Source organism: Herpailurus yagouaroundi, unplaced genomic scaffold (genome assembly GCF_014898765.1).
Source record: "Herpailurus yagouaroundi ecotype Mexico unplaced genomic scaffold, PumYag 67189, whole genome shotgun sequence".
In the NCBI taxonomy this organism is placed as follows: Eukaryota; Metazoa; Chordata; class Mammalia; order Carnivora; family Felidae; genus Herpailurus; species Herpailurus yagouaroundi.
Genome location: NW_024420031.1, coordinates 8,391 through 80,479, shown reverse-complemented (window position 1 = coordinate 80,479; position 72,089 = coordinate 8,391). Strand labels below are relative to the sequence as shown.

Below are 72,089 nucleotides of genomic sequence, written 5' to 3'. Positions count from 1 at the left end.
TGTTCCATGACTTCTCTACTTCCAGTCTTCCCAGGACCTGTCCCCACCAAGAGTTGATGACAGCAGATAATTTCTGTCGGGTGGTATGCATGTACACACCAGACCAGGCTGCCGCGGTGCTTGGAAGGAGGGTGTGCAAGAGCTTTGGTGGCAGGTGATCAAATTAGCCAAGTACAAATACTCTGAGCCAGGCTCACCTGGACATTCTGTCTTCAGGTTAACAGAGAACAGGTGGGGCTGACTCTTCCTTCCAGAAGCGCAGATACTCAAGGATGAATGCTATGGGAGTGGGTGACTGAAAGTAAAGGAATATAGTTCTTTTTTCTTCTTTCGTGTTTTATTTATTCTCTATTATCCACTCTCCCATTCCTCTCCAAATCCTGCCACACAGACATCTCTTTGAATGTGTTTAACTTACATCCTTGTTTGTGTGAGTTCTTGTAAGATGTGTATTTGGTGTGTATGTGCATGTATTTGTAACTTATGTGAACAATGTTTCACATTGTTACATGGCTTTTTTTTTTTTTTTTTTGCCCAGTGCTACATGCAGAAGATCATCAGTGTTGCTCTGTGTATATCTAACTCACTGATCTAACTGCTGAAAGGCTGACTGTGGCATGCCTCCCTTACTATTTCCCTGTGCACTCCCCTGGTGATGGGACACCCAGAATGGATCCAATTTCCCACTGTTGCAAACCACACCATAATGAACATTCTCCTACATTACCCTTTATGGATCTGTGTGAGAATTTCTTCAGAGTTCATGGGGATAATGAATTCAACTATGTACTGACACATTCAGCCCTGTGATGGTTGCTAAAGTCTCCACTACCACTAGAAGTGCCCCTGCATTCCCGCCACAGGATTTGGCATGATTCAACTCTTTATTTTTATTTTTCTTAATTTTTTTTTTTTTTGAGAGAGAGAGAGAGAGAGAGAAAGAGCGCGAGCATGTGTGCACAAGTGGGGGAGGGCAGAGGGAGAGGGACAGAGAGAATCTTAAGCAGGCTCCACACCCAGCACAGAGCCCCACTCAGGGCTTGATCCCATGATCATGAGATCATGACCTGAGCTGAAATCAAGAGTTGGACGCTTAATGCACTGAGCCACCGAGGCGCCCCATGATTCAACTTTTTAAAATGTTGCCTACCGGGCCCCTGTGTGACTCAATCAGTTAAGGGTCTGACTTCGGCTTAGGTCATGATCTCGCAGTTCATGAGTTTGAGCCCTGTGTTGGGCTCTGTGCTGACAGCTTGGAGCTTGAAGCCTGCTTCAGATTTTGTGTCTCCCTCTCTCTCTGCCCCTACCCCACTCATGCTCTCTCTCTCTCTCTCTCTCTCTCTCTCTCTCTCTCTCTCTCAAAAATAAATAAAAACATTAAAATTTTTTCTAAATAATAAAATGTTGCCTACCTATGAAATCTAAACTGAAATGTCATCATAGTTTTATTTTGTATTTCTCTGATAACTAATGCATTTGAGCATCTTTTCTTATGCCTGTTACCTTTTTCGGGTTTTCAACTTCAGGAAATTGCTTGTTCAAATCCTTTGTAGACCTGTTTGTGGAGGCCCCTCCACTATTTTGCTTTCTATGTGGGCTCCATTGATTGTCCTGATCCCATGGGAAGGCTGGACTCTAACCAAGGCTTCTGTACTCTGTATCAGGCACGATAGTGCCTTTGTACTTCCATATGAATTTTAGGATCAGCTTGTCAAGTTCTGCAAAAAAGCCTGCTGAGATTTTTACAGGTATTATGTTGAATCTAGAGATCAGTTTAGGAAGAATCGACATATTAACAATACTGAGTTTTCCAACACGTGAAGAAGGTATATCTTTCCATTTATTTTGTTCTTCTCTCTCTCGGCAATACAAGCATACAGGTCTTCACATGTATGTGAAGTATGACAGGTCTTTTGTCAAATTTATTGCTAATTCACATTTTTAGATGTTATTACAACTGGAATTCAAAAAATGTCTATATCCAATTGTTCACTGCTATATACAATTGGTATACACAATTGTGTATATTGACCTTGTATCTTGCAACTTGCTGGCTTCACTTATTAGTTCTAGTAGGGTTTTTTTGTCATTGTTTAGTAGATACAATTGTATTTTCTACACAGATGATTGTTTCATCTTTATTTTTTTAACATTTTATTTTATTTTTTGAGAGAGAGAGAGAGAGAGAGCACGAGCAGGGAAGGAGCAGAGAGAAAGGGAGACACAGAATCCAAAGCAGGCTCCAGGCTCTGAGCTGTCAGCACACAGCCTGATGTGGGGCTCAAACCCATGAACATGAGATCATGACCTGAGCTGAAGTCGGGTGCTCAACTGAGCCACCAAGGCACCCCTCATCTTTATTTTTTAATGTTTATTTATTTTTGAGAGAGAGAGAGAGAGAGAGAGAGAGAGAGAGAGAGAGAGAGATGGGGCGAGGGGCATAGAGAGGGAAACAGAAGATCTGAAGTGGCTCTGCATTGACCCACCTAGGCGCCCCAGTCAGTTCATCCTTAAATACAGCTTTACTTCCTCCATTTCAATCTGGGTGCCTTTTCTTTCTTTTCATTCCATTGGTAAGAAGCTCCAGTACAATGTTGAATAGAAGTAGTCAGAATGGACATCCTTGTCTTATGTTTGATCTTGGGGGGAAAACATTCAGTCTTTCACCACTAAATACGAAGTTAGCTGTGGGTTTTTTTAGATGCCCTATATCAGATGGAGGAAGTTCCTTTCTAGTCCTAGTTTGCCAAGTAGTTCTTTTCTTTTTTAATCATATATGGATACTGGATTTTGTCAAATGATTTTCTGCATTTATTGCAGTGATCCTATGGGTTTTTCTTTTCTTGGTTTGTTCATGTGGTGAATCACATTGATTGATTTTCTAATGTTAAACCAACCCTGTATTCCTGAGATAAACCCCATTTGGTCATGATACCTTCTCTTTTTAATATATTGTTCAATTTTATTTGACAAAGTTTTGTTTAAAATTTTTGCATCTCTTGCACCTTCTCTTTTGACACCATTTCCTCAAATTTGCCTCGCCACCAAGTACTTATCTTCAGTATGACCCCCTCCTCCTGTCCATATCCTTCAGACTGTGTCTGAAATGATTACTATGGCTGAGACTTCCCAAACTCAGAGAGGGCCCAAGAAAATTTAAAACAAAGGTTGAAAGCATTTCTGATGTGGTAAGTCCTACCTCTGAGAGCAAGGATCAACTCCCTGGCGGCAGGCTTGCCCCTCAACAGATGCAGGTTCCCAGACTGAAGAGCTATCACACCTTTTAAAGCTTCTCAGTACCTGACAGGTGTGTTCTGAAGAGGAAAGCATTACTAAATGCTTAGGAAATCCCTTGCCCTGGATTAACCCCTCACTGTCACTGTTCCCCCATTTGGTATTGCTCTGCACTGAGGAAATATCAAATACAGGTCACCTCTCAAGAGGGGTCCACCCTTAAACACTGCTGAAGAATCCTATCCCGTTCTACCTAATGAACTTGATATCCCACACCCTAAGGGGCCCAAATAACTACTTCAGATATCTGACTTTGTGTTTTTTTGTGAATCACTTTTGTTTCCAAGATATTGGGAGAACACACAGGACAGGATACACTCTGCACTTTTCTTGTTGCACTGCAGAAACTCTTCTCCTTTCCATCCCTTCATGCACAAAAGTAATAATGGTAATAATAGCAAACACATATAGAGTGCTTACTATGTGCCAGACACTATTCTAAATTAACTTAATACCCTCAATCACCATATGAAATAGGTACTATTATTATCACCATTTTTACAGACAAAACTAAAAAATATAGAAGTTAAGTGACTTAGGGCGCCTGGATGGCTCAGTCAGTTGAGCGTCCGATTTCGGCTCAGGTCATGATCTCAGAGTTCGTGAGCTCGAGCCCAGCATCAGGTTCACCTCCGTCAGTGCAGAGCCTGCTTCAGACCCTCTGTCCCCCTCTCTTGCTCCTCCCCAACTTGCACGCGCACTCTCTCTCTCTCAAAAATAAATAAACATTTTAGAAAAAAAAAAAAAGAAGTTAAATGACTTGCCCAGCTATGCAATGACAGATCTGGAATTTGAGTCCAGGCATTCTGGCTCCAGAATCCACTGCACTACTATGCTGTCGAGTGACAGAACCATGGCACTGTTCCGTACTTGTACTCTAGCAGAGGGCCCCTCCCCACCTTCCCACCCCTACTATCTGTACAAACTTTAAGACTTCAGAATATGTCACGTCTTTGGTATCTGTGGTGTCTCTGGCCAAATCTGACATCGGGGAGAGTTTCCCATTGTCACTGACACCCAAACATACATATGTGGAAACAAAAACTAGGACTGAGGATGGAAGATTTAGTGTGACATGAAAAAATTTTGCATATTCAGGAAGCAAGATGAGGAAGCTATAAAAAGCAACATGCATTCCCTAGGTATTCTTAGACCCCAGAACACTGCCTCTCTGCAAATGTTGAATGAACATTCCATCAGGAACAAAACAGGACTACCTGCTACTACCATAATCGTCAATGTTGTCTCGGAAGTTATAAAAGAATAGTAGGACAAAACAATCAGGTAACTGGTATAACACTGGAAAAGCAGAGATAAAAACCTATTTGCTGCTGATATAATTTCATGCCCAGGAACCCCAAAAGGTTCTGATATGAAAAATGCATTAAAATGAGTATATTAATAAGATGGCTTATAAGTCAGTCAAATGTACAGAGGTCAATAACCGTCCTCTATCTTAATAATTTCCTAGGAAAAGAAATGGAATTTTTTCCATTCATAAAAAAAGGAACATTCAGAGAACAACAACAAAAGCCCTTAGAGTCAAGCAATAATCAAAGAAGGATCTTCAAAGCAGCCAGAGAAAAAGGACACACAAAAAAACCAAAAAACAATTAGACAACATCAGACTTCTCCACAGCAGTAATGGAAACCAGAAGACAGTGCTGTAATATCTCCTAAGTGTTTAGAGAAAAAAAGTGTAATTTAGAATTGAGTACTCAACAACCCTATCTTTCAAGAAGAATAAAGTAAAATAAAGGCATTTACAGATAAATGCAGTTGGAGACAGTTTACTTCGAGGAGATTTGCACTCAAGGATCTTCTAAAGCATCTATTTCAAGAAGATGAAAACCCATCCCCCCAAAGAAGGAAGCTGAGCAAATAAAATAATAAATGAGTATTCAAATGTAAACAAGCACTGTCTGCATAAAATAATATTATTTGTGTCTATTCTTTGTGTATTGAATGACTTCCTTAGAAAAGAAAGAACTAAAATAGTGAACAACAAGAACATGTGACTTGGGCAACAATGCTTTATTAAGTTTTTGTACTGTTTGGGTGGGGAATTATGATTATGTTTAACTTTAGACTTCAGATTAAATATGTATAGTAAAATTTTAAGACAAACCACTAACAAAACTTTTGGAGGGACCAATCAAGAAAAAAAGAGAAAAGGCACAAATAAGTAATACGAGCAATGTAAAAGAGCAGAAATCAAAAAATAAGAGAATAGAATGAATTTTATAACTTACGTGAATTGGGACCAATTTCTAGAAAATTCATTTATTTATTAGATGAGCCCACTATAACCTTAATCAGACAAATGCAGTAGGTGACCAAAGATGCAAAAATCCTAAGCAATTTATTAGCAAACCAAATCCAAGATGAGTAAAAAAAAAAAAAAGATTTAATATAACATGAAAGTGTTGGGTCTAATTCCAGAAATGCAAGAGCAGTTTATCATTAGAAAGTCCCATAACAAAGTGTCCCCATGACTCTCACAGGGAAGCTCAGTCCTCTTTGTCATCCCTGGAGAGAAGGGGAGGCTGAGAAAGAGGTAAATCTCTTGGAGATGGGGTCTTTGAAGAGGCCAGGCTGGGGACAGGCCTGGAGCCTGTGAAAGCATATTATACACTGCTAGAATAATACATACAGGCAACAGCTCTGAAGCAGGGACATTAACCTCATTTTACAAATGTAAAAACTAAGGCTAAAAAAAATTAGGAAACTTGACCAAGGTCAAAATGCTAGTAAGTAGTTGAGCAGTGACCCAAACTGAGGTGGTTCTGGATCTACAGCTCATGTTCTTAATCACTCTGTTCTTCTCCCTTTATTGTTGATGGTAGTAGATGTTCAATAAATGGCGGCCAAGGGCCAAGTACTTGACATATGTTCTAACACCCACAAAAACTGTCCAAGGTTGGCATTAGACTCATTTTACGGATGAGGGAACTGATGCTTAAAGAGGATCGGTTAAGTCACACAACCAAGACATGGGGGTTCCAGGATTTGAAACTGGGCCTGCCAGACTCCACAACCCACTTGTCCTAGATTATTGCAGGGGTGAATGAAGCCCGAGAAAAGATGAATCACAATGCCTGAAGACAAGACTCCTGGTGAGATGAGGGTCTCTACATCATGGCTGGTGTCAGGAGTCAGAAAAGCTCCTCTCCACAAGGAGATCCCCACACATAGGGCTGAGGAGACTCTGTCATCTCCAGGAGAGTGGGAATGATCCCTGCCCCAGGGAGGTCCAAGGGAAGCAGGTCACATGAACATCATGGTCTAGATAAGGAAGCCAGGAATGTTGGAAACTGGTGTGGATGAGCTCATGGACAGTCAGGTCTGACCAACTTTTCATTACTTTTCTTAAGAGTTTGAACACATTGGCATGTCGTCGGGTGGGGGGGCCCACAAACTCCTCATATCTGGGTTTTGGTGCTAGATTATCTTAGGACGATCTCATAGGAAGACAGGTGAATAGTAAGGGTAGTTAGGCAGGTCAGTACACATCATTCTGCTTCCTATCTTTTGGCCTTTGCTCATGCTGTACCCTTTGCCTGAACTGACCTCCTCTCCCCTTGTTAGTCATCCAGAAGATCCCTACTCATCTTTTAAAGCTCAGTTCAGGGGCGCCTGGGTGGCTCAGTCGGTTGAGCGTCCTACTTCAGCTCAAGTCATGATCTCACGGTTTGTGGGTTCGAGCCCCATGTCAGGCTCTGTGCTGACAGCTCAGAGCCTAGAGCCTGCTTCAGATTCTGTGTCTTTCTCTCTCTCTCTGCCCCTCACCTGCTCACACTCTGTCAATCTCTCTCTCAAAAAATAAATAAACATTAAAAAAATTAAAAAAAAAAAAAAGCTCAGTTCATATGCCATCTCTTCTAAGGAATTTTCCCTGGTTCCCTGTCCTGGGTTCTGTGTTCCTCAGAGGCTCCCACAGTCTGTTGTATCCACTGTACTGGCCATACTGAATTATGGTTCTGTGCCTGGGAACACACCTTGTTCATCTCTGGGTCCTCAGTGCAGAGCAGGATGCCTGACACAGAGTAGGCGGTAATTCAGTTTTGCTCAACTAAATTTGTAACTAGTTAGATGGTTCCACTGGTTATAATTAACGAATTCATGTTGGTCTGGGGAGGGAAATCTCTAGTGGAGTGCTGTAGGGCCCTGTGTATAATGATGGCATTTTGATGAAATCAGTGGGTGACAAAAAACTAAGGGACTAGGTTGCACATTAGACAACAGAATTAGTATCCCAACACTCTTGGCAAGTAGATACACTGGAGCCACAGTGGTCCCCAAGGAGTTTAGGGGAAAAGTCAGGACTAAAACCTCATAACCAATTGCAGCCTTGACAATGGAGAAAAGGTTTTTTTGAGCTGAAACTTACCTCCCCATGTAGTCCACCATTATAACAGTACTTACTAGGTGCCAGGCTTTGTACCAGCTTCTGTACCACCTCCAACCCAGAAGAAATCCAATGGAGGTGATTTTCTTGGTCTGGGACCAAGAAACAGTTACACAGCAGGAAAAAGGGGGATTCTAGCTGGGATCAGAAGGCCCAGTGAAAGCTGAGGCTTTGTTTTTTACCAAGAGGCGGGCATGACCACACAGCAGTTTGAGGGCTGTTTGAAAAAGAGACAGGTCTGGGGCACCTGGGTGGCTCAGTCGGTTAAGTGTCTGACTTTGGCTCAGGTGATGATCTCACAGTTGGTGGGTTTGAGCCCCATGTTGGACTCTGCACTGACAGCTCAGAGCCTGGATCCTGCTTCAGATTCTGTGTCTCCCACTCTCTGCCCCCTCCCCTGCTCACACTCTGTCTGTCAAAACTGAATAAACGTTAAAAAAATTTTTTTAATAAATAAAAATAAATAAATAAGTAAGTAAACATAAAAAAAAGAGGCAGGTCCACTTTTAGGAGCCCCAGGGCCCAGAGCCAGTCACAGAGAACATGGGTCTTTGTCGCCACCCTACCAACTGTGAACTTGCTTCTCGAAAGAACCCAGGAGCTATCTTCACTGATTCTTCACAGCCCTCACCCTTCTGAACAATGACATCCATGCTCTTTGGCATGCCATGAAAGGCCTTCATGCCTAGCCTAGTTCTCAATGCATTTCTCTATCATCCACATTAATTAATACAGTTTATTCCATAAATATTTATTGAGTATCTACTAAATATTACTATGCACTGTTATTCTTGGCACTGGGGATACAACAGTGAACAAAACAAAGCCCTGCTTTATGGAGCTTACAGTCTACTGAGAAGAGGGAAACATTAATCACAATAAATAAGTATAAAATATATCAGGTGGTGGTCAGTGTTTTGTACAAAAACATAAGACATCAAGTAGAGTTAGAAAACACTGGTGAACAGGACTAGTTTGTACGTGCTAGTCAGGGAATGCTTCTCTAGGGAGGTGACATTTAAGCACACTGGAAGTGGGTGGGAAACTCACGAGATTATCTGGAAAGAAGAGTGTTCCAGGCAGTTGAGAACAGCAGATACAAAGGCTCTGAAAGGAGAGGGTACTTGACATGTTTGAGGAACATGGAGACCAGGGTGCTGGAAAAGAGTAATTGTAAGATTAATAGGATATGAGGTCAGAAAGAGGATGGGGACCAGATTTTGTAGACTTTTGGGCCATGGTGAGGGCTTCAAGTTTTATTCTGAGGGAGCTGAGAGCCACAGGAGAACTTTGAACAGAGAGACATGATCTGATATGGATTTAAAAGGAATTTCAAAGAATTAGTAATAGGTATTATAACATTAGGCAAAAGAAAAAAACAGACAATTACTAGGAAAACAACAAAGGATGTATAATCAGAGTGCACTATGTGGTTTGGATGTGGACAGTAATTACAATGTCATACTTATGCCAACAGTGATTGTTGGTTGAACAAAAAATGTATATAAGATGTTTTTCAAAATAACAGATGCAGCCACAAAGATAAGCAAGCAAAAAGAGACTATGAGGGATGACCAGGCAGATTAGAAAGTGAAATATATGCAGTTTGTACACATGAAAAATGCATCTATTGAAATAAAAAAACTCAGTAGATGGATTAAGCAGATCAGATATAGCTGAAGACAGAATCAGTAAACTTAAAGATAAATCTGAAGAAACTGCCCAGAATGAAGTGCAGGAAGATAAGGAAATAGGAAATATCAATGAGACATTATGAGATATGGAAGATATAATGAGGCCCAAAATATGACTGACTGGATTCTGAGAAAGAAAATAGAGAAAGAATGGAAGAAAGGCAATATTTTAAAAGATAATGACTGAGAATTTTCTAAAATTATGAAAAAACATGAATCCAAAAGCATGAAGCACATTTCCAAAGTAGAATAAAAAAGAAATACATGCCTAAACATGTTACACTGAAACTGCATAACCCCCTGTACATCCCCCTCTGAGACAGAGGGGGATTCTCTGTCTCTACAGAGAATTTCTTAAAAGTGGCCAGAGTAGAAGAAAACAATAACACCTACCAAAAATAGCAATTAGACTGACAGCAGACTTCTAAATACCTATAACAAATCATCTTTTAAGCATGGGGATAAATTACAGACATTTGCATTTAACAACACCTGGGAGAATTTAACACCACGAAACCTGTACTAAGAGAGCATCTAAACATTGTACTTATGATAAAAGAAAAGGATCCCAGAATCATGGTCTGAGATGCAAGAATGTATGCATGTAAATCCAAACAAATACTGTCTATATAAAATAATACTCACGACAATGTGTAATTTGTGAGGTTAGCAAAAAAAAAGACAAAAATTGTTTGAAAAAAAAAAAAAAAGAAAGAAAAAGGAAAAAAGTACAAAAATCAAGCAATAGTATGTGGCAAAGAGAGGATGGACCAGGTGTGAGGTTCCTGCATTCTTCAAGAGGGAGGTGAAAATGCGATTTAACTTTAGGCCTTATAAGTTACACACACACATGATAAAAGTTCAGGAATAACCACAGAAAGAAGTGGGTAAAAAAAGAATGTGTAAATCCCAAAAAGTAGAAGACAAAATTGAGTAAGAAAGCAAATAAATAAATCTCAAAACTAAAGAAAACAGGCAAGAGATAAAAGAAGCATAGAAAAGGCAGTGGTAGGAAACAGAAATAAAAAAGTACAAACAAGTCCAAACATATCATAGAAAATGCAAACAGAGTAAACTTGTCCATTAAAAGAGAACATCAGATTCGATTTTTTAAAGGGTCCAGCTATATGCCATTTTCGAGAGATATAAAGTATAAGGGCATGACAATGTTGAAAAATAACAGGATAGAAAATTGTATACCACACAAATCCGAACAAGAAGAAAAGCGTGTGTTAATGTAAGATAAGATAGACTTCAAAAAATACATTATCGAGAATAGAGAGGGTCATTACATATTTACCAGGAATGTATAATAATTCTTCATTTGAATATTCCTAATAAAATATCCTCAAAAAATATAAAATTTTAAAAAAGAACTATAAGGAGAAGCAGATGACAAATCCACCACCATAGTTGAAAATTAACACACTTCTTACAATTACTGGCATAGCATGACCAAAAGCTCAGTGTAGATATAGAAAATTTGAATAATACAATTAACAAACTTGATAATAGACATATGTAAAACTCCGTGTTCAACAATTAGAGAACATACATCTTATAAAGCACATAGGAAACATTCAAAAATATTGATCATGTACTAAACCATAAAACAAGTCTCAATAAATTTCAAAGAGTTGTTATGACACAGACCACATACTCAGACCATAATGCAATTAAGACAGATTTCAATAACAAAAAATTACATTAAAAATTCCCCATACTTTTAGAAATTTATAAACACACTTCTATATAACTCACCAAATAAGTAACCATGATGGAAATGCTGAAGTACTGGGAATCGAACAATAATGAAATACGACATGTCTGAATGTATAGAAAAGTAGTATTTGGAAGGAAATTTCTATCCTTAAATGCACACGTTATGAAACAAGAAAGGCTGAAAATGAATGCGCTCCATGTCCAACATAAGAAATCAGAAAAAGAACAACAGAATAAATCCAAAAAATGTGGAGGGAAGGAGATCAAAAAAGATGAGAGCAGAAATTAAAGAAATAGAAAACAAAGACACGATAGAGAGGAGCAACAGGGCCAAAAGCTGGTTCTTCGAAAAGACTAATAAAATAGACAAACCTCTGGTGAGATTGATTAAGAAAAACAGGGAGAAGGCACAAATAACCAATATCAGCAATGAAAAAGGAGACATGATTACAGATTATATACGGCAGGGAATCTTTCAAAAGAGAACTTTTTGCCAATAAATTTGAGAATGCAGATAAAATGGACCGATTCCTAGAAATTGATAACTTATCAAAATGGACTCAAGAAGGAAAACAAAATCCTGAATAGCCCTCTAATGGCTGGAGGAACTGAAGAAGCAATTAAAATCTTCCTACCAAAAAACAAACACAAGAACAACAACAACAACAACAACAACAACAACAACAACAACAAAATAGGAGGCAGAATTTTCCAGCTGATTACAGGTAGGTGAAAAGCTATTGAGCCCCTCAGCCCTGGAGGTGTCCACGTAGGACTTAAGGCAGTGGAGACCCTAGGCAGGCCACTTCTCTCTATGGACAGCCTCCTAGGGAGATCCTTACAGGGTGGCCCCCTGTGAAGTGGGGCCTGGAAAATCCCTCTACAGTCCCTGGAGGTAGGGAGCACGAGTGAATAACATCCAGCACTCAGTTAATGCTCTGTGGTCAGTGTGCTGATAAGCAAAGCCAAGGAGGAGCTCTCTCACTTGGACAGCCTCTTCAGCAGCCAGCTTCTGTAGTCTTCTGCTCACTGAGGACAAGGGACCTGTGGAGCTGCTGGAGGAGTCTGCGTTCCAGTTGCCAAGAAACACCACACACAGCCCAAGTTGTGACTGGTTGGTGTGGGGTTGGGTGCAGGGAGGCCAAGCAGGGGCTTCTGGAGGGTGGGTAGCTCCAGGTAGAAGCCCTGAAACTGTGTCTTCGCGAATAACAGAAACTTCTATCCGTTTGCAGCTGATGAGCCCTTTTAATGGTGTCCAAGCTAGCTGCAGGGTGATGGTTCTAACAGTGATGCGTGTTCTGAAAATAAGAGCTTCATCATTATTTTGAAATAATTAATATGAAAGAAGTCAATTGGATTTGAAATCTAATCACATTATCTCAAGAAATTTGAACAACAGATTTGTCAGAACAACAACAACAACAAAAAGCTGTTATGTATCATTTCAGTTGTTAAACATTTTTGAACAAGTTAAAAATTAGTTTTAAATGCTTTAGCACTTAGTTGTACAAGGAAAGATTTTTGATGATGGGGACTGTTAAGAATTTGAAGAATGTATCATTAAAGAGTCTTGATCAGGATTTGTGTTTAGCCATTTCAAGAATAAAACCGGATATAAAATAAACATGGCATGGAAGCAGATTTCAGGCTTCTCATTTACATTTCTGAAAAGATTTTATTTAGAAATTTAATATTAATTCAATGGTAGAAAGCAAAATACCAGGCCAAAATAGTTTTACCAGAGGATTCTACCAAACAGATCATTCCCAAGTCATATAGCATCTTCCAGAATATTGTCAAAGGGGGACTGCTAACTCATTCTATGATATCAGCAGAACTTGAGACCAAAGCAAATTATGACAGCATGAGAAAGGAAAATTAAAGACCGATTTTACTCATGGACACAGATACAAAAATCCTAAACGAATATTAACTAAATCTAGTACTGTATAAAAGGGAAAAGATCATGAACAAGTTGTGTTTATAGCAGAAATGCAAAGGTAAAATCTATAAACATCATTTACCACACTATCACTTTACCGACAAAAAAAACCCATAATCATCCCCCAAACTAGAAAACGTATCTGATAAAAAAAATTCAACACCCTTTCATGATTTAAAAACAATAATAAAAACTTGGCATAGTGAAACAGGTGGGCACTTGCTTTAATCTGATAAAACCTGGAGAAATCTACAGCAAATAGCATTCTTAAAAGGGAAAAAAGTTAGTGGGGTTTCCTTTAAAATACCCAACAAGACAAGGATGCCCACTACTGGTTTTTTTTCTCTTGAACACTGTACTGGAGGTCCTGTCCATCTCAGTAACACAAGAAGAATAAATTAAAGGCATAAAGATTGGAAAGGCAAAAACAAAAATGTCATTATTGGTAGCTGATATTGTTGTCAACATAGAAAACACAAAAGAACATATAGACAGCTTAAAAGAAACAAGGGATCCTTGAGAAATGGTCAATGCTAGGGATGAGGCAGGAAAATCTTCAGATGAGTAGGGAACATCTTGTAGTGCCAAAGCCAGTAAGGCAGTGCTAAAAAACAAACAAACAAAAAAAGATGGAGGCATGTCAAAGGGACACAGGAGCCAACCTGAAGGAGCTCCCAGTGACCAAACTATTAAATAAATAGGCATGAGTTCTTACTGATACAAACAGGTGACTGGATAAATGAGGGAATGGATAGGTAAATAAAGAAGAAAAAATAAATAGTTTTTACAGAAGAATTCCAAACGATACATGTAAATACATGTATACATGTATCATTTACCACCCCCTTCCAGAGGTGGAGCTTAAATCCTCTCCCTCTCCTTAAGGGTGGGCTAGATTCTTCTAAAGAACAGAAAATAAAATGGGAAAAATAACAACTTTGCAGTGGAGAAACTGGACAAACACTACCTTAACCAAGTGATTAAGGTCAACATCAGTGATGTCATGGGGTATCACATACCTCTGATATAATGTGATTAAAAGGGCACTTCAACTCTACGGTATTCCTTCCAAAAACAACCCCAGGCTAATTATGAGGAAAACTTCAGACAAATCCAAACTAGGGACATTCTATAGTATGCCTCAAAACTGTTAAGGGCATAAAAAACATGGAAAGACTGAGAAACTGTCACAGAGCAGAGGACAATAAAGAGAGAGAACTAAACTCAATATGGTATTTTGAACTGGATCCTAGAACAGAAGAAAGACATTAGTGGGAAAACTGATAAATCCATATAAAGTCTAAAGTTCAGTTAATAGTAGTATACCAATATGGCTTTCTTAGTTTTGACAAATATACCATGGTGAGGAGTACACAGGAACTCTCCATACTATCTCTTTTTTTTACTCTTCTGTAACTGTAAAATTATTCGAAAATAAAAAGTTTGCTTAAAAAATATAAGTTCAGAAAGGTGAAGGGCTATAATATTAATATAAAAGCCAACTTCATTTCTATACACCTGCAAATGAGATAAAACATGTTAAATAACAAGATGTCCTTGAAAGCAAAACCATTAATATCAAGGAATAAGTCTGACACAAGATATGCAAGACCTTATGTAGAAATTAGAGAACTATACCAAAAAACATTCAAGAATTTATTTAAAATGAAAGGGTATATATCATGTTCATAGCTAGGAAGACTCGACATCATAAATATACTCAATTCCCTTCAAACTGATCTATAGAGTCATTGCAATTCTAATATTCTTATAGAACATGAAAAGATGATTCTGAAATGTGTTTGAAATAACAATGGGCCAAGAATATGTGATATTCCTGAATAGGATGGGGAAGATTTTGCTGTATCCATTATCAAGATTCTTCATGAAACTAAAGTTATTAAGGTAGTGTAAAGTGATTAAGGTGGTGTCATATTAATTCAGGGACAAAAAGTTGGCCAATAACAGAGATTCCAGAAACAGACCAATACAGATATGGAACTTTGGTGTATGACAGGGGTGGCACTTCAGATCATTAGGCTATCCATGTGGAAAATAATGAAACCAACTCCCTACCCCATCACCTTCTACCACACAAAAACCAATTCCATTCAGACTAAAGACTTAAATAGGAAAAATAAACTTTTTAAAAAAGTTTGTTTACTTATTTTGAGAGAGACAGAGACAGTGTGAGTGGGGGAGGGGCAGGGAGAGAGAGGGGGAGAGAGAGAATAGAATCTCGAGCAGGCTCCGTATTGTCAGCACAGAGCCCAATGCAGTGCTTAAACTCACGAAACCATGAGATCATAACCTAGGCCGAAACCAAGAGTCAGACGCTTAACCGACGGAGCCACCCAGGCGCCCCAGGAAAAATAAACTTTTAAACTTTTATTTGAAGAAAACAAAGAATATCTTTACGACCATAGGTTAGGAGAGATACACAGAAAGTGTGCTGGTTGGAGACAAAAGATTCAATTGTTCAACTAAAATTAGGAATTCCTGCTCATGCAAAGACACCATTAAAAAAAAAAGCCACAAACTGAGAAAAGATATTCAACACGTATAATTGGCAAATGATGAGTATCCAAATAGTTGAATAACTCCTACAAATCAGTAAAACTGATACAAATCCCAATTTTAAAAATGGGCAAAAAATGTTAACAGTCATTTCACAAAAGAAGCAACATGAATGTCCAATAAACATGAAAAAATGCTCAACCACATTAGTGACTAGAAAAATGATAATTAAGTCCACATCGAAATATCATTTTATATCCACTATAATGACAAAAAGTAAAAAGTGGGACAATATCAAGTACTAATTAGGGTGTGGATCAATGGGATCTCTTATAAATTGCTGAAAGGTATATAAATTGTTAACCTTCAGATAGGAATACATTTTGGCATAATACTGTCAAGCTGAATGTTTATATGTCCCGTTAACTCGCAATTCTATTTCTAAGTATACACCTTAGAAAGATGGGTGTACATGCGTACTAGGAGACACACACAAGAATGTTCATAGTAGCACTGTTCATAAGAGCAAAGAGCTGGACCAATCCAGATGTCTATCAACAGATGAATGGATGAATGATTTGTTTTATGGTCACCCAATGAAATATTATGCAGCACTGAGAATGAACAAGTGATAGTTACATGCAAAACATAGGTGAATCTTTGAAACATAATAATGAGTGAAAAAAGTAAGTCACAGAAGACTACATATAGTATGAGGCTATTTTTACAAAACTCAAAAACAAGCAAATAAATAACGTATTGGTTAAGCATTTCCACAAATGTGAAAAAATATATCAAAAAAATTTTAATGTTTATTTATTTTGAGAGAGACAGCGTGAGTTGGGGGGGGGGGGGGCAGAGACAGAGAGAGAGAGAGAATCCCAAGCAGGCTCTGTGCTGTCAGCACAGACCCAGATGTGGGGCTCAAATTCACGAAGCTATGAGATGGTGACCTAAGCCACGATCAAGAGTTGGATGCTTAACTGAGCCACCCAGGCGCCCCCAAAAATATATCAAAAAAAGCAAGGGAATGTTAAACACAAGACTTAAGAAATGGTAATTTCTGGTGGGGTGGTGGTGGTGGTGGTGGTGGGAAATAGAACAGAAAAGGACACAGAGATAATGCTATCTTAATGTTGCTCTTGCATGGAGCTGTGATTTCTTCAGTTTTGATTATATTATTTCTTTATAACTCATGTATATAATTTTTATTATATATCCAATAGTTTTATATGAGCAGAGAATAGAAAAATAGGATAAAGTGAGGAATGAAAGCTCTTTTGAAGAGTTTTGCTTTCAGGGGAATAGAGAAAGTCATAGTTGCATAGGGATGTACGATGAATAGGGTTTTAGATGTTTTTTAAAGATGGGAGCAATAGGAGAGAAACGGAATGACAGAATAACAGCTTTAGTGAACCAGCTTTCCCTTTGAAAGAACAAAAATATGGGCAAACCAACTAAAATCAACCATTTCAAAACTTGCAATGAACCAAAGACACAGAATGAAGTAAAAATCATCTATCCAAGAAAAACTACTGAATCTCGGTGAGACAAAGGGTTCTGTGACATTTTAACTTGTAGTTAATTCCCATCCTCCTTCCCTCTCAAGCTCAGTAGTATAGCAGCCAAAGGTTGACTAAATTGCAGACAACAGAGAGGCCTCACTGCTTTGGCCAGGAATTTAAAAGGAAATCTCAGAGAATGGAACAACCATTGGAAACTTTGAAAAGCTCTGACATATTCCCAGGTATATAAAGGGCTGTGCACATATTCAAGGCTGTGCAAATACCCAAAAAAGAGCTGGAAAAGGAGAGGCCCCAAGTCACTCACTTCTGGCTGACTGTAAGGCCCTATACAAGCAGAATGGGAAAGCTAAGGCTGCTTGTAAGTTGGCTAGTTTGAAGGCATGCCTTCTCACACAGATCCCCTTGTCAAAGGGTGGAAGACAAACAGACAAGGCATTTAAGGAAACCCAACCAATCACTGGCTGACCACCAAAGTATATTTATCCAGGTGTGATGTCCAAGGAATCCTGGCTTAAAAATAAAAACAAGAACCTTTTAAAAATAAGCTAATAGAGAACTCAGGGGCCACATAGTACAAGGAATATAAAATCCAAGGAATTAGTCGAGAAAAGTAACTAAACAAATAAACAGCAATGCGAAAAATAACTACCAAACATATGCAAACACACACACACACACACACACACACACACACACACCAGAAAAACAAACATTGAGGGTAGAAGAGGTTGATAGCAGAGTTATTAGAATAGAATATCTAAAATGCCCAGTTTTGGGGGCATCTGGCTGGCTCAGTCAGAAGAGCATGTGACTCTTGACTGGGGGTTGTGAGTTCAAGCCCCATGTTGGGTATAGAGATCAATTAAATAAATAAAAACTTTTTTAAAATGACCAGTTTTGGGGGCGCCTGGGTAGCTCAGTTGGTTAAGCATCTGACTTCAGCTCAGGTCATGATCTCACAGTTGGTGAGTTTAAGCCTCACTTTGGGCTCTGTGCTGACAGCTCTGAGCCTGGAGTCTGCTTGGGATTCTGTGTCTCCCTCTCTCTCTGCCCCTCCCCTGCTTGTGTGCTCTCTCTCCCTCTCTCAAAAATAAATAAATAAACTTAAAAAAATAAAAAATAAAAATGCCCAGTTTTTGACAAAAAAATTATGAGATACGCAAAGAAGCAGCAAAGTATGTTACATGTACAAAAAAAAAAAAAAGTAGCCAACAGATTTGTCCCTGAGGGAGTCCATGTTTGAAACTTAATAGACAAAGACTTTAAATTATTACTATAAATATTTTCAAAGAAATAAAAGAAAGCATATCCACAGAATTAAGGAAAAGTATGAGAACAATGTCTCACAAAATAGAGCATACCAATAAAGACATGGAAATCATTTAAAAAATCATATAGAAAACCTGGAGTTGAAAAACATAGTAACTAAAATGAAAAATTGACTTAGAAGAGTTCAACAACAGATCTGAGTTGGCAGAAGAGAGAAAGGGTGAAGCTGATGATAGGTCAATAGAAATGATCCATTCTGAAAAGCAGAAAGAAAAAGGAACGAAGAAAAAGAAAAAGAGCTTGCACAAACCTTCAGGACGCCACCAAAAGTATCAACATACACATAACAGGAGTACCAAAAGAGCAAGAGGAAGAGAAAGGGGCCAAACATAGCAAACTTGATGAAAAACATTAATCTGTACATAAATAAATGCAAGTAGAATAAACTCAAAGAGATCCATACCTAGACACATCATAGTGTAACTGATGAAAGCAAAGACTAAAAGAAAATCGTGAATACAGCAAGAGAAAAATAACTTACTGTGTATCAGGGACTCTCAATATGATTAACAGCTGTCTTCTCATCAGAAACCATGGAGGCCAGAATATAGTAAGATGGCATCTTCAAAATATTTACAGAAAAAGACTGTCAACTGAGAATTCTCTATCTAGCTAAATTGCTCTTCAAACATGAAACAGAAGTTAAGATAAACAAAACCTGAAAGAATTTGTTGCTAGCCTACTTATCCTACAAAAAACCCTACTTTCAGCCTTAAATTAAGGGACACTGAATGGCAACCTGAAATAGGTATTATGAAAGAAAGTATTTTTGTTTGTAACTCATATTCTCCTATCTGTTTTATTTATTTTTTAATTTTTTTCAACGTTTATTTATTTTCTTTGGGACAGAGAGAGACAGAGCATGAACGGGGGAGGGGCAGAGAGAGAGGGAGACACAGAATCGGAAACAGGCCCCAGGCTCCGAGCCATCAGCCCAGAGCCCGACGCGGGGCTCGAACTCACGGACCGCGAGATCGTGACCTGGCTGAAGTCGGACGCTTAACCGACTGCGCCACCCAGGCGCCCCTCTCCTATCTGTTTTAAAAGACAAGTGTTATAAAGCAATAATAATAAAAGTGTGTTGATGGGCTTATAATGTAAGAAGTAATTTGTATGATAATAACACTACAAAGAAGGAAAGAGGGAACAGAGGCATATTGGAACAAAGTTACTATTGAAATTAAATCAGAATTAATTCAAAGTAGATTGTTTCCAGTTAAGATGTTAATTGTAATCCTCAGGGCAACTATTAACTATCTATTAACTATTAACAATCTAACTAAAAATATATGGTTAACAAGGAAATTAAAAAGTTAAAGTAGAAAATATCTACTTAACACAAAAGAAGAGAGGAACTGAAAAACAAAGGAACAGAAAAGACAAATGACATACAAAAAGCATATATTAATCCTTCACAAACTCTTCCAAAAATAAGGGAGGAAACACTGTGCAGCCAGTATTACCCTGATACCAAAACCAGACAATGACATCACAAGAAAATTACAGACCAATATACCATATGAATACAGACGTAAAAATCCTCAACAAAACACTAGGAAACCAATTTCAGCAATGTATACAAAGTATTATATAACATGACCAAGAAGGATTTATTTCAGAAATACAAAGTTGGTTTATCATTTGAAAATTAATCAACGTAATACACTATATAAATAGAATAAAGCAAAAACTCCAGATGATCATCTCAAAAGGTGCAGAAAAGTCATCTGACAAAATCCAATACCCATTGATGGCAAAAGACTCCAAGAACTAGGAAGAGAAGGAAACTTCCTCAATTGATAAAGGGCATCTATATAAACCCCACAGTTAACATCTCACTCAATGGAGAAAGATTCAATACCTTCCCCCTAAGATCAGGAACAAGACAAGAACATCTGTTCTCATCACTTCTAGTCAACACTGTACTAGAAGATCTAGCCGGGGCAATTAGTCAAGAAAAAGAAATAAAAGGCATCCAGATTAGAAAATAAAAAGTAAAACTATATTTGCAGATGACATGATCTTATACATAGAAAACCCTAGGGAATCCATTAAAAAAACATTTGAACTAATAAGTTCAACAATGTGACAGGATAGAAGAAGATCAAGAAACAAAAAATCAAATGTATTTCTATGTACTAGTAACGAACACTCCGGAAGTGAAATTAGGAAAATAATCTCATTTATAATAGCAGCATAAAGAATAAAATACCTAGGAATAAATTTAACCAAAAAAGTGCAAGCACTAAAAACTACAAAACACTTCTGAAAAAAACTAAACATCTCAATGGAAAGACACCTTATGTTCATGGATTAGAAGGCTTGATATTGTTAGATAGCAATACTTCCTAAATGGATATATAGATTCAATATAATCCCAATAAAAATCCCAGCTGTTTTTCTGCAGAAACTGACAAGATGATCCAAAAATTCATATGGAAATGCAAGGGACTTAGAATAGTCAAAACAGTCTTGCAAAAGAAAAACAAAGTTGGAGAACTCCCATTTCCTAATTTCAAAACTTATGACATAGTAATCAAGACAGTGTGGTCTGGCATAGTGACAGACATACAGATCAATGAGGTAGAATTAAGAATCCAGAAAAGTAACCTTTACATTTAGGATTTACGGTCAGTTGACCTTTGACAAGGTTTCCAAGATAATTCAAAGGGGGGAAAATACTCTTTTTAACAAAAGGTGCTACAACAACTAAACATCCACATGCAGAAGAATGTAATTTGGACTCCTGCCTCACACCATACACAGAAATGAACTCAAAAATGAATCATTGACCTAAATGTAAGAGCTAAAATCATACAATTCCTGGAAGAAAAAGCCAGAAGAAATCTTTGTGACCTCAGGTTAGGGAACGTTTTCTTGGATATGACACAAAATGCTGAAGTGTCAAAAAATTGATCAATTGGACTTTCCCCAAATTAAAAACTTTTGTGCATCAAAGGACACCATCAAGAAAGTAAAAAGACAACCCACAGAATAGGACAAAATATTTGCAATTCACATATCTGATAAGTGACTTGTATCCAGAACATATAAAGAACACTTACAGCTCAACAGTATGACAATCAAACTTTAAATGGGCTAAGGATTTGAATAGACATTTCTCCAAAGGAGACACACAAATAGCCAATAAACACATGAAAAGATGTTCGACATCATTAGTTATTAGGGAAATGCAAACCAAAACCACAATGAAGCACCCCTTCATACTGACTAAGATTGTTATAATAAAAAAGACAGACAGTAAAACGTGTCAGTGAAGATATGGAGAAATTGGAATGTAAAATGGAGCAGCCCCTTTTGCAAACAGCTTCTCAAAAAGTTAACGTAGATTTGCCATATGACCAAGTAAGTACACTTCCTAGGTATCTACCCAAAGGAAAAGCAAACACACACCCACACAAAAACTTGTGCACAAATGATCAGAGCAGTATTATTCATAATACCAAACACAAACACGACTTAAATGTCCAAAAATTTACAAACAGATAGGACAAACAAAATGTGGTCTATTCCATCAAATGGAATATTATTTGGCAGTGAAAAGGAATGCTACATCAACAACATGGATGAACCTCCAAACCATTATGCTAAATGAAAGAAGCTGGTCAGAAAGACCAATATACTGTATAATCACATTTATATAAAAAGTCTAGACTAGACAAATCAACAGAGACAGGAAGTAGATTACTGGTTACCTATGACTGAGGGGAGGGGAGTAATGGGGAGGGTCTGCTAATGGGTATGAAGCTTCTTTTGGGGGCAGATAAAAATGTTCTAAAATTGATTGTGGTGATGGTTGCACAACTCTGAATATACTAAAAAAAAAAACAGCACCCTTTAAAAGAGTGAATTTTATTGTATTAAATATATCTCAATAACACTCTACAAAAAGGTGGGAGCAGTAACAGAATGTCTGTGTGCTAATGATTTGTAGAGAAGTGGAAATTGCTGGAACAATGTATTTGAGTGGAGGGACCAGAGTCTGATGACAGCAGGGCCAGTTTATCCATAATAACAGAGAAGAAGGCAGAGTATGTGACTACAGGTGCTGTTTGGTGGTTAGATGTGGTTATGGGAATCTGTGCAGGTTTTCTTCTGATGGTTTTAATTCTTCAGGCAAGTGGGAAGCTTGAGAACAGGATGGAAGAGGAGGTATCAGGAGATTTAAGGAGAAAGAAGATGCTATTTTGTATTTATACCAATTATACCAATGTTAATTCCCTAATTTTCATAACTGAACTATAGTTGCATAATTTATTAATATTTAAGGAATCTGAGTCAATGAGGAAGGTAGGAGAGTGAATGGCGCAGGGTAGTGCAGCGGAGCAAGCAGACAGTAGGACTTAACCAGGGCAGGAGTTTTGCCCTGTAGACATGCTGAAGTACACAGAGGGCAAAGGAAGTGACGATATATGCAAGGCTATGGTTATCATGATGCACCATGGAATCTGAGCTGATTAAAAGGGCATGGGAACACGGAGGAAGTAAAGGGTAGTGAAAGCGTTCAGTCTTGGTGGTGTGGAGGGGTTGTTGGAGCTGGAGAGCTAGAGGGAGTAAACTAGAAGGATAAGAATCACTGGCTGGATGGCAGAATGCCTGAAACAGAGTACGGAGGTGATACAGTCATAGGTACAGATAAGAAGGGTGAGATTATCAGAGAGGGTAGCTGAGGTGGGATTGAAAGGCAAGAGCATTATAGGAAAACAGATCAAGGAAGTGAGAGACAAGAATATTGGAAGGATCATCAATGAGGATATTAAAATCACCAAGAAGTAGAACTGGTGTAGTGCTAAAAAGTGACAGTGAGATAGTAGCTAAATTCTAGGAATGAGGTATGATGGGAGCAGGTATTAGTATATGCCTATACCTGACTATAACACAGACGGGTGGGTAATGGTTTAGTCTGATGATTTGAGATTTAAAACAAGGTGGTTGATATTTACATAATCTTAAAGTATCTCCCCACAAATCACTTATTAATTACAAAGGAAAAAAGAGCAACTATAATGGAGAAACCTGGCAGACACCACCTTAAACAAATAGTCAAAGTGTACAAAACCAGTATCGGGAAAAACTGACATCATATGCTTTCTGACATAAAACACTGAAGACACATATCTTCTTAGGTATTCAGCCTAAGGAGGACATGACAACTAAATGAAATGTAAGATCCTGAATTAGATCCTGGAAGAGAAAAATTACATAAGTGGAAAAACTGATCCAATCTGAATAAGTTCTGTACTTTCATTAATACTATTTTACCAATTTTAATTCCCTAATTTTGATAGTTGAACTATAGTTGCATAATTTATTAATACTTAAGGAATCTGAGTGAAGGATAGGTGAGAATTCTTTGTACTATTTTTATAACTTTTTAAGTCTGAAGTTAGGTAAAAATAAAAAATTTTTTAATGCTAAAAAAAGTTGTTTGAGGAGGAGGGAAAGAAAGTGTCTGGGATGGTCAATCAGAGTGAGGACACCTACCTTCACCTCCAGGCCTCCTGGAAAGAGGGGTATGAGGGGGCGCTGGGGAGCAGAGTGCTCAGGGGAAAGCTAATTTCTACTCAAGCAGGGGGTAGACAGTCAAGGGACGTTTGGGGACATTTTTGATCACCACCGTAACTGGAGATCACTAGTAACATTTAGTAGGCATGGACCAGGGGTGCCCAGTGCTCAAGACAGCTCCAAACAACAAATAATTATACCATATCCATGCAACTTTAGAATGTCCCACCAGACGATCACGTAGGTGAAAAACCCATTCATTGCATTCATTTATTCATTCAACAAACATTTATTAAGAGAGCCTATTGGGGCACCTGGGTGGCTCAGTTGGTTAAGCGTCAGACTTCGGCCCAGGTCATGATCTCACAGTTCGTGGGTTTGAGCCCCACGTTGGGCTCTGTGCTGACAGCTCAGTGCCTGGAGCCCATTTCGGATTCTGTGTCTCCCTCTCTCTCTGCCCCTCCCCTGCTAATGCTCTGTTTCTCTCTCCTTCAAAAATAAATAAAACATTAAAATTAAAAAAAAATTTAAAAAAGAGAGCCTATTATGTGCTAAGCACTGTTTTAGGTAATAGGGATACATCAAGGCATGAGAAAGACAAAAATCTCTGCCCTTCTAGAGCTTACAATCCAGTAGGAGACTTAAACAATAAATGACAAACACAATAAAGGTGTAGATTATATATTATATAAGAGGGTGAGGAGCACTATGGGAAAAAAATAGATGGGGTATATTCTAGGGAAGAGCTGTAACTTTAATGTTTTTTTTTTTCAACGTTTATTTATTTTTTTTGGGACAGAGAGAGACAGAGCATGAACGGGGGAGGGGCAGAGAGAGAGGGAGACACAGAATCGGAAACAGGCTCCAGGCTCCGAGCCATCAGCCCAGAGCCTGACGCGGGGCTCGAACTCACGGACCGCGAGATCGTGACCTGGCTGAAGTCGGACGCTCAACCGACTGCGCCACCCAGGCGCCCCGAAGAGCTGTAACTTTAAAGAGGATGGTCAAGGTAAGCCTCATTGAGAAAGTGACATCTGAGAAGAAGCCTGAAGGAAGTGAGGGCCTGAGCCTTGTACATATTTGGGGGGAAAGCATTCTAGGTCTAGGGGATGGCACAGTACAAACCCCTGAGGTGGAAGTGTGCCTACTATGTTCAAGTAGCATAGAGGAGGCCAGTATGGGTGGGAGAGAGGGAACAAGTGGGGAGAATGGTAGGAGAGAAGGTCTGAAAGGTTATGGGGGCCAGATTATGGAATATGTACTGACTTTTCCAGAAATTCAATGAACCATACTAATTGAGGGAGGATTGCACTTTGTTTTGTTTAAAACTTTATGAAGAATAACAATTCTTGATATTCATGAACAATGGTTTGGAAAAGCATATCACCCTACCCATGGTTTCTGAGCAATCAACACACATGTGTCACATTCCCAGGTGCAAGTATCATTACATGCAAGACCATTCATTATATCTTCCAGTGAAATTATATCCCAGCCTTTAAATACTGAAATGCATATCATTTTATCATAAATTACTCTTCCTTTACTTCTCCCTTATATTACAATTAGGACATTACATTGGTTTGGGGGGAATTATGTGTGTAGACAGATTCTATTATCTATGAACTTCATTTCATAATAGTGAAGGGGCATTTCAAAATATAAATTATAAAAAATGGAGTGTTGAGTCCAATAGGTATGAGAATCACTAAGGCATGGCAAGAAAACGAAGGGACTATTCAGAAGCCAGCATGAGAATGGAGAGTTTGCTGTTGACTGACAGCAAGTTCCAGAAGGCTTGGTTAAAGGATTTCAGGATGGGGACAGAAAAGAGGGCATCTGGGGCTGTGTGGAGATCTAACTAGAAGAATCCTGGTCTTCTTGTGGTGACCAACATGATAAAGGTTAAAGGGCCTGGTTCACTTTTTCATCTAAGCTGCTTCTGACCCTGTAGGTCTCTGCCTGTTTAACACAGTAGAGTGAGGAAATAAAGAGGAGTCTCTCCTCAGTGAAGCCAGAAGCCAGTCAAGGCCCGGCTCCATTTTTTAATTTATTTTTATTATGTATTTATTTATTTATTTATTACCCACAGAACAGTCCAGAACCCCAGGTGAAGCTCATAAGGGCTCTCAGGCCAAACTTATTGCTATAAGCAATGCACCTTTAACCTGCTTAGAGATGAGAAAGAGACAGATACAAAGATGAAAAACAGTAACAGAGAAAGAAGCATTTAGAAAGAAGAATCAATGGGGGTTGGGTCAGAGACAGGGAGAAAATAAAGTCAAATACCAAGAGAGATTTTTTTTTTTTTTTTCAATCACGACAGTCATAATTTATTGGGAATTCTCTAGGGGCCAGGCACTGAGCAAAGTGATGCACATGTATGGTCTCAGGTGGAGATTATTAGACTCCCATTTGACAGATGAGGAAACTGAGGCCTATATGGGTGATGTAGATGGCTCAAGGTCTCATGGCTAGTTTTAACTGGTAAGGTCAGGGTTCAGCCTTCTAGGTCTGGGCTGTCTAGCATGTCTCAGAGAAAGAGACAGGCAGAAATATAGAGACACACAGTAAGATGGAGGTAGAGACGGAGAGGGAGAGGAGCGGCAGAGAGATGGAGACTTCAGACACGCACGCAGACGATCACGTGAGCTGCAGACCTGCACCGAACCGTTTCCCAAGAGACAGGGGTGGGGGATGGAGAGTGGGCATGGGCGATGGGCTCCGCAGGGTACTCACCTGGTTGCTGTCTGGGGCTGCAGGGGCACTCGCCCTCCCTTTGCTACCCGCAGGATCCTCAGCAACCTGCTGACCTAGGGTTAAGAGGCCGCCCAGGTAAAAGCTCGCCCAGGCCCCACCCCTCTTGCACTCCAGCCCGGCCTCTTTCCTTTACACCCTCCAACCCCGTCTTTACAGCGTCTCACCAGACACCTCCTGCCATCCGCGTCGCCGCTGCCGAGCGCGAGCAGATTCGAGGGACCGACGGCTGGATCTAGTGAACACACTGAACGCGTCCCTCCAGTCGGCTGGAGAACGAGCGGGTTAGCAGGCCTCCACAGCTACTGACCGCTCTCGGGTTCCCATTGGAGGAGTGCCCTCCTGCCTTCCCTGGGATTGGCTGGAGTTGGAAACACTTTAGTTTTACTCCCCCAGGCCGGGATCCAAGCCGAAGAAAACACCGCCCTCTTGGGGGTCTTTGATTGGTTTATGAGCCAAGCCCACCCTTTAATAGGATTGGCCAGGAGAAGAGGACTTGTCGTTGCCCTTTGCCAGTCTGTCTGACAGGGCTTCGGGAATTAGTTGGGAACACGCAGACGCGAAGCCCAAAGCGAGGCTGGGCGTCAGTCAAGTAGATTCCCGGCTTCTTGACGTCTTACTCTCCGTGAGCCATTTTACATAAGCCAACGCTCTGCTAAGAGACACGACCTTACCTCCACCTGCAGGGATTTCTGAACCAGGTTTCTTTTGCTCAAAATGAACGTACTGCCTCATTTCAACCATGGACGATGAGGTGGTTATGGGGCTCTGGCCATTCACCCATCAGGTCCTGCTGCTTACTAAGACATTGGTCAAGTGACAACCTCACCAGGAGCCTAAGTTTAACCATCTGTGAAAGGGGAAGATAATTTTGAAATCTTTCCTAACGATGCTGTTGTGCGGATTTAGAGGACACAAATTAATTGCCTGGCGCATATATAGTTAAGGTCTCCCCTCCTAATTCTTGCCTTTCCCATTGTTTCAGACTGAAGGAACTATGGCCCCAGAGAGGCAAACTGATTGCCTTGAGGTCACACAGCAACAAGACCCTGAATAAAACCCAGGTTCTGTTCTCCAAAGGAAAGCTATTTAAGAAGGAAGGAGAGACAGGAAGGACATTTCTGTTATCAGGGGTTCTTAACTGGGGTTGATGGACCTCCAATCCAGTCCCAGGACAGGGTTTGGAGGGGCCCATGAATTCGGATGAGAAAAATTATACATCTTTATTTTCACTCTAATTGAAATTTAGAATTTTTTTCAGTAGAGAATGCAAAATAGTAGTAGTACCTGTGATTCTGTCACCAAGAGAAATCACAGAGCTTTTCATATCACAGTACAGATGTTGCAGATCTCTTGAAATATGTAATCTCATCTCTAATCTAAATTTATGATAGGGGCCCCTGAGTGGCTCAGTGGGTTAAGCCTCCGACTCTTGATTTCAGCTTAGGTCATGATCTCATGCTATGTGAAACTGAGCCCCGCACTGGGCTTGGCACTGACTGTGGAGCCTGGTTGGGATTCTCTCCCTCTCCCTCCCTCTCTCTCTGTCTCTCTCAATAAACAAACAAACAAACAAACAAACAAACATTAAAAAAATAAAATCATGATTCTCATGAGACCCTCCACTAGATCTTATGATTTAAGGGATTAGTGAGGAGCACATATATTACCATAGCACATATTTGCCTTTTCCATATTTTAATAACTACAGTTCAATATAATCAGTTTCTTTTGTAACTCTAGGTATATAATTTTATGCATCTAAAAGATGCTGTTTTGTTTTCTTTTGTTTTGCTTTAGAAAAGGCCTGGGGCACCTGGGTGGCTCAGTCAGTTGGGCATTCGACTTCAGCTCAGGTCATGATCTCGTGGTTCGTGAGTTTGAGCCCCGCGTTGGGCTCTGTGCTGACAGCTCAGAGGCTGGAGCCTGCTTCAGATTCTGTGTCTCACTCTCTCTCTGCCTCTTCCCTGCTTGCACTCTGTCTCTCTCAAAAATAAATAAACATTAAAAAAAATTTTTTTAAAGAAAAGAAAAGGTCCATAGCCTTCACCAGATCACCAAACAGGTCCATGGCACAAACTTGTCTTAAACTCTGGGATCCAGGAAGACAGACTTAGTTTATCATGTTTCCTTATTGTATCTATCACTAAGTTTAGTATTAGACACACAGTAGGTATTCAATCAATGTTTACTAACTGAATAGGATTCATCTCCAACCATCCTCCATACCACCAACCAAGGGAACCAGTGCTGGCACTCTTGGTCACCTGAGAAGGAGGGATATTCCTGAGTCTACTTTTGTCCCTGTCCATCTGCTTTTGTTCACAGAAGTGGGTGGAACTTTAAAGGTCTGGTCCCAGGAGATCCTGGGAACCTCACCCCCAGGAACAGGGCCTTCTGCTGCAGAGGAGTGGGGTAAGCTATGAAGGATACAAAGACAAATAGCTTTAGCATGGGAACAGGCCCTGGGGCACACTGGGTCCATGACTCCTTATCTTCCATCTGGTCCTCCTCCTGGTTTCTGTTTAGGCTCCCAGAAAATGGCTCCTGTCTTCTCTGGTCTTCAGCAAAGACTATATTTTGGAGTTGGATGTGACCTTAAAGACCTTCAAGAACAGCCCTCCCTTTTGGAGGCCCAAACTGGGCAGGACCTGAAGCCACACCACACACTGAGGAGTGAGGACATGGAAAAGATGTCACTCTAGGCAAAGAACATCCTCTCCTACCATGTCTTAACCCAAAACATGAGAACCCTAGCCAACTATATTAGAATCCCAGAATTGGCTTCTAACAGTGTCCTTGAAGCCAGAGGCCTTCTATGACAGTGTGGGTGAAGAGGAGCCTCAAATGCCAGGATGAGGGGCTGGGGATTTGATTAGGAGAGCAGAAAGGAATCAGGGAAGAGCATGATGAGGGCCAGGCTTCAGAGGTCTGCTTCAGGGCTGGTCTCCATCTTGGGATCCTGGGCATTGTTTCTCCAAGTGTTGATGTCCCAGCATGCTTGATCTAAGTTTGCAGAAGGGAAAAAGACCCTCTAGCGAGGGTGATGGAATCACATTGTGAGGCAGAGCACACTGAGGGAAGGATACCCAGGCCAGGCTGTCTGTCTCTCAGACTGGCCTCTTCCTGGCCTACTCCAGGCCCTTTGCCCCTGATGTTTCTCCCCTAATTCACCACCTGAAAATTGGGACTGGCCCCTGATACTACACAGTGGTATCTTTTTCCTCTACACAAGATGCCTTTGACTTGGGATCCTGCACTCTCAGCTCTGGCCCTGAGGCAAGATGTTACCCTTTCTGGGCCAGAGTCTCCTCTACCCACCTCTGACAGTGCAGTCCCAGGTCAGAACCAGAGCCAACAAAGCCTTCATGCTCTCCCCAAAACATTTATCAGAATCATGGAGTATGTCCAAGATCTGGTGTTCCAACTATTTCACAGAGGTGGGACAAGGAAGGGAAGGGGCCTTGCCCAAGGTCCCACAACAACCCGGCAGTCATCCCTGACTCCTCTCAGTCCCCTCTTTTCCCATATCCAAAGTCCATTGATTTCATCATCTTAAAAGCTCTCATAGAATAGATAGGTCTTTCATGTCAAAGAATTTCAATTAATTTATGTAGATATTTCCCCCTCAAGGAGATGGAGCTTAACTCCCCACTCCCTAAGCATAAACTACACTTAGTGGCTTCCTTCCAAAAAGTATGTAGGGTACAGAAAGGGGGCTGGGGGGAGGGGACGAGTAGCTTTACAGTGGAAAAACCTGACATGCCTCAGCCAGGCAATCAGAATTAACATCAACAATGTAAGACATATTGATAACATATACTCTTGATATGATGAGGCTGTCATTTTCCTTCTGTGGTCTTCCTTCCCCAAACCCATAACCCCAATCTAATCATGAGAAAAAACATCAGACAAATCCCAATTGAGGGACATTCTACAAAATACCTGACCAGTATTCCTCAAATGCTGATGACTTCAGGTCATCAAAAACAAGTAAAGTCTGAGAAACAGTCACAGCCAAGAGGAGTCTAGGGAGACATTACAAATAAATGTAATATGTTCTTTGGGATGGCATCCTGTAACAGAAAACTTACATTACAAACTAAGGAAATCTGGGGCACCTGGGTGGCTCAGTTGGTTAAGTGTCTGACTTCGGCTCAGGTCATTATCTCAATTTGTGGGTTCAAGACCCGCATCAGGCTCCGTGCTAACAGTTCAGAGCCTGGAGTCTGCTTCAGATTCTGTCTCTCTCTCTCTCTCTCTCTCTGCTCCTCCCCTGCTCATGCTCTGTCTCTCAAAAATAAATATTTAAAAAAACTAAGGAAATCTGAATAAAGTGTGGACTCTAATGTATTGGTATTGGTTCATTAATTATGACAGACGTACCAGACTAGTGTAAGATGTTAACAATGGGAGAAACTGGATGCGGGGTATATGGGTACTCTCTGTATTATCTTTGCAATAATTCTATAAATCTAAAACTGTTTTAAGATTCTATTTTTCTAAGTAATCTCTACACTAAACGTGGCGCTCGAACTCACAACCCTGAGATCAAGAGTTGCATGCTCTACTGACTGAACCAGCCAGGTGCCCCGAAATCTAAAACTTCTAAAATAAAAAATTTATTTAAAAATCCTCCCATGTCTGCCCATTACGTCACTCTCACCTGAAGAATAGCATTAACTTCCTCACTGCTCTCCCTCCTTCCAATCCATTCTCCTGGCAGCCAGCAGAGGGCATCCGCTAAAACTCAAATCTGTATCTGAAGCTTTCCATTCATTAAAACATGGGCATTGCATGGAAAATTCGGGAGGTATATTGCCGAAGACCAACCTGGATATTTGTATAAGTTATTATTATGAGGCACAAAGAATCTGGAGGTATTTACGATGTCCGCTTTAATAAAGTTACCGTTATCCAAAATCTGAAACTCAGCCTTTCCAAAGTCTCCCAGATAGTCTGCCTTTCAGACATCCAACTCCGGACACTACCCCCCTCAATCACACAGCTACATAGTAATCTCCCTTTGCTTTCTCCTTATCCCTATGCACTTTGGGCTCGAGCCATCTTGTCTTGCCTTCTCTTCCAGGCCCAGTTCCAGGGACCCTGCTCCCTCTCCCTAAAATGAGAGAGCATCCCTGCATTATTAGGATCTAATGTCTCGACAGATTATCATTTTTTTAAAACTACATGCAAATGAGAAAAAAAATGGATTCCAGTGGCTCCCCACGCCCAGCTCACACTAGGCCTGAGGAAAGGTTTGACGCATGATAAATAAAAAGATGAATCACTAACAAACGGATATTCCAGGACGCAAGGCGTTTCTGTGCGCCTGCGTGACACCGGACGGCGTGGGAAGTTATTTGCTACCTGGCTGGTCCACTGCAGCCTCCGGTTGGTAGGGGGGCAGCGGGGGATTTGGGATGCTTCACCCCACCCCCGCCCATTGGCCAAGATGGTCCGCATTGGCTGACGCAACACCTCTGCGGTCCTGCAGAGCTCGCCCCCAGAAAACCAAACACCCCCCCTCCCACCGCCACCACCATCTCGAAGGCCAGTGCGGAGAAACGGATGGCGTTTTGAGGGCCTGTGGGAATGGAGACTGGCTCCTGGGGATGGCTCGCCAAGCAGGACAAAAGACTGGAAGCTGCACTTTGAATTTGCTCAGTTTTATTAGGATTACCAAGGTTCACAAGGAACAACGAGGGGCTTCTGGGGGGGAGGGGAACAGGAATACCGCAATGACAAGCGGCCTTGCATAGACACCAAGGCGAGCTAGCGGGCACAGCGTGGGGAGGGGGCGAGGGACGGAGGCAAAGAGAGGCTTGGGAGAACAGGGTGGCAGTAAAGCCCCCCAAGGCCACAGCGGCCCTCCCCGCTTCGGGATCAAGGGTGTCCACTCCACACAGCACGAGGAGGAGGATAGAGGGGCCCTGACCAAGGCATCACAATAAATACGTTTAGCAGCACACAGAAGCTTGCAGGGGAGGAGGGCCAAAAGGAAGGGGGAAATCCCCCCTTCCCTCCCCCCGCAAAATAAGAACTCTGCAATTACTAAACCATAAAAATAAACTTTAAACCCGTGTACGAAGTCGGTCACCCCCCAGAAGTGCAATATGGGGCCGCGCGGCCCTAGCTGAGGGGGAGGGCAAATGGGGCAGGGGGAGAGGGATACAGAGAGGCAACCCCTGCAAGGGTAAAATGTTTATCCAGTTTTGCCCCTCTTCCCCGGGTTGGCCCAAACATTTTGGACCTGAAGCACCTCCTCCATGTCAGAGTCTTCAGAGTCTTCCCCTCCTTCGAAGTCGTCTTCGATCCCTTCTTCCTCCTCCTCCTCGCTTAATTCCTCATCGTCACTCTCCTCACCTTCTTGCTCGCTGTCTGTACAGGGGAAGAGAGACAAGGGGCAAGGAGGGGAAAAAAGAGGGTGGTTAGATGAGCAGGTAGATGTCACTCTTTTGTTTGTTTAAACAATAGAAATTTGGGGCGCCTGGGTGGCGCAGTCGGTTAAGCGTCCGACTTCAGCCAGGTCACGATCTCGCGGTCCGTGAGTTCGAGCCCCGCGTCGGGCTCTGGGCTGATGGCTCAGAGCCTGGAGCCTGTTTCTGATTCTGTGTCTCCCTCTCTGTCTGCCCCTCCCCCGTTCATGCTCTGTCTCTCTCTGTCCCAAAAATAAATAAACGTTGGAAAAAAAAATTAAAAAAAAAAAGAAAGAAATTTATCTTCTCAGTTCTGGAAGCGGGAGGATAGCACTTAACAGTGAACAGAGCCTATAGCCAGGGCTTTGGGGGCCTGGAACCACTCCCCAAGCACCTCTGCTTGGAAAAAGCAAGTGTGTGTGTGTGTGTGTGTGTGTGTGTGTGTGTGTGTGTGTGTGTGTTATCTCAAGCAAGCCCAGAGGGAAGGAGGGGTGGGAGCCCTGCCTCTGGCTTATCAAAATTGATACCATGTCTGAAAGTAGCTTTTTCTCCCCATGTAATGTGTCAATGTATGTGTCTTCTGAGCTCTAACCTTGGCTGAATAAACCTTCTGTTCTTCCCAGGCAGCTCCCCCTCTTCTTTTCCCCAGTCTGATCCAAACAGGCCACACTCTGTCTTCTTTAGTCCAATTCCCTACCCCCACTCCCACCCTAGGGCTGGGCAGATAGCTCTTCGTCCCCTTCTCTGAAAGAAGATGCCATCCAGTGGCAACTCCTTCAGTTTCCGTATTCTAACTGAATATATGTCTAGATTGAATTTACATTCAATGCCTCCTTCCTTGCCCCTGCCCTCAATGGAAATTTGCCAGAGACCCCATGGCCAAAACCCCCAGGAGTGGTTGGTCTTCCAGCTCCTTCTACCTCCCCCAGGGGCCTGCCTCTCCAAGGTCTGCCTGCCCACAGCCTGGCTCAAACATCTCCCTTGCCTGTCCTCTGCCATCCCCTTCTTAGCCAAGGTTTGATTCTATTGCCTTGCCCCTTGCTCATTCCCTCCTCCTACCCCATTGATGTGGCTCTGCTCACACCAATCCATTGAAACTACTCTTGGCAAGGTCACAGATGACCTATTCAGTGCCAAATCCAGTCCTCATTATACCTGACCTGGACACTGCCCACAATCCCCTCCATGCCCAGTTCTCTTCCTAATTCTACCCTCTCAGAGCCTCAGTTTCCTAATCTATAAAATGGTGATAACAGTACCTAGCTCATAAGAGCTGCTGTGAGGATTAAATGAGTTAGTAAGTAAATCACTTACGATAGTGCCTGGCACATACTAAACACTTCATTAATGTTAACTGGCCAGAATCAGGGCTAGGATTCTGTTCTGGCTTGTTACCCCCTTTTATTTATAACTTCTGACTTCCCAGATACATAAGCAACCACCTGCCTGGGCTACCTGTACCTTATGTCCAACAGGCCTTTCCAACTCCATGTTCCCCTCTGCATTTCATCAATCCTGCCACCATGTCGTTCCCAATCCTAAGAAATGGTACCTCCGTTTGCCAGTCATCCAGGCCAGACCAAACCTGGGAGTCACCGTAAATACTGCCCTCTCCCTCAACCCCCCACGTGCAAACCTTTCTCAGCATTTCCTAAAATACATGTTTTGGTGAGCAGTAAACAGTGGCTTCTGCGGTTAAGAAGTTTGGGAAATGCTGGGTTCCACAATGTTTAAATAGGTTTCTTACAGCAGGACTTTTCAGAGCCTTTAAGGGGCTAATGTACCTGTCACTCTACCTCCAAATATTAACGTATGCAGTATTGTCCCCAACATACCTGACTACTGGACCTTTTTGTGAGAAACAGCTTTCAGGGCTGGTGAAGGATCCTCAGAAGACAAACAAGCCTGGGAGTTCCCTGAAGGCCAGGGCTGGGTACAGAGTGTGCTGAATTGTAATATGTTTGCCAGTTTCCCCCTTTCTGTGTGTGAACTTGTCCTTCTCAATTTTCTACCCACCTTCTATCTCTTCATTCCTTATTTGTCTATTGCTCTATTACAACTTATCTACCCACCAGCTAGAACTGAAATTTGTTTCTTTGGTTCTCTTACAATTGTTAAGTTAAAGGTTCCCTGGCCTTGCTTTGTTTAAAAAGTTGCATAAAATGCTTTTTCTTTTCTCCACAAGAACAGACTGTACTCATGCCTTGATATCCTGACCCTGGCCAGCTTTTTTCTGGGAAGAGAAAGAGAAAAGAGGGGGGCTCTAGGCTCACCTTCCTCACTGCCCTCATCTTCTTCTTCCTCAACTGAGGATCCTTCTTCAGAGATGTTCTCCACTTCGGCCTCAGAGTCATCCTGGTTGTTGCTGTTATCCTGATCCTTGTCAGGGTCATCACTATCATTCCTGTAATCTTCGATGTCTCTGTCGTCATCATCACTGCCTTCATTGTCACCTTCATTGCCATCATCATCACTGCCTTCATTGTCACCTTCATTGCCATCATTATCTTCATCATCACTGCCCTCGTTGTCTCCTTCGTTGTCACTGTCACTGCTGTCCTGGTTGTCACCGCTGCTGCCATGGTTGCCACCTTTGGGATTCTCGGCACTATTAGGGTTGTCATCACCATCAGGATTCTCATCGTTGTCATCAGTATTTTCTTCATTGTCATCAGGGTTCTCTTCGTTCTCATCAGTGTTGTCTTCAGGGTTCTCACTGTTGTCGTCAGGGTTCTCGTCGTCAGGGTTCTCACTGTTGTCATCGGCACTCTCGTTGTTGTCAGTGGTCTCGTTGTCATCAGAGCTCTCATTATTATCAGTGGTCTCGTGGTCATCGGGGCTCTCATTGTTGTCAGTGGTCTCACTGTCAGGGCTCTCATTGTGGTCAGGGCTCTCACTGTCACAGAGGCTCTCACTAATGTCGGTTATCTCATTGTCAGTGGTCTCAAAGCAGTCGGTGGTCTCCATGAAGTCAGAGATCTTGATGTCATGAATGGTCTCATTGTCGGTGATGTCATCACTGTCTGAAGTCTCGCTGATAATGTCTTCCATTATGTGATAGTCGTCAGAGTCTTCCATAATCACCACCTCACACTTGTCCCTGTTTTTACTGTGGGGAAGCCTGGAGTTGAGTATAGGATTGGTGGGAGGCAGGGCAGACACTAAAAGGTGCTAAGTAACTGAGGAGGCAGTAGGTTACAAGGAATTCAAGGGATGAGGTTAGGGTGGGGAGAGTCCCATTTCTGCTCCTGCCTGCACGACCTCAGGCCAATCACACCCCACTTATGCGTATCATTCTCCACTTGTAAAACATACTGAATTCTCTCAAAGGTCCCTTTGGCCCTATAAATTCTGGGTAACACTTGCCTAATCTTTGTCCCTAACAAACCACCTCTCAGCCACCAATTCCCCCCCCCATCACCTTTCTTCCTTTTCTTGCTTCTTTCTGTTTGCCCTGTAGCCTCCTTCTCCCATCATGTAGTAGCGCAGAGGGTTGACCCACAGGTCATTTTTGATAATCTGTTGAAAGAAATGAGGGGGGAAGGGGAACAGAGTTATGGGTAAAAGCCCCAGAGCCTACTCCCAATTCCCCAAGCATCCAGAAGCAAGCCTAGCAAGGCTTTCTCTGGCAATGCCAGGAGGGGACCCACCTCAGCAATCCTGTCAGCCTCTGGGAGGCTGTGGTTTGAGAACCAGCTGAAGAAGCTGTGGCTGGTGTCCTGGTTCCTGTGCCTGCGGGCCTGGGGCTCCTGGCCCCGGTGCCAGCGGATTGGAGTTGAGTGGGACACCAGCCGGCCTGAGAGGAAAGGAGGCTGTAGAGAGGGCACTGGACAAAGACAGATGGGAGTGGGGAGTGATGGTTTTCCCTAGGACCACCTCTTACCAGAGCGGCTGCGCTGGAACTCCTTGACAATCACCATGTTTGTGAAATAGGGGTTTGTCTGGAAATACAGCTTCATCTTATAGCCCATGGAGATATGTCTGAGATCCTGTACCTGCTCAGGTTAGAGGTAATGTTGAAATCCCCACCACACCAAGGCCCTTCCCACCCAAACCCCCTCACCTCCAAGGACCAGATTCCTTGCCCAATCCTAGTAAAAAACATGTCTTTGGTCTGACCTGCAGATTGGTCAAGTAGCGGAAAATGTCTTCATCACGTCGGTTGATCAAGATTGAAATTTTGGGGTGGTTGAGGAACTGATGGAGGGAGCAGTTTAGGTCAAGGAGTGACTGTTCAATGAGAGAAGGAGGGAGGGAAGGCCAGGCAGGGCAGAGCAAAAGAGAAGCTGGAGCAGAATTCCTTCTGTGTTCATGTGATGTGTGGGGAGCAAGTGGGTCATGGGACATGACCCATACTTTTCTTCCTATGATACTATGTGGTGAGAACCTATGTTTATGCAATGTCAGACATCTGTTATTAGGTTGCCTTGCCATGGTCCATATTTGCTGTGTGTCTGGGTGCTAAGGGTCCTATGTCTGTGTGATGTTGTATCCTTGGGTGCTGTGAATTTGTATTCACAAGACATTGTGTGTCTGGGGGCTGAAGCCCCAGGCCCAAGTGATGTTATATCTGGTTGTTGAGGGCCTGTAGTCATGATGTTGCTTATTTGAGTGTTACAGGTCTGTGTCCACATGATATTGGGTATCTGAGTCTGAAGGTTTGTATCCATGTGATAATGTGTCTGGATGCTGAAAACCAGTAAGTCACATGATGCTACATGTCTGCATGCTGAGGACCTGCGGCCACATAATACTGTGTGCCTGAGTGCTGACAGACTGGGATCATGTGATACTTTGTATGAGAGTGTCAAGGGTCTCTATCCATGTAATTCCATTATGAAGTTAAACCCATGTGTTCCTAACATGTTGTATATATGTACCCCAGAGATAAGATTTTCACCAATAGTGAAGAAGATTCTTCTTACTCTTCTTTCCTTCACTTAACTCCTTGATCTCCACTTCTAGGTACTCCTTCTTCTGACCTTTTAGGGGTTCCAGCTCCTTTCTAGCCCCCTTCTCTCTAGCAAGGATTGGGGTCTCCCTAGTATCTCAGCAGAGACCTAGACTTGAAGAGCCACCTGTGACTTAGGCATCCTTTCTGGGCAATTTCTCTGCTGTGTGCCTTTCCTCTCCCTCTTCACCATCTCTGAGCCACTTTATCTTCTGTGTGTCCCTCCCCTCCTCCTTTCACCATCTCTGGTCCAATTTTTCTGTGTGCCCCTCTACCATCCTCCCCATTTCACTATTGATTTTTATTATGCTCCTCCCCTTTTCTCTTTCCCATCTGTGGTCCAGTTTTTATGCTGTGTGCCTCTCTCCCCCCTTCATCATCTGTAGTCCAGCTTCTCTGATGTTTTGCCCCTCTCCTTCCATTCCTCCTCCACCAAACCTAGGCATTTTTCCAATAGGGATCCACCCACACACAAATTCACCCTTTCTGTTCCTCCCCCTTCCCCCCCCCCCTTTTTTATCATGAGCTCCTGGCCCATGAATTTAGATGACAAGGATACTGCTTTGACCCAGAAGCCTGGGATATGCTGGATGATGAGGTCCCTGCGCTCCAGGAAGGGTCTTCGCATCTGGATGAATTTGCGCTTCAGACGGAGGAAGGCCTTGCCTGCCTTTATGTTCACCGCCTCCAGGTCCAGTTGAATGTTTTCCAGTGCCTGCAGGATGCACTCTATCTTCTCGGCATTCTTCTTGCTTTCCTTCTTCACCTTCCTCTGCTTCCTCTTCCTCCTCCTCCTCCGCTTCCTCACGCTTTCCTTTTCATCCTCATCGTCATCTTCCACTAGGATGATAGCCTCTTCCTTCCCCCCTGGACCGGTTAACCTCTGGTACGCCCAGTGCCCTGCGCTACAGGTTTCTAGGACATTCTCTCCAGCAAAACTGCCGGGCTCCACAACCTGAAAGTCAATCTCCACACTTCCCCCAGAAGCCTCCGAAGGAGAGTATGTTTCTAGGCTCTCCGTGGGAGGGGGCGCCTCCCCATACCCTGACTCCATCTCAGGCTCCCAGCCGGGACCCCCAGAACCCAGGGTGAAGTACGCGCGGATCCCCCCCTCCTCCAGAATGACATAGGGCGGCGGCGGAGGCAGAGCGGGGCCCAGCCCCACCCCCCTCATGTCAGCCAGCACCTGTGCCGCCTCGGTTTCCTCCTGGAGCCTCGGGCGCTGCTCGGGTGGAGGCAAGGGCAGTCGCAGGAGCGGCGGGGGAGGCAGGAGTGGCGGGGGAGGCGGAGGCGGCGGAGGCGGTGGCAGCTGGTCGTGCTGAGCGGGCTCGGAGCTGCTCAGGCGGCGGGCCTTGGCCGGAGGCCCCTCATCCTGGCGGTCCATGGCGACCGCGCTCACAGCTCAGGGGATCGCACTCGCCCCTTCGCTCTCGGCCAAACCGCTGCTGCCTGTCACACCTGAAGCAGAGCCACTGCACCTCACGCGACCAGCTCTCCCCACAGCCTCGCTCTGGCGTTCCCTCCCACAGCGCCAACCCTACTCCCTCCGCGCCAAGCGTCAAGGCCCCGCCCTCTCCGTGACGTCAGAGGCCCATTCGTCCTCTCCAGTGGCTGCCAGCCGCGGCCGCGGTGCTCGCTCTCCCTCGACCTCTGCCCACTCTCACGCAATCCGCTTGCCAACACCACACCTCATCTCTTTCCGATTGGCTCCCCTCCGGGCCCGCCAATCACCGGGCTGACTCCGCCAGCGACGAGAGGGAAACTGCAGGGCGATTGGCTGCAAGGGAAGCTAAGGGGGAAGAAACCCCTCTCCCTCACCCCTCCGGCATTTTATCCAATGGGAAAAGTACCAGTGGTTCTGAAGACCAAAAAAACAAAACAAAAAACAAACGCAGGCACCGAGCAGGATGTGCTCAGATAAAATTGGAAGAGCCTCGCTATCGTTTTCCCTCTTAGCGGCCCTCCCCTCAGCAACTACGCACTTCTTAAATCTGCTCCTTCCCCCGTGCCCAGCGTTTGCCCCCGTGATATGGCCCCTCCGGGGGGCTAGGGTTGCCCTAAAGGGGTCTGGAATTTCGAAACCTAGGACCTTTGGTTTCGAGCTAGATTTTGACGTGGCGTTTTCCATCTCTGCAAAATGACTCTAGAAATAATAATCACACACAAGAAGTAACTTTCTCTGCGTCATTAACATGATTGTGATTCCGTTCATCTGCTAGATTTTTCTAGGATTTTCTATCTTTTCGTCTGCTCAATACTTGCCCTCCTCCCAATCCTTTCCTCTCCCTTTACCCAGTGTATGCTTTTTTAAAATTGTATTTTAGATCTTTGGGGACCAGATGGATGGTCTTCAGTGAGGTAGGGTGGTAGGTTCTGGCTTTGGTCTGGGATTGGCATCAGGGGCCTGCTCTTCATTTTGTAACACTAACCAAATCACTGCCTTTCTCTGAGCTTCAGTTTCCTCTCCTCTAAATTAGAGATCCTTAAGAATTGTAGGAAACTGCCCATTGCAGCCTTTCTGTGGTAGCGGAAAATTGGAGGCAACCTGGAGACCCATCACCAGGGGAATGGATAAGAAAAATGTGATACATGTAGAAGATGGACCACTAGAATGAATTAGATCTACATACAGCAACAAGGCTGGATCTTTATAAAACAGAATGCTGAGTGAAAAGAGAAAGAGAACAAGATTTAAAGTACAATACTGTTTATGTAAATTAAAACACATAACAATACCATATATTTTTCACAGATACACATATATGTAAACAAATACATGAACGGTGAATTGGAAGGACATACATTAAATACACAAGAGTGGGTGTCTATGTGGGAGGGGGGATTGGATCAGGGATGAGTGATGAAAGGGATGAAACAAAACAAAAGAATAAAAGGGACTCACATGGACCAACAATGATATAGTGTGCCAAGAACTGAGGAGTATGGTCAACTCAATTCTGTGCACCTGAGAGAATAAGTAAATAAAGTATTTGAGTGCCCAGGTAGCAGGCTAGCTGGGTAGACTCCCAGGCTTGGCTTTCTTTATTCACTCCTAACATCCCTCCTCTGAATTTAGTCAAAGGTTACCAAAGTCCCAGCTGTATACAGTGGACTCTTCAGAAGGGCTCCCATCCCAGACTGAGCAGTCCCTCCAGAAGCCATTACTTTGTAGGGAGCATTTTCTAACCCCATTAGTTCACCCTCAAGTTTAATCCCCAATTCCCAGTCCCTATTTTCCATTGCAGTCCACTTTCAGGAACACTTCATTTGTGTTTTTGAGAGGAGACTGACCATGGAGTTGGAATGGTACCTGGGGGTTCCAGGCTTTGGGAAGAGATGGAGTTCTCAAGTATCCTGCCCCTGCTCCATGTTCACAGCCTGGGCCAAAGGAGGAAGATTTATGAAATGAGAGTCTACCCTCTTGCTGCATACATATGTACAGTTTTAAAATTCTATTCTCTGACCACTCAACCTCCTGCTGCAAGGACATACTCTAGTTTGTCTCCTTTCAGTTAGGTGCATATGTGTACGTGTGTGTGTTTGTGCCATATGTCTCCACATACAGGCATTTGCTCACATGTGTGCACCAGGCAGTGCTGCCTCCCCACACAGAGTCACACACAGTCTCACTTGACCATACCTCCCCATATGTGGTCATGCAGACAGGACACACACACACACACACACACACACACACACACACACACACACACTCACAGAGTCAGAAAGAGAAAACATCCAATATAGCATTGTTCTTTTCAGTTTTCCATTTACAAAATCCAATGGTGAATCCAGGCAGTTAGAAAAAAGAAATGGAGGAAAACCTTCCAGAATATACCCTATCTACTCCCACCCCTGTGGTCCCCCCCACCCCACTCCCTGGGAAAGGCACCCCCATCACTATCACTGAGAGAACAGGTACCCACCCCCACACCCACTCAGCCACTCTGGCCTGCCTTTCCAGAGCTGCTCCACAGCCAGGCTCATTAATGTCTCTCCTGCCTAGAGTGCCCTCCCCATTCCTCTTGGATCAAGGCTTCCCCAGTGCTGGGACTGTCTTGGGGGTAGGGAGGGAGCTTAGGACAAGGGCTTCTATCAGAAAGGGAAAAGGGTGTGGATAAATACAGATCTCTCCCTCCCCCAGGAAATGAGAGGGGGACAAAGAATCTGGGCAAGACCAGGCAAAGGAATGCCAGCTTGGCTCACCAGTTCCATAAGAACTGGCCATGATGTGAGTCCAGGGTGGACTCTGCCCTGGGAGGGAGGCTTGGGCTCTCCCACCTGAAGAATCTGGCTGTAGTCTGCTCCACTTTGGGTGGAAGGAAAAAAGGGGAGAAGGGCTGTTCAGGGGAAGGAATCTGGGGGCTGAGGGCCCAGAAGGCCAAGGGCTACCAAGAGGGGCAAGGCCCCTGAGGCTTCAAGGGGACAAAAAGAGGTCAGATAGGAATGGACTCAAGTCCACAATGCCTTGGAGCTTACACCATTATGCATTATACCAAGGCCACCCCCAACTTTTCATCTTCAGGATAATAGTATGAACCCAGGAGACAATTCTGGGGTTGAGTTCGGCTCTGACCCCAGGTGCTCGTTTCCAGTTACTCTGGGGAGTTTGGCTTTCTCCCTACACTTCCCTGGGGGAATGCTCCTACCCAGGGCACCCACATCAGCCCTAGTGGAGCTGTAGTGGATTTCCATCCTCAGGAAGAAGAGTTGGGGGCTGGGGATCCAGGAGGCAGCTCGAAAGAATGCAGCCAAGCTCAGATCTCTTCAACTCGAGGCGTGCAGCTCACATCCCATTCTTCACCTAGCCTGAGCCCATTCCAAGGGTCCTTCTCCCTCCCCTCCTGGATTCTTGAACAGATGCTCAAGAAACACTCAGGAGGTCTGGACATGGTGGGGAGGGAGAGGAAACCAGGCTTGGGACCAGGGTTAGCTTAAAACAACAATTGCACACAACGCAGCCATTAAACATCCCCGCTCCCTGGGGACCCAGAACCCCCTTTGATCCCTGTTGTCAGCAGATGAATTTCTCCCTAAAATCCAGGTCTTGCTAAAGGACTTGGAAGGAGAGGGTGCATGGGAGCAGAGGGGGCAATAAGAGCTCTGGAAGTCTATTTTACAGGACAAATTTCCCCCTTCTGGACAATGTCAGAAGGAGAGACATTAAAGCAAGAAAGCCTATCTCCTCAGCTGTTAGTAGAAAAACCTGCATTTTCAGTCTTACTTTCTTTTTCTGAATTGTCACTTCTGAGAGAGAGAGGAAAAGAGAGAGGAGAGAGAGGAGAGAGAGAGAGAGAGAGAGGAAATGACAGAGATTGTAGAAGTGGAGAATGAGGCAGCAGAGACAGGCCCCACAGAATTAGAAACACCTCTTTCCCAGTCCCCCACCCCGGTCTCCAACCCTGGGGAGGTGTTGGCAAAGGTGCCTAGATTCCGGGTGGTTCCAGGGGCTGGGGCTGGAGCTCAGAAAGAAAGGCTCCTGTAGGAGGCCCACCCTTCCCTTATTGTTGGCTCCAGCAAGGTAGCCATGACCTCCCTGCCTGTCTGCCTACCCGCCTGCTTCACATGACACAGTAGGGTTCTCTGGGAGCCGGGGCACCTCCTGTGCCCCAGCAGGGGGCGTGAGTCCTCAGGCACTTCTTGAGGTCCTTGTTGAGCAAGAAGCAGACTATCGGGTTGACGGCAGCCTGGGCGAAGCTCATCCAAACAGCGGTGGCCAGGTAACGGTGGGGCACGGCACAGGCTTTCACAAACACTCGCCAGTAGCAGGCCACGATGTAGGGTGACCAGAGGAGCAAGAAGAGCAGTGTGATCGCGTAGAACATACGGCCCAGCTGCTTTTCACCCTTGACCTCGTCCATGCCCAGCAGCCGCCGGCTGGCTGCGTGCCCATTCTGCCTGATACCCAGCAGGGTTGGTGGCATGGGCCCACGGCCAAACCCAGCGATCCAGTTGGCAGCAGCCTGGCCGGTGGCCCCAGGACCGTGGAATGTCCAGTTCTGGCTAATGGCTGGCACCATCTGCACTGGCTTCATCTTGCGGTGACGATACTCGAAGAGGAGCAGCTTGCCATAGACAGCATGTGTGGCTGCCATGAGCACAGCCAACATAAGCATGAAGCCCAGCGTGTCATTGGCCTTGAAGTAGCGATGCTCAAAGATGCACTGGTCCTCCTCACGGATAAACTTGTAGGTGCCCACATCAAAGACAGGTGGGAAGGCCATGGCCACAGACAGGGTCCAGGCCATGCAGATGACAGCTGCGCATGTCCAGAGTGTCATGCGCTTGGCGTAGAAGCGGTGGTGGGCGATGGCCATGTAGCGGGTGACGCTGATGCAGAACAGCATGAAGGCCGCATGGAAGCAAAAGAGCACAGCCATAAAGGCCACAATCTTGCAGCTGAGAGCACTGAAGGTCCATGAGGAGCCGTGGCGCACAGAAGCCAGCACAAAGGGGAAGCAGACGGCAGAGCGTATGCCGTCAGCCAGGCACAGGTCCAGCAGAAAGTAATAAGGAGCCTTGTGCAGGGCACGCTCCTTGAGCACCAGCAGGGACAAGATGGCATTGCCCGCCAGGCTTACGCACATGATCAGTCCCAACAGCACCAGCTTCACATAAGCTGATGCTGATGGTGGGGATAGTGCGCCGCTCACCTCTTGGGGCTCTCCAGTAGTGTTGGCCATACTGAAGGGGCAGGGGCTGCTCCCAGCCTTACAGGATCAGCCAGTCCGGTATTTGATGGGCCCTGGGGGACTCCATCAGTTGTCCTGCTGGGCTGCACCTGCAAATAGGGATAATGGGGAAGAGACAGACAGACAGAGATAGAGAGATGAGGGCAGGAGAGAGACAGAGAGAAAAACACAGAGGCACAGAGACAGAGCGAGAAAGGATAGAACAAAGAGAAAATGGTGACAAAGACATAAATAGATGCAAATTGAGACAGCAATGGGAGGGTGAGAGTGAGAAGACATAAGAAGAAACAGAACCAGAGAGACAGGGAAAGAGGGAAAGGAGAGATAGAGATAGAAATGGAGAGAGAGAGAGAGAGAGGGAGGGAGAGAGAAACACAAGAAAAAGAGACAGTGAGAAACAGGTGGAAAGGAGAGGTGAGGAAGAAACAGAAAGGGCAGTGTTAGTGGGTCTACATGGCCTCCACACTTACTCCCTGGCTGGTGTCAGGTTCTGGCCCTGGCCCACTGCTGCTCCTACCCCTTCATTGCTGGGCGGGGGGTGCTTCACCTCTCTGGCTTGTCCTCGGTTACCCGTTTCCTCCATTGGTAGTTCTGTGGGGCGGGGGTGTTGGTGCAGCTCTCCTCCCCCTTTGCAAGGCCCTAAGGTTATGTTCCTCAAACTATTTTTGACCTCTACCCATAGTAAGACATACATTTTATATCACAACCTGGTACACACACATGTGTGCACACAGAGCTGAACCAAAAGTTTCAGAAAACGGTACTGATCCTATATGTCACATACCCCATTAGTTCTACTCTATTTCATGACTTTTTGTGGATGTTGGTAGCCACTCATTAAATAGGCTTTTTTTATATATTCATGATCAGGAATGTGGTTAGCATGATCAAGGAAGAGTGGGAAGACCAGTGTGGTTGGAACAGGGCAGGCAAGGGAGACAGTGGTAGAAAGTGAGATCACAGAGGTGTCTGAGGTGTTTGGGGCCAGATTATATAGGGCTGTGGGCCATGACAAGGACTTAGGTTTTTATTTTAAGTCAGGTGGGGAGTATTGTGAATCTAAAGATGTGGGTATGCTTTTGTGCTTTCATTCATTGAAAAACGATTTATTGAGCATCTATTGTATGACAGGCACTGGGAGTACAGCTGTGAGTCAGATGGACAAGCGTCCCTGCCCTTATGAAGCTGATATTCTAGATAATAAAGAAGATACATAAGTGAAGTATAGTAGGTCAGATGATGGTAAGTTCCTTAAAAGAAAAGTAAAGGAGGGAAAGGGGATAGGAAGTGCTAGGGGTGGGGGAGGTATGCTTTTGGATGAAATGGAGAGCAAAGGCTTCACGGAGGTGTCATCTAAGCAAAGACTTAAAAGAGGCAAGAGAGTGAGCCATGTGGGTATTGGATGGAAGAGAAGTCCAGGCAGAGGGAACAGCCAGTGCAAAGGCCCTGAGGTGGGATTACATGTGGTATATTTGGGGAAGAGTAAGGAGGCCACTGTGCTTGGAACAGAGTGAGCGATCAGAAAGTAGTAGGAGGTGAAGTCAGAAAAGTGGTGAGGCCAGATCACGTAGGCCATTGTGAGGACCTTGACTTTTACTCTGAGTGATATGGGAGCCATGGGAACAAAAGCAAGATGTGATGACTCAGGATTGCACAGCATCCCCCGTGCTGCTGGGAGGAGCACACACCATGTGGGGCAAAGGTGGAACTGGGGAGAGTACACAGGAGGCTCCTGCAGTAATTCAGGTGAGAAATGATAGCACTCCATGCCCCTTGCCCTGCTTTATTTTTCTTTCTAGAATTTATCTCTTCTAGCGCACTATATAACTTACTTTCAAAATTCGGTTTATTATCCACCTCTCCCTGTTAGAAGAAAAGCTCCACAAGGGCAGGGATTAGAGATTCACATGCTCTTCTCCAGAAGAGCAGTACATAGCACATGGTAGACCCTGAGTTAAAGGCTTTCAAATCAGTTAATTGGCTGAGGGACTAAATGGGCTGGTGGCTCAAGGAAGGCTGCCTGAAGGCACCCAGGTAGGATAAGCTGAAAGAGCACTTTGGCCAATACAAGGGTGGGAGGGCATGGGCAAAGCTTGCGCGGGGGTGGGGGGCAGGGGGGGACCAGGGGGACTCCTGGTGTGTGCGAGCTGGAGGCAGGGGGAGAGGGAGTGTTATAAGGTAATATGGCAGGTGCCAGAGGGAAGGTAGCAAGGCAACCTGGGAAGAAGCTGAGGAAGCTCAGAACTACTGTTGGGGCTGGGATGGGCTGGAGGTTGGGGGCTACGGGGCTGAATGGAACCTCTCTACCCTCCCTTCCTGGGAAAAAAGTCACCCCTCTGTACTGTTTCCCAGCTCACTCCAACCTGGCCTGCCACAGCCACCTTGGGCCAAGCTTTTTTGATGACACCCCAAAGTCTCAGACATGGTGCCAATAGGCCATGAGAAGGTGCCAGGGCAGGGGCTTGGGAGAAATGGATTTGGTGGACCCCCTCTCAGCTGCTCAAAGCCTGATAGCTCCCACAGAACTGTGGACTAGCTGACAACTGAGTGTGTGTAAATGTGCACAAACATACACACACACACTCCTTAGCCTTGAGGGGAAGCAGGGGGAAAGCATTAAAGACAGAAAGAGATTGAATGTAGAAGAGAGACACACAGAAAGTGACAGAGGAGAGAGGTTTGTGTGAGAGAGGGACAGAGACATATGAGGGAGAAGGGGAGAAATAAACAGAGAAAGGGGAGCGAGCCTTACACACAAACAGGAAGAGATAGAAATAGAGACAGAAAGGGGAAGAAGAGTGAGAAAAAAGACACAAAGACACACACAGAAACAGAGACAGTACAAGAGACAGAAAAGGAAGAGAAAAAGAGGCAGGAAAATAGAGAATGAAAGAGAGAGAGTGAGAAGGAGGGAGAGAAAGAAAAATGAGAGACAAAAGGAGATAGGGAAGGAGGGAGAGAGAAAGAGAGACAGAGAGATAAGAGAGAGATGCCAGGAAAGAGAGAGAACAATATAGAGACATAGAGACAGGGGTTGAGACAGAGACAGAGATAGAGATAGAAGCAGAAACAAAGATGGAGATAGAGAAAGGGAGACACAGAGAAACACACTAAGATTGAGAAGGTGGATACTTTGTAGTCCAGAGTCTCAGTGAAAACAAAAACAAACGCTAAAATGAAACAACACAAAACAATAGCAGCAAACAAACAAAACCCTAGTGTTGCCTAGAAAGCTGGGGCGATTCTACAGGTGAGGAGAGGTTTCTTCTGAGCAGACTGGCAGCCACAGCCTGGACCCATCCTGGGCTAAAAACAGTGCATGCACACAAACACATTCGCACCTGCTCGTGCCCAGACACCCTCAGAAAGTTACGCAGACACCTACACACACGCTCACACGGACACATAGCCTACTGCTATGGAGACCTACAGACAGCAACCAGCTCACACATACGGACCTTGCCCCTCCCATACTCGCACACAGTACATCTGATGCTGCCTCCTTCCCACAGGCACTGAATACCCCTGTCTAAACACCAGTGCTCCGTCTTCAACAAAGGCATTACTGCCCCCTAGGGGACATTTTGGAAATTTGTAAGAGCATTTTTGGTGGCCACAATGCTGACGTGTAGGATGTCCTTCCAACATTTAGGGGTCCAGACAAGGAGGCTGGCCATCCAGTGATCTATGGGGCAGTCCCACACAGCCAGCATACATCCTGAATCCCCTAGACTTTATACTTGTAATGAGCTGAACCTTGAATCTAACTGTATTTCACATATAAATACAAAATCCCCCTAATTTAATATACCCTAAATTCTCCAGGAATATAGCTGTCAAGTAAATCCAGAGGTGACTGCACTTTGTTTTGGGGAGCACTTTCTTTGAGTTGTTCACTATTTCAGAAAATCTCACCCCTAGGCCTTTGCCTGTCATTTTCCTGCACTTTGGGCATGGGGCAGCCTCTGAGTTTTCCCCTCCCAAACCCATGTTTACTCACAAGACATTACAAGCCTCTAACTACCTTATTGAATTTCCTGCGGAGTGCCATGCCCAAACATTTACATATTGAAATACAAATTATTTTCTTATAAATTACTTCCCTTTTACTTATTTATTTGTATTAGTTAATACAATATGCATATTGCATAAAATACTATATGGATTTTCTTTTGAAATTATATGTGCAAAGACTATATTATCTAAGAACTTCATGTCCATATAGTAAAGGGGTGTTACAAAATACGTGTTACATACAAGAGAGTGTTAGGTATGAGAGGGCTCAGAATTGCTCATATACACAGATACACACACACCACACACACACACATGTGCAATGGCCCATAAACCCACAATTATAACTCCCCTAACACACACACACACACACACACACACACACACACACACACATGAACATTCAAATCCCGACAGATAGATACACATATGCAAACCCATTCACACATTGTTCAAATCCTCTCACACACTCAAACTTTTGTGACACAGGCATGTATACAGTGGCATTCCTATATCATCACATACAAACACTGTTACACATGTTAACATTCAAAGTCATTTACATAGGCCACCATACTCACATGCACTTGAACCCTCCCACATGCATACACACATATAAACACACACAGGCATGTACACACAGACAGAATCCCCCTTAAATATCCACAGAAATATTTGCATAGAGAAAAAAATAGACAAGCAAAAAACTGCTCATATATACACACATATACATACTCTAACACACAGAGGCCGATTGATCCAAACCTTTTCACACAGATTAGGCATACTCACCAAAACAGACATGTACATCTTGGCACATGTACACACAGCTACCCATTCATGTACACCCTCACTAATGCAGAGAAGTATACCAGCTCCAACACACACACACACACACACACACACCCCTCTTTGCAATATGCAACCACAACCAACCACAAAGAGAAAAACCACCCGTGTATACAAACACACTCTTGCACACACAGGGATGTGTACACACACAAGCATGCTCACATTACTTGATATATATACCCTGCAACAGATGTACACCCAGAGAAAACCCACACATGTTTCCTTCAGACACAGGTGGAAACATTAGCAGAGCTACTTGGCTGGTGGGTACCTGCCACAGCAGGGAGCCAGAGCAAGAAGCCCTCTAGAGGTTCAAAGGGAAATTGTAAATGTTTGGATCACTTCCTATTGAAACATCCCAGATAATCTGATTATTACTTTGATTGCCACCCTGGTTCATCGGTGAGGTTTTTTGGTTTGGCCTATACATGTACAGCGGTTTTTTTTCTTTTTAATTTGGCCTCATTTATTTTTCCACAACTTTTTTTCTACAAAAATAGTTGTATGATTGTTGCTGTTATTATTATTATATAGTATAATGTATTCCTAAGGGAATATAATTGTTTTTGTTAATTGCCTTGATTGCTGCTTCTTCATAAACTTTTTTTCCCTTCTAGAACATTTCAGATATAAAAACGTAGAAAGAATCCTGTAATGAACTTCAGTGCACCCATCACCCAGATTCACCAATGATCAACTCTCAGGGTCTTGTTTTGCCTATAAACTCATCCATTTCCAGAGTACTCTGAAGCATATCTATCATACCATTCATCCATAAGTATTTCTAAAAGGACTCTTTTAAAGACATTACAACAATATAATTTTTATTATCTCTTGGTTCATTTACTGACTTACTTGTGACTGGTTTTTAATATTAAAAGTTAGCCAAATCTGATTCTTGGTGGGATTTCATAATTAATTTTTACCTTTTGCTTTTAGGTAAAAATATTTGTCAATAAATAAATAAAGACCAACTGTAGTTGAGTTGAATTGATTCATTAAAGGGAAAGCAAGGCCTTTATTCAAGGATTTGTTTACAGAGTGCTGCTCTTTTAACAGCGCAAAAGACCTCAAGTTTCTCTTTTAAAAAAATAGGTTTTCAGGGGTGCCTGAGTGGTTCAGGCTGAGCGTCTGACTTCGGCTGAGGTCATCATCTCATGGATTGTGGGTTTGAGCCCCGTGTTGGGCTCTGAGCTGTCTGCACAGAGCCCAGAACCTGCTTCAGATTCTGTGTCTCCCTCTCTCTCTCTCTGCCCTTCCCCCGCTCATACTCTGCGTACGTGTCTCTCTCTCTCAAAAAATAAATAAACATTAAAAATTTTAAAAAAGATTTAAAAATAGGTTTTCAGAAGTTACAAAGATCTGATGGCCCCTTCAATACTTTATATTCAAGTAGATTTAATTTTTAAGATACTTCTTTTCCCATCAAAATGGACTTTTTGATTAAAGCTGGAAAATCAGGAGACTCACAAGACAAACACAGTCTTCCCTCAAAAAAATCTAGGCTGTCCCTAATTTGAGCAGTTTAATGAGGATTGTTTCAAATTTGGATTCAGCTGCCAAATAAGCCCTCTCTAGGGAGGCAAACCATAAGAGACTCTTTAAAAACTGAGAATAAACTGAGAGTTGATGGGGAGTGGGAGGGAGGGGAAAGTGGGTGATGGGCATTGAGAAGGGCACCTGTTGGGATGAGCACTGGGTGTTGTATGGAAACCAATTTGACAATAAGTTTCATATTAAAAAACAAAACAAAACAAATAAGCCCTCTCTTCCTCAACCTAAATGTCCAATTTGTGTGGGAAAGTTATCAAAAGAAACTTCATTTCCCAGTAGGGTATGTCAGTCAACTGGCCACAAAACACTATCACACAGAGGAATATTTGGAGTTTTTAAAGCATCTCAAAGTGCAAATTAAGAAACCTGGCTCTTTTATGGGATGGGTTATAACATCCTTAGATAGAGCTCAACCAGCTAGTGACAGGGTTGCAGGATTAACAAGTAAAGCTAAGGTGCTCCTCTCAGTACAATCTCACATGTTAGCAATCTGCCAGAAAATTGTCCACACCACATTTGGGACCAATGAGGTAAAAAGAATAAGAAAGGGGTCATTTTCAATTATTGCTATTAGGAGATATAGTGATGGTGGGTCAAAGGACATTGAAATGACACTAACCCAGAAGATTGTTGAATCAAAAGTGTTTTTCATTTTACATTGAGGAGTCTCTACATGTTGATTAATTGTGCTCAGTTCATAGTACTAGTCAGAAAACCTGAAGAGAAATGCAAGAAGCACCAAAATAAACTAAGGTTGAAATATTCAAAGTGATACATGAGTATTTTGAAATACTGTGGAAACTCTACATTAGTCCATAAACTGATGCTGCTGAGATGGCATGAAATTTGCATTGGGAATTTGTTCTGAAAATGCCGAGATTCATGCACCAAGGAGCACCCCCCTATCAAAGTTTGCCTGTAGGTCTGATTTCCACAGTAAATGATGGTAGGTGGGTTTGATTAAATCCAAAGCACTACCCACCTGTGTGTTGGGTTTCTGTGAAGTTTTGATATCAGTACATTTATCTCTATTGTTCTAAACCTAAGTGTATAAGGATTTTGTAAAAGATTTATGAGCTAAAAGAAAATTTTCAGCATTTTTTTTGTGAATGATTCTCATTTGCCGATTTGATGCTTACTTGTTCCAAGACAGCATGGTATTGGCACAAAAACAGACACATAGACCAATGGAATAGAATAGGGACTCCATAATTGGACCCACAAAAGTATGGCCAACTAATCTTTGACAAAGCAGGAAAGAATATCCAATGGAAAAAAGACAGTCTCTTTAACAAATGGTGTGGGGAGAGCTGGAGAGCAACATGCAGAAGGTTGAAACTAGACCACTTTCTCACACCATTCACAAAAATAAACTCAAAATGGATAAAGGACCTGAATGTGAGACAGGAAACCATCAAAACCCTAGAGGAGAAAGCAGGAAAAAAAAACCCTCCGACCTCAGCCGCAGCAATTTCTTACTTGACACATCCCCAAAGGCAAGGGAATTAAAAGCAAAAATGAACTATTGGGACCTCATCAAGATAAAAAGCTTCTGCACTGCAAAGGAAACAATCAACAAAACTAAAAGGCAACCAACAGAATGGGAAAAGATATTTGCAAATGACATATCGGACAAAGGGCTAGTATCCAAAGTCTATAAGAGCTCACCAAACTCCACACCCAAAAAACAAATAATCCAGTGAAGAAATGGGCAGAAAACATGAATAAACACTTCTCTGAAGGAGACATCCAGATGGCCAACAGGCACATGAAAAGATGCTCAACGTCACTCCTCATCACGGAAATACAAATCAAAACCACACTCAGATATCACCTCACGCCCGTCAGAGTGCTAAAATGAACAAATCAGGAGACTATAGATGCTGGCGAGGATGTGGAGAAATGGGAACTCTCTTGCACTGTTGGTGGGAATGCAAACTGGTAGAGCCGCTCCGGAAAACAGTGTGGAGGTTCCTCAAAAAATTAAAAAGAGACCTACCCTATGACCCAGCAATAGCACTGCTAGGAATTTACCCCAGGGCTACAGGAGTGCTGATGCATAGGGGCACTTGTACCCCAATGTTTATAGCAGCACTTTCAACAATAGCCAAATTATGGAAAGAGCCTAAATGTCCATCAATTGATAAATGGACAAAGAAATTGTGGTTTATATACACAATGGAATACTACGTGGCAATGAGAAAGAATGCAATCTGGCCTTTTGTAGCAATGTGGATGGAACTGGAGAGTGTGATGCTAAGTGAAATAAGTCATACAGAGAAAGACAGATACCATATGTTTTCACTCCTATGTGGATCCTGAGAAAGTTAACAGAAGACCATGGGGGAGGGGAAGGAAAAAAGAGTTAGGGAGAGAGCCAAACCATAAGAGACTTAAAAACAGAATAAACTGAGGGTTGATGGGGAGTGGTAGGGAGGGGAGGGTGGGTGATGGGCATTGAGGAGGGCACGTGTTGGGAGGAACACTGGGAAACCAATTTGAAACCAATTTGAAAATAAATTTCATATTAAAAAAAAAAAAAAATATATATATATATATATATATGAAAGTATACTGTTAAGGTTTATGGATTCAAAGCCAAACTTCAACTTAGAAGAAGTGAGGTCATGTGTGGTTCCTTGGGTGATATTTAGTTGGTGTTATTAAGTTGAATATTAAAGACTTATTAAGATGAGTAGAGCAATGTCTGTGTCTCCTTAGGGTAAAAGCTTCTTCAATTATTTTGAAATACTCAAAATGAAAATTTTTTGTTGGATTCAAAATCCATGTGCATTTTTTTTATTTTAGAGAGAGAGCGCACGCAAGTGGGGGAGAGGGGCAGAGGGAGAGAGATAGAATCTTAAGCAGGCTCCATGCTCAACATGGAGCCCCATACAGGGCTGCATCCCACGACCCTGGGATCATGACCTAAGCTGAAATCAAGAATTGGATGCTCAGGGGCCCCTGGGTAGCTCAGTCGGTTGAGCGACCCACTCTTGATTTCGGCTCAGGTGGTGATTTCACGGTTCCTGGGATTGAGCTCCACATTAGGGCAGAGCCTGCTTGGGATTCTCTCTCTGCCTCTCTCTCTGCCCCTCCCCCACAATGCACATTTGCACTTGTGCGTGCTCTCTCTCAAAATAAATAAACTTAAAAAAAAAGAGTCAGATGCTCAACCAACTGAGCCACTCAGGCGCCCCTAATGTGCATTCATTACAAGAGTTTCAACATCACATTTGACTGAAAGAAAAGAAAGAGGTGTTAGATTTAAAGAAGGTTCCTATCTTTGAAGTACAAAATTCAAAGACTATAATTATCCAAGTTCTGATTATTGAGGAGAAAGAAGCTTTAACCAGTAAAAAACAAAAAAACAATGATCATTTGCTGCCACCTACACATGCAAGCAATTTCCTGTTGATGGTGACTACCAAGAGACAGAAGAGATTATTAGCTATTTCAGCAGAGAACCTGGGTAACCTGGGTCTCTCTGCCTGGCCATGGCAAAAACAAGTGAGTTAGAAAGGGAGGTGAAACAGGCACAAACAAGCAGTTAGTTGTTGCATTTCTTAAGAAAGGTTGGTAAGGTGTGAAAGCTTCAGAGAAACCAAAATGGTACCTGATGACCCCAAAGCTGATGCCTTTAAGGTGAGCTTTGATGACCCACAGAATCATGCAGCTATGTTTCACACATTCAAGCTAATTACTGAAGTCATCAGGGCAAAGTGTGCCTACACAACCTCCATGGAATAGATCTTACCTTCAACAATAGGCTTTCCAAGACCATGAAGTGGCAGGTCATGATATAAGTTTATATCCATGTCAGAACTACTAATGGTTACTTGTTTCGTTTGTTTTGTTTGCGTTTTTATCAAGAAACATGATTACTTGATGTAGAAGATCTATGCTCAGCACAAACTGATTTACCAAATCATGATGAAAATGTCCATAAATGAGTCAGATTACCATAAAATAAATAAAAGCAGTCATGATCAAAGGCTCAGAGGTGGGCATGAATGTTGACCACCGCAAATATGCATGAGTGAATAAAAGTTATATTTCTAGAAGTGAGCTCGTGTGCTGTGAAAAATTCCTGAAAAGATGTCATTTGAATTCAATATTTAATAACTCCCTCAAAACTTTGCATTTTTGTTATCCTTATCACAATTTGTGTAACATAAATAAAATCTATGGAATTTCTTTTCACCAAACCCCAGTACCCCTAAATCCTCTTCAGTTTACTCCAATGTGTCATATGGATAGTCCCCTTCTCCATGTGCCAGGTTGGGCATGCCCTAAGACATTCACATCTAGTCACAATGCATAGACCCACTAGCACACATGGACAGATATGTGCACACAGGCACATGTGTACATGGAGATTCAAATTTGCACTCACATCCAGACTTACATCAGCTGATAAGCACAATCAGGTGCATTTGTATATGTACACACACACACACACACACACACACACACACACACACCTCCTCTTCTACACAGAAAGTTAGGCATGTGTGTAGGTACCCATCTAACAGCAAATTATGCAAAGATATAAAAAAACACACAAACATACACGTACACACATACACACAGATAACCACCCTTCAACAGAAATGGAGGCCTAGGCAGAGAAAAATTCACCATACACATGGGCACATGCAGACACATACACATACAAACCAAATCATACGGGCCTACATGCTTTCAGATACAATCATGCATATGCATAGACATAAGAACTGGCATTCTGACACAGGTTAAGTCCTATTCACATCCTATAGATCCAGGCCCTCCCCTACCCCCAGGATCTTACATTAAGAGATTAAAATCCACTGTTTTATACAAACCTTGCCCTGGTACACATACATTATACACACAGTACCGACACTCTCACACATACAGGCACACTGCTCAGATTCACTGCTACACACACAGAGGCAGGCATATACAGAGCAATGCAGACTCACACACACACAGCCATGTAGCCACCGATGCTTATAAACACAGCCAGACACAAACCCTCAGATGCACACACCCATTCACACCTATGCATTCACTTATACAACACAAATACATACATCCTATTACATGGCCATATGGGCACAAATCCTTTATACACACATATCATCATATATAAACCTGGATACTAACCTTCCTACATGTATAGGCACAACAGAGATTCACACGTACACATTTACATCCTGACTAGTACAAACCTGTTTACATATTCAGATAAAAACACACACAGGGCACCTGGGTGGTTCAGTCAGTTAACCATCCCACTTCGGCTCAGCTCATGATCTCACAGTTTGTGAGTTCAAGCCCCACATCAGGCTCTGCGCTGACAGTGTGGAGACTACTTGGGATTCTCTCTCTCTCCCTCTCTCTCTCTGCCCCTCCTCCACTTGTGCTCTCTCTCTCTCTCTTAAAATAAATAAACTTTAAAATACACATACACATGCTCATATATGCAGCATACCAGCAATGCAGGTAACACCTGAACTCACATGGACACACATCATCACAGATACAGATATATGCATTCATTCACCCAGATGTACACTGGGAAATACACATGCATGGCCAAACCCCTTCCATTGACCTCCTAGACACACACTTCCTTTCTCATATGCTTATGGTTTTATATACACAATGGGACACATATAAATATAAAGCCAGTTTTATGTACAAACACATTCTCACATACACAGGATCCACTCACTCTCTTACACATACACATGAACACAAATAATGTAGCAAATATGCACATAGAAACTACTCCATTGCACTTGCTGATGGGCACATACTGTTACTTACACACCAGGCACATACAATAATTATAGTACTATGTAACACCTGATATAGCACAGAGGCCTCATTATGTGCCAGGCACTGTCCTAAGCACTTTTCAAATATTAACTCATCTGATCCTCACCCTATGAGATAGATACTATTATTACCCCTACTTTACAAATACGAAACTGGGGCTTAGTTGAGATTAGGTGACTTGCCCAAAGCCCCACAGCTAATAAATGACAGAACCAAGATGCAAATCTAGAGCCTACCTCCAGAGACCTTGCGGATCTAACTTACAGGGAGAAACACACTCACCTCACACACACATACAGATACACACCACTCTAGCACAAACACATGCACACACAAGCCACGTACCAACATATGTGGGTACCAATAGCCACACACATGTAAGCACATACATACTCACATTTACACTCTACCAGAGACATATATGCCCTAGGAAATATATACACATTCCCACACATACCCACAATCACACACCCCACCCAGACACACCCACACTATCAAACACACAAAACACCCTGTTATACCACCTACACACCATCTGGACAAATCCACACTCACATGCAGATACACCAACATTCTCAGATATGTTCCCCGCCCAAATACACACAAACACTCTCACACACACTATCCAGATATACCCACATGCCCACACCCCCACCCAGATACACTCACACACCCCACCCAGATTCACCTATATCCTCTCGTTCACATACCACCCAGATATACCCTATCCATCTCTCATATACCAGCCAGAGAGAAGCCCACACTCCTTTACTTAGATACACACACAACCACACCCCAACACAGATACGTGCACACTCTCTTTCTTATACACACCATTCAGACACACCCACCTTCACACACATAGCCAATACTGATACAGCCACATTCTCTCACACACATCCCATCTAAACACACCCATCCTCATACACACCCACCTCAAACACACCTACATTCCACAGGCACTCCACCCAACAACAGCCACACTTCTGCAAACTCCCAACTCAGTACACCCACACTCTCATGTGCAACATTCAAATATATTCAAATCCATAGACACTCCCAACCTAGAGCCCTCATATTTGACCCAGGCACACCTACTATCTTCTTCACACATGGTATCAAGGCACACACCCACAATGACACACACACCATTCACAGACACTACACTTACACACAGCCAACCCAGATACTCACACTCACAAATTCCCAGCCTAAGTATGTTCACACACACAGCACCTACACATTATCCAGAGACACCTGCTCACACACAAATCTTATACGTATACACCCATTATTTTCTCATGTTCTCTCCCTCTTTCTCTCTCTCTCACACACAGCAAATAGATCCACTCACAAAGCCCCACCCAGATACATCCACCCCCTGATACATATGTATACACCATCCAGATTCATCACAAGTGGACCATCGAGATTGTCTCTCTCTCTCTCTCTCTCTCTCTCTCACACACACACACACACACACACACACACACACACACACACAACTAGATACATTCCACTACAATCTAGACACGTCTGCATTCACACAAGCGCGCACACACACACACACACATCCCACCCAGATATATTCAACTCTTACACATGCCATCCAGGTATACCATCTCAGACACTCCACTACCCAGATACATCCATACTTTCATCCCCTCCACACCAGTCAGATGCACTAACAGTCAGATGCACCAAACGCACTTTCCACCCAGATATGCCCCCCAAACTCTCTTACACACCCCATCCAGTTATACCCACACTCACACACGTCCAAGTACATCCATACCCAGATACACAACCAAAGCTCTTACAACACACCACCTAGAGATACTACGCACTCCACCACCCAAACACACCTGTGCTTTCACCCACCCACCATTTAGGTACACTCATATTCAAACACACTCCACCCAAACTATACCCACACACTATCTAACACAGAGCCCAAATGTACCACTATGCTCTCTCTCACACACCATCCAGATATACCCACATCTCACACACACAACATTCAGACACACCCACTCACACTCCCCAACCCAGGTAAACCCAAACACTTACAACCTATCCAGATACACCTACACATTTCTCCCACCAGATACTTCCATACTGTCATATCCCTACCATACTCAGAAACACCTGCATACTCTTTTACACATACACACAATCCAGATTCCCCTCTATTCATCACCATCATCCAGAATACCCACACTCCACACATACAATGCAGATATACCCATACTCTCTCTCACACACTATACACACATCTCATCCACATACACTCCCACACACCAACCATAGATACTTCCCAATTATATGTATACTCACATACACCCCCATCATCACCCAGATGTGCCCAAATTCTCCCCCCCCCACACATACACACCATCTAGATATATTCCATCGCACACTTCCATTGCCTAATAGACTTGTATGCTCACCCACCTACACACTATCCAGATATACCCATATTTAAATGCTCCTACCCCAATACACCCATACTCCTTCATGCACAGTCTACCCAGAAACACCCACACTTTCACAGATACATCTACACTATAAAACACATACATCATCCAAACACCCCCTCACTCTCTTGCGCCAGCCAGATACACCCGTACACACATACTCCTCAAAAACACACATCCTCACACATATTCCCACTCCCACTCATACCATACCCAATACATATCATACCACCCCCATACCCAAACTCTCACCCATACCATCCTCCACCCAAACAGGCTGATGTTCTCATAACACCTCACAAACACACCATCTACATAAACCCGCACTCACACTCACCCCTCCCAAATACAGCCAAATTTCTCACATACGTATTTTTCCCAGAAACACCCAGAGTCTCTTACATACACAGAACCCAGATCCCTTCTCTCTCTCTCTCTTTCTTTTTCATTCTCTTACCAAATATACTACCTTCTACACACACACACACACACACACACACACACACACACACACACCACTCTACCTAGATATACCTTTACTTATACATACACATTGACATCTAGATTTCTGCCTTGATGGCATAATTTGGGTGCTCTCTGTGAAAACCATTTACCAACCTTAGACACTACACAATGCCATTTTGTTCTGGGCCTTCAATGGTGGGGGGATGGGAAGGGAGGTCTTTGTGTTTCAAGAAATCCTTTTCTAAAAGGTCACAAGGTCCCCTTTCCTAAGAGGACTTCAGTCCTTAGGAGGACATCAGCCATGATTGGTTCCCACATCTTGAGTGTGAATGATGACAGGAATTATCCTGAGACACCTCCCCCCCACAAAAACCCAGCATATGGTCAAGGCCAAAGAGGCCCCAGAAGAGGGTCATGGATTGCTTAGGTGTTATAGCTTGCCATCCTGTAGGATGTCTACACAGAGCCAGCTATGGTCTAGCAGGGTGCCACTGACTCTTAGACATGCACATAAACACATGCTGGGGTGTACACACAGCATCACACAGACTCTTAAGTACCCTCCTTTATCACTCTTTCAGTGATTAGGCCTATCTGGGTAAGCCCAAGGCCAAATCTCTCTCACACACACATACCATCAGACAGGCACATGCACAAATACCTACACTTATCCCTACACATAGGCACACTCGCATTGCTCTTGGTCCCACATGTGCATTTCCATTTAATCTCAAACACAGGCATACATGCATGGCATATATTTCCATGACATAACACCCATGAAGGACATACATTCACTCACAAACACAGGTGTACACACAGGCATACTTTCACATGTCCACAGATGGACACACTCTACATCATACCCAGCGAGACAATGAAGAAACAGGACACACAGAAGTGAGCTCCCAAATATATATACACACACACACCCAGACATGACCACATAAGCATTTTCACACATGAGGGTTCACTCAAGCATTCACATGAGGGTGTACTCACACATAAACACCCAGATGTGCACATGCTTGTCAGTGAGATGATGTATTCACATACAGACATTCTAACACACATAGACATATACACACAACTGGGCATGTATGCCTGTGAGCATATTCACATATACATAGACATGTACATCATTCATTCCTATATGCACACAACCAGACACAGAGACACAAATGTACTTACAAAATACACTCACACAATCACAATAAGATATGTACACCATGTACATTCCCACATGTCTATACACCCATATGAGAAGCTATGCAAACAAAAGAAGATCCATTTATACTTATATTCTTGGACAGACTTGGACACAAAGGTCTGTTCACACACATGTGCACATGGAAGAACAGTCAGATATTCTTACATGCTTGTATATCTGCACAAGAAGAACTGATAACACTTTTCACACACAAGCTCAAACATATTTATAGACCAAGAGGGCATGCACATACATTCACTTACACTGTTCTAGAACATATGTTCTGGAATAAACACAAATACACATACACAAATAATTAGAACTACACAAAGTCGTACATCCATATACCTGTACAGACTGGCACACACAGGCATATTCACACAAACACACTTAGAGGTGGCAAATATACAGACATGTTCACTCAAATGCACACACAGCCATATGTTCACAGGTAGTAGCATATACTCACACATATACACTCCCAGTCACTCACAGGCACATCCATACTCACGCAGTCACACTTGCACTCAGAAATTCAAACAAAACACATATTGAGATATATGCACCAAGTATTATGAAATGTAGTTACTCATGCATACCACAATCAGACTCGCATTCACACATAACAGTGTACCCACAAACACACATAGACATGTACACAAATACATTCATTCACTTATGCACATAGCCTTTTGTGCATATACACACAGGCACAGACCTCCCCCTACCACAGCCATACCCATATACATGATCAAATGTGTACACATGGGGATACCCACAATATATTTTCATGCACAAAACATGTATTCACACACTCCCCTCTACCCACACAATTAGTTCTTTTACTCATGTGATGATCTACACTAACATTCCCCTAATCAGATGTGGACCCACAGGCCTGTCTACAGACGATATGTACTCAAAACACACACACAGACATACACATAATCCAAAATGCTGGAGAATCCACATGGGCATTAACACACAGACCAACTCATATATATACATGACAGATACACCCACACAGAGGCATGTTCACACATAAATACTCTCCCATACATGCATGGACACACACACACATGCCCGTATACTCATAAACACACCGTTTAGATACACCTACACTCATATGCACACATAGGCACACACACCAATATACACAGATACAGCTAGACATTCACCTAATTCAGTATGCATACCCAGGCATTCTGAAACCCTCATACTCATATGCATATAATTAGACATGTACATTCAAAGACAAATTGATACCACAAACATACACAACTAGACATTCAACAGGCCTGTTGGCTCACAGAAACATTCTCACTCAGCCTCATAATCAAACATGCCCATTTGCTCACCCAGACCTGCAAAGTCATACCCACTCCCCTGTACACACACAAGCCTACCCAGACATTCACACACTTGCACATACCATCATGTGGCCTGCTCACATACAGGCTCCCATATATCCACAATGCCCATGAACAGATACACAGACACACAGACTGCACACAGTTACACATATATACCCACTCTCAGATCCAGATGCCTCTAAACCACAGTCTGGGTACTCTCTCTTCCAAATTCTTCTTCAGAAAAGTCTACTCCATACCCCAAAGCCCCACCCCTCCCTACCCTCACCATGGGGTCTTCTGGGTCTCAGACTTTCCCCCCCTCCTACTCCTCCCCTGGCCTTAAAGACCTTCCTCCAGCCACCCACCCCTCACGCAATGTCCCACCACATCTCTATGCCCAGAAACCAGCCAGGAGACCCCACTGTCCCCCTCCAACCCAGTCTAGGCTCTAGACTAGGGTCCCTGGGACCCGTCCCCCACAGGTCTAGCTGCTGCATGGGCCACACCCCAGTTCTACCTGAAGCCCTGCCATCTCAGAAGCTTCAGCCTTGTCTCCAGGCCCTGCCAACCACTGACCACAGGCCAAACTCTTGCCAAGTCTCCCCTCAACAGGGAGATGCCTACATCACCAAGGCCAGGAATGCTGCAGGCTGCAAGCCAGGCCTCTGCTAGCTCATGGGGGCTCAAGCCTGTGTGTGTGTGTGTGTGTGTGTGTGTGTGTGTATGTCTGTGTGTGTGTCTGTGTGTGTGTCTGTGTGTGCACACACACGCACGCGCGTGCAAGGGGGCAAGTGCAGGGAAAGGAGACTGGAGTGGAGTAGGGGTGGAAGGCTCTGCCCATAGCCACCACTCATCACTCCCTACAAAGAAAGAGTGACAACACTGAGCTGCTCCTGCCTCCCCTCCACTTCCCAACCCCCATTTGCCTACCTGCTGTCCTCCCTAGATCTCTGCCAAGACCCTGGAGAAGAGGGGCCAGTCCCTCCTCCAAATAATCATTAACAATATTAATCATGAATAATCAGCGATATTGACCATGAGCTTTGCTGATACTGCTTCAGGGCCACTTCTATGCACATCCTTTATTTGCATGCACCAACTCATCTAGTCACTACACACACCCATGATGGGAGGGTCACCAGTCTCTTTGGCGGATGAGAAAACTGAGGTTCAATAAGTGGCACGCTTTCACTACAGTTGCAGAGCTAGTAGTTGGGGGAAGTGTCCCTGGAGAATCCATGTTCTTCATGCACTAGGCTTCCCTGCCCCTTCAGACGTAGGGACCACCGGCCACACTGTGCACAAGACCATAAGATCTGGGGGTCCCAGATACAACATGGGCATCTGAAGCAGAGATAGCCTTCGGTGAAGGCTGGGGCCCACACTGTGGCCCCTGCAGGTTGTGTGGCATGGTCCTTGCCCCCACAGAGCCACCAGGCAGCCTAGGGCCTGGACGTGCTTCCCACCCCCACCTCACTTTCCCTACCAGCTAGGAATCACAGCAATATCTTCAGTGGTGAGTGAGCAAAAGTCTGTGCTACCTGTGGGGAGAGACTGGGGAAAGTAGAAAGGAAGGAAAGCCGGGAGAGAGGAAAGAAGGAAAGGAGGGGGGGTGGTGGTCTGGGCTGGGATCAGCTTCTCTGTCATGTCTACCCACCTGCCTGTTCACACACACAGACAGAAATGCACACACCCTGCATGCAGGCTAAAGAACCTGGAGGAGAGTGGAGGAGGAGGGAGAGGGAGATGGAGAGGGAGAGGAGGCAGCCGCAGGAGGCTGAGCCTGCCCAGGGTGCAGGCATTGAGGAGAGCACTGCCAGGCTCCCAGGCATGCCTTCCACAGCTAGCACACAAGGGGACATTAACACAGCCTCATGCCCCAAAGCGACCATCATGATAAAAACAGACCCCATGTGGGGAGTGGGGAAACAGGTGGTAGTTCCCTTTCTCATGGGACATTTGGGATTGGGGAAGATGGAGATGGCTAGAGGACTCTCCAGGCTTGGGTGTCCAAGTAGTCCTTGTGATGGAACGGGGATGGGGGCGGGGGAGACACACTAACAGAGTCAGAGAGAGAGACAGAGAGCATGGCAGTGATGGAGACTCTGAAATATGTGTGGGGAGACAGAAGAGAAGTCTCAGCCCCTCATCCTTGCTGGAGGGATGCTGACTACTTACCTGGGCTCTCTCAGCAGGGCTGTCTTGGAATCCAGGGAGGGGGCTCAAGCTGTCTCACCCAGGATAAATCACAGCCCAGGCCACATTGTGGGACCCTCAGATGTGTCCTCAGTGATGTGGCGGCCAGTGACACTCCTGCTTCTGTTGCCGTGGATACAGCGGCCGGGCTGGTCTAAAACGCAGACATCAGGGGAAGCAGGCACCGAAGGGGTGCACTGGGCAGGGCTGGGGGCATTAGGGAACACCAAGTGGGCAGCACACAGCCTTGGGGTGCCCAGCCAGCTGGCAGGTGAAGGTCCAGGCAGGTGCTTCCCCCACTACCATTCCCACCCCCATCTTCATGCCACCTCCAAGCTGGGAGGGGGACCAGCGCTGGCCCCTGCTACCCGTCTGCCCGCCTGGCTGCCGGTTCCCCCCTCCCCCCACCCCGTCTGCCTGCTGGCCGCCGCCTTTTGTCCTCAGAAGACACGGTCCCCGCGGGGCCTCTGCCAAGCTTGTAGCAGATGCTCAGGGGCCGGGGCTCCTCTCTGGGAGTACTCTGGCCATGGCCTGGGAGAGCCCCAGGTTGGGGGGCTCTCGTCCATGCTCACCCCGCTCCACAGGCCTGGCGGGGATGGGGAAGAGGTGCAGGTCCACAGCCAGAGGCAGCAGCAGAGGTGGTGTTGGGGAGGGGATGGACGCCAGAAAGAGGGGGTGGGGTGGAGAGAGAGGCTGGCCAGATAGCTGTGTCCCGGGTTTTAGATCCGGGTTGAGGAGAGTGGCTCAGAGCATCCAAGGGGGGGGGGGGTCCTGATGCAAAACGGGGGCACCACGGGCCTGCCGGAGGGATGCTCCTGACTTGGCAACCACCCCAGCTCACACAGATCCGGGTCCCAAGAATTTGGGGACACCCGGCCTGGATGGGACATCAGTGGGGAGCCCAGGGCTTTAAGCTGGACCCCATCCGGCCTGTCTGTCCCCCCTCTCCTCGATTTGCACGGTCCCTGCTTCAGGGGCGGGCGGGGGAGGAAGGCAGGCCGGGAGGGAGCGGGAGGGAAGGAGGGAGGCTGAGCAGGCAGGGAGACTCCCAGCCGCCAGCCTGGTCCTCCCTGGGGCGGGGCGGGGCGCGGTGGGGGCTGGAGAGGCTGGGGAGCTGCAGGCTGCTGGCTGGCGGACTAGGTGGGGACGCTGGCATGGCAGCTGTGCTGCCCGGACAATAGCTGGCTGGGGAAGTCAGACTCCGGCTTTTCTGAGATGCTTGAGGGAGGCAGGCGTGGACGTGGGGAGAGGCGGCCAAAGGGCTGCTGAGAGAGCAACTCACCTGGGCTACAAGTGCAGAGGAGGCAAGGGTACGGGTCCGGGGTCGGATCTGGGCTGAGAGGTCATATGGAAGTTTCTCAAAAGCTTTCGGATGGAGGGGAGGGGGCGGGGAATGCTTAGAGCTCTGCGAGGTAGAGCTCATAACCTCATTCGGAATGGGTTGTGTGAGGATTTTCCCAGCAAGGCCTGTGGGCTGGTGGTGGGAGAGGGGCAGGGAGCCCTGCTCAGCTCTGAACAGCCCCTCTCAGGACACCTCCCTTGTCACTCCTACTTTCTCTGTGCCAGTAGACAGGCACACACTCATAATTAAGGCCGTGTTCCAGGACAGCAGAAGGGGACAGGTGAGGAACCCTAGTAGGCAGAGATTTTAAGACAAGGAAAAAATATTTCTGTCCTGAATGGATTCAATTGGGACCAAATGATGCCATAGTGGTTCGCTAATTCATAGCATTCCAAAACTCCGACTCTCTTGATATAAGCAATTTTCTTTTCTTTGTTTCCTTCTCTCATCCATTGGCTCACTCATTTCTTAAACATGGCTTTGTGCTAAGCCCCTGGTGGGCACTGGAGATACAGGTGGATCAGACTTGCTCCCTGTCCTTAGGAAACCCTTGCTGTGCTACCAGACTGTGGTCCTGCAACCCACTTGCATCTGAATCCCCAGGAGAGCTTGTGAAATGTGGATCTCCAGATTTACTTCCCAGAAATACTAATCCAGGAGGTTTGAGATGAGGCTCCAAAATCTGTATTTTATCAAAGTTGGTTCTTTGAAAAAACTAGAAAAAATGATAAAGCGCTAACACTGATTTGGAAAAAATATATAGAAGGCACATAACTAGTATCAGGAGTAAAAGGAGGAAGCACAATTTGGGTCACAGATACATTAAAATATAAGATAGTATTATGAAGAACTTTATACCAAAAAATTTGAAAATTTTGATAAATGGGAAAATTCCTGGAAAAATACAATTCACTAAAACTCACACAAGAAAACAGCTTAAATGTAAAATATCCTGTAACTATTAAATAATTGAATTTATAATTAAAAAGCTTTTCACAATCTTCCAGACCCAGAGACTGCCAATGGTGAATTCTACAAAATATTTAAAGACAAAATGCACCAATTTTCTAATTTTACACAAATTCCTTCAGGAAATTGGAGACAAATTGTATGATCATTTCAATATATACAAAAAAAGCATCATGACAAAGTTTACCAAGAATATAAGGGAAATTCTCTAATTTAATATATGTCATCTACAAAAAACCTATAGCAAATATCATACCTAATGGGAGATGTTGAATGCTTTCCATCTAAGATTGGGAATGAGATAAGGATGCCCATCATAACTACTTTTATTCAAATTGTACTGAAGTCCTGGCTAGTGCACTAAAGTAAAATAAATAAATAAATAAATAAATAAATAAATACATACATAAGGGTTAGAAAGGAAAATATGAACATACAGCTTCATTAGTCAAGAAAGTATGAAATAAATCAGCTCGCTAAAATGACTAAAAAAGACAATACTGAATGTTGCTAAGAATGTGGAGTGACCGGAATTCTCATTCAATGTTGATGAGAGTATAAATTAACATAGTCACTTTGGAAACTGCTTAGCAATATCCACTGAAGGTGACCATATCCACACCCCATAACTCAGCAATCCTTCTAGGTATATGCCCAACAGAAATGTTTCTATATGTTTACCAAAAGACACATAAAATAATGTTCCCCTAAAAGCACTATTTGTCATAGTCCAAACTGGAAACAATCCAAATGCTAACAACAGAAAAATGAGAAATGAATTGTGGCATATTCACACAATGGAATACTACACATCAATAAGAAATACCCCACATCTACATACAATATGGATGGATTCTACAAACATTATGCTGAGCAGAATAAACCACACACAAACGAGCATCTGCTGTATGATTCCATGTAGATAAAGTTCTAAAACAGGTGAAACTAATCTATGGTGATACACGTCAGACTCGAGATTGCCTTTCAGGTCTGAGTAGGAGGCCTAAGGAGACTTCTAGAGTGCTAGGAACCTTGTGTTTCTTGATTTCTGTGCTGATTACATGGGTGATTACTCAGGAACAGTTCACTGAGAGCTGTGCATTTATGCCTCTACTTTTCTTTATGTGTGTTATACTTCAAGACAAAAAAGTTTTTAAAAATGAAAAAGTAAAATAAGCAGTCAGATTGTTTCAGCCTAATGGGGGGCAAAGGTGGGAATTGGGAGCAGTAGGAATTCAAGGGAGTCAGGGGCAGTGTGGGGAGAGGTGCTTTACCCGAGTTAAGTGTGGGAGAAGTGAAGGTGAGTTGGAAGAAGTGTAAGAGGCAATACAGTGCAATTGCTAACAGCACTTACTCTGGCTCCAGGCTGCTTGGATTTGAATCCGTGCCTCTTACCCTTCTTGCACCTCAAGATCCTTATCTGTTAAATGGGGTCATAATGGTGCTTACGGCATAGGGTTGTGAGGATAAATGAGGTAATATTTGTAAAGTGTTTATAATAATGCCAAGACATAATTAGTACCATGCACATCCTGATTAAATAAAAAAGGGGTGCCTCGGCAAGTGAAACAGACTGTACAAAAGTTTGGGGGGGTCCCAGAAGGCAAGATGCGCTTGGAGCATAGTGAAAGCAATTTGCTGTGGCCCTGGTGAGGGATGTTACTCTGGCACGGGCCAGACCCTGAATGCCAGGCTGGGGGTCTCAGACTTTCTCTCTTTCTCTCTCTCGTTAAAATTTTTTTTTTTACATTTTATTTTATTTTTGAGAGGCAGAGAGAGACAGAGCACAAGTGGGGGAGGGACAGAGAGAGAGGGAGACACAGAATCTGAAGCAGGTTCCAGGCTCTGAGCTGTCAGCACAGAGCCCGAGGCAGGGCTCGAACTCACGGATGTGAGATCATGACCTGAGCCAAAGTCGGATGCTTAACCGACTGAGCCACCCAGGCGCCCCCCCCCCCCCATTTTAAAGAACAAATAACATATTCCTATCATAAGGAATGTTCTACTTGGTGTCTAAACAGCTTGGAATGGTTTGGTATATTTCTCACCCATGTTTAACTGTCCTAGTTACTGAATCTAAACAAGGCTTTTACCCAGGCTTGAATACAAAGGCTTCTTTCCAATTTATTCTACAATTTTTCTTAGGGTTTTCATTAATTCTCTCAAAAACTTTAATCTTTAATGAACATTTCAAACATATAAAGCAGAGAGTAGCATGAGCACACACATACACTCACCACAAGTTTGGACAATGAATAAGATTCTGCCTTATTTGTTCTATCTTTTCCATTCTTCTTTTTGAAGCATTCCAAAGCAAATCCCAGACATCACATCACATTCCTATACGCTTCAGTACACATTTCCAAAAAGGGACATAATTTAAAAACCACTATGCCATCATTACATTTAAGCATAGCAACAATTCCTTGTTAATGTCCAGTAATACGCAATTCCACAATTACTCGATTGTCTTCATAATGAAATCTTTTTACAGTGAGCTTGTTCTAATCAGAATACACTGCACTGTCTGATGTGTCCTTGAGGGTCCCTTAATCTAGAACAGGTCGTCTCTTCCTGATTTTTTTTGTGTGCATGTCATGCTCTTGACTTGTAGTTGTGCTATAGATGGATTAATCTTCTGATTTTATCTGTTTGCTTCCTGGTGGTGTCATTTAACATGTTCTTTACTCTCCATTGTTCCTAGATATGGAAGTTAGCTCTGAGGACTCTATTGCATTCAGGTTATTTATTATTATTATTATTATTATTATTATTATTATTGCAAGAACACTTCATACGTGGTGCTGTGAGATTCATATTTCATCACACCAGGAGGCATATAATATCTGGTGGTCCTACTTTTAATGATGTTAAGATTCATCAGTGAGTTAAGGTGGTAACAGTCTGATCTCTCCATGGAAAATTTCTCCATCAACCATTTATCTAATGATCTCATCTGTTGATTGTCGTCCGAATCAGTAATTTTTCTAAAACTTTTCTAAAATTCTATCAATTTTCTACATTCTTACATAAGTAAAAACTTTCTTTCATCAACTTGGGCTATTGTGTTATCTAAAATACAGTTAAGACAAGATAAAGATGTAATTCTGTCATTACCGATGCCAATTTGAGAGTAATTGATGCCCTATGGTTCCAATGGTTCAAATGAGGTTTTTGTTTAGACTGTTTCTTTGTTTTTTTTGCTTCTTCTTGTTTTTAGTGCCACTGTGAACTCATGGATTTTTAAAAATAAATATATTAGGCGTGTTTCAATCCATTTTAATCATTATTCTGTTTGATGTTCAAATTACCCCTCATTTGGCCAGTGGGAACCTCTTCAAGTTTGTTCCTGTGCTTTTTTGACATGACACTAGTAGTTTTTTATTGTTTTCCTGGCTTCTAGTATTAAAAGATGTTTCAGGCTCATATTGAATATTTCCTGCTCCAGACCTGGAATATATATATTACATATTATATATAATATATATATACATATGTGTATATATATATATATATATATATATATATATATATATATAAAATACACTTTGCATTTCCCACTTTCTTTACGCAAAGGGCACAGCCTGGATATACTGTTTTATACCTTCTGCAAGCACCTATTGAGTGGTTATTATACTCCCAGCACTGGGCTGAGGAACTCAGGCAAGAGCAATCCCACTTATCACCATGTTTTTGTGCATTTTTTGGTACTACAGTTAATTAGGGCTGCGGCTGTTATCTCTGTCTCTCAGGAGACAGTGCTCCTGGATGCCACCTCAGTGTGACTTATTTATCTTTTACTATCTTGCAGTAAGCACTGACAGTGACAAACACTTGTCCCTCAGCATGTCAAAAGAATAAACACATTTTTAATTACACAAGTTATGCATGAGAACACGCACATTGTGAGACACTTGAGAAACACAGAAGTGTATGGAATAACAAGCCATTGTTTGCCTTGACTCTCACCCAGTCCCACTACACTTGACTGAAATAATTATTCCGATGGCAGTTGCCAAATGGTGATTTTCTAATTCCATTATTCCTTCTACCTTTATTAATTCACATCCTACAATAAGGAAGACCTTCCTCTTCTCCTCCATTTATTTGTTTATTCATTTATTTAGTTTTGTCATATGGATTTGTGAATTCTAATTTTATTGAATAGGTTATACATTGCAGCATTAATTATTTATTTTGATGCTCAAATTAACCCAGAATTTGACAAGGATGGGGGAGTCTTTTCAAGCTTGCTTTTGTGTCCTTTTGATATGCCCAACATTCTTCCTTATTTTATGGAACAGCAAGATGTTCCAGGTTCATCTTGTACCTTTCCTGTCCCAGCTCTGGAATCAGCCATTTCTCCAAGAATTCTGCCTTGGTTCCTTTTTGTAGAGATACCAAGATACGGGTTCTAAGTGTACTCACTGCTTCTAGGCCATTTCAGGGCACAGAGCTAGTATAGAAATACACACACACACACACACACACACACACACACACATACATGTATATGTATGTGTGTATATATAGAAATATATACATATAAATATAGAAATATATAGATACACATTATCTATCTATGCAATCTCTGTTATCATCTTAAAAATAATGAGTTCGTCCTAGTACTCCAATTCCAATCTCAAACCACAAGGTTCATTCTAGCCTCCTCATTTTCTAACTCCCTTCTCTAACAGTGGGAAACCTGGTTCTCATTATCTACATTGTATTTGCTTACTTGTTCAATTCTAGGACACACATTCAGTAGTTTCAGAACTGCCAGCCCACACCACTGTGAAAACTAAAGCTACTAATTAAGGCTCAATATTTGTTTACAGTTCTTTTCCGTTTTCCCCTTCAGTGTAGTTATGTTATTCATTTGAAATAGGCTCGTTTGTTTCTGTTTGTATTCCATTTTGTTTTCCCATCATTGTTGATTGACTGATTATGTAAAACAATGAAATGAGTTTAAAAATCAAAACTATACGAGAAAAATAGCCAAAGAAGTGGGTATAATTCCCATCCCTGTACCCTGTTCCTATCCTCCAT

At 43.4% G+C, this 72,089-nt stretch overlaps 2 protein-coding genes and 1 long non-coding RNA gene across 6 annotated transcripts; all 3 read right to left on the bottom strand.

The window, feature by feature from the left end:
- Window positions 1-8,418: 8,418 nt before the first annotated feature.
- Window positions 8,419-27,215, bottom strand: LOC121024803 (uncharacterized). 2 transcript variants are annotated; one of them, XR_005787820.1, is made up of 4 exons: window positions 26,883-27,215; window positions 26,698-26,771; window positions 14,080-14,207; window positions 8,419-12,416 (listed from the first exon to the last, which is right to left on the bottom strand). It is a non-coding gene; the product is annotated as an uncharacterized LOC121024803 (long non-coding RNA). The 2 variants fall into 2 exon arrangements; XR_005787819.1 differs by lacking the exon at window positions 14,080-14,207.
- Window positions 27,216-32,363: 5,148 nt separating this feature from the next.
- Window positions 32,364-39,627, bottom strand: TSPYL2 (TSPY like 2). The gene is made up of 7 exons (XM_040467089.1): window positions 38,645-39,627; window positions 37,254-37,331; window positions 37,018-37,129; window positions 36,785-36,930; window positions 36,556-36,653; window positions 35,408-36,243; window positions 32,364-33,096 (listed from the first exon to the last, which is right to left on the bottom strand). The coding sequence occupies exons 1-7, from the start codon at window positions 39,467-39,469 to the stop codon at window positions 32,921-32,923; spliced, it is 2,271 nt and encodes a 756-aa protein (XP_040323023.1). The 5' UTR covers window positions 39,470-39,627; the 3' UTR covers window positions 32,364-32,920.
- A 2,347-nt stretch (window positions 39,628-41,974) lies between these two features.
- GPR173 (G protein-coupled receptor 173) lies at window positions 41,975-65,617 on the bottom strand. 3 transcript variants are annotated; one of them, XM_040467086.1, is made up of 2 exons: window positions 64,770-65,617; window positions 41,975-44,866 (listed from the first exon to the last, which is right to left on the bottom strand). In XM_040467086.1, exon 2 carries the CDS (start codon window positions 44,766-44,768, stop codon window positions 43,647-43,649), a length of 1,122 nt encoding a protein of 373 aa, XP_040323020.1. In that variant the 5' UTR covers window positions 44,769-44,866; window positions 64,770-65,617; the 3' UTR covers window positions 41,975-43,646. The 3 variants fall into 3 exon arrangements, with proteins under 3 accessions (XP_040323020.1, XP_040323019.1, XP_040323018.1); XM_040467085.1 differs by having other exon boundaries at window positions 41,976-47,368; window positions 64,712-65,616; XM_040467084.1 differs by having other exon boundaries at window positions 41,976-44,866; window positions 64,712-65,616.
- Window positions 65,618-72,089: the final 6,472 nt, after the last annotated feature.

Bases quoted from the DNA above. Each gene is read 5' to 3' on its own strand.
- TSPYL2 (XM_040467089.1), bottom strand. From the start codon at position 39,469: ATGGACCGCCAGGATGAGGGGCCTCCGGCCAAGGCCCGCCGCCTGAGC. The intron at 36,931-37,017 runs GTAAGAGGTGGT...CTTTCCTCTCAG, and splicing joins GTTCCAGCGCAGCCGCTCTG to GCCGGCTGGTGTCCCACTCA. The intron at 36,654-36,784 runs GTGGGTCCCCTC...TTCTTTCAACAG, and splicing joins AGGCTGACAGGATTGCTGAG to ATTATCAAAAATGACCTGTG.
- GPR173 (XM_040467086.1), bottom strand. From the start codon at position 44,768: ATGGCCAACACTACTGGAGAGCCCCAAGAGGTGAGCGGCGCACTATCC.